The sequence below is a fragment of the Bidens hawaiensis genome, unplaced genomic scaffold (assembly GCF_021521415.1).
Source record: "Bidens hawaiensis isolate Kalapana, Puna unplaced genomic scaffold, B.hawaiensis_p1.1 tig00001032_1, whole genome shotgun sequence".
Taxonomy (NCBI): Eukaryota; Viridiplantae; Streptophyta; class Magnoliopsida; order Asterales; family Asteraceae; genus Bidens; species Bidens hawaiensis.
Genome location: NW_027491060.1, coordinates 3,502,645 through 3,574,733, shown reverse-complemented (window position 1 = coordinate 3,574,733; position 72,089 = coordinate 3,502,645). Strand labels below are relative to the sequence as shown.

At 36.1% G+C, this 72,089-nt stretch overlaps 4 protein-coding genes across 5 annotated transcripts; all 4 read right to left on the bottom strand.

Annotated features, from left to right (window-relative positions):
• Positions 1-19,775: 19,775 nt before the first annotated feature.
• LOC143556159 (eugenol synthase 1-like) lies at positions 19,776-28,084 on the bottom strand. The gene is made up of 5 exons (XM_077045569.1): positions 27,902-28,084; positions 27,101-27,166; positions 20,332-20,551; positions 20,043-20,246; positions 19,776-19,942 (listed from the first exon to the last, which is right to left on the bottom strand). The coding sequence occupies exons 1-5, from the start codon at positions 28,082-28,084 to the stop codon at positions 19,776-19,778; spliced, it is 840 nt and encodes a 279-aa protein (XP_076901684.1).
• A 2,787-nt stretch (positions 28,085-30,871) lies between these two features.
• On the bottom strand, positions 30,872-48,311 carry LOC143553706 (bZIP transcription factor TGA10-like). Its single transcript, XM_077043641.1, has 9 exons — positions 47,868-48,311; positions 47,616-47,717; positions 47,313-47,381; positions 47,149-47,208; positions 46,981-47,058; positions 32,399-32,478; positions 32,017-32,290; positions 31,418-31,654; positions 30,872-31,198 (listed from the first exon to the last, which is right to left on the bottom strand). Exons 1-9 carry the CDS (start codon positions 48,006-48,008, stop codon positions 31,046-31,048), a joined length of 1,194 nt encoding a protein of 397 aa, XP_076899756.1. The 5' UTR covers positions 48,009-48,311; the 3' UTR covers positions 30,872-31,045.
• A 7,077-nt stretch (positions 48,312-55,388) lies between these two features.
• On the bottom strand, positions 55,389-57,998 carry LOC143556148 (bZIP transcription factor TGA10-like). Its single transcript, XM_077045559.1, has 8 exons — positions 57,987-57,998; positions 57,817-57,885; positions 57,655-57,714; positions 57,488-57,565; positions 56,844-56,925; positions 56,450-56,721; positions 55,899-56,135; positions 55,389-55,602 (listed from the first exon to the last, which is right to left on the bottom strand). The coding sequence occupies exons 1-8, from the start codon at positions 57,996-57,998 to the stop codon at positions 55,450-55,452; spliced, it is 963 nt and encodes a 320-aa protein (XP_076901674.1). The 3' UTR covers positions 55,389-55,449.
• A 6,214-nt stretch (positions 57,999-64,212) lies between these two features.
• LOC143555255 (FT-interacting protein 3-like) lies at positions 64,213-69,766 on the bottom strand. Of its 2 annotated transcripts, XM_077044850.1 has the most exons (4): positions 69,712-69,766; positions 67,983-68,572; positions 65,682-67,421; positions 64,213-64,334 (listed from the first exon to the last, which is right to left on the bottom strand). In XM_077044850.1, exons 2-3 carry the CDS (start codon positions 68,570-68,572, stop codon positions 65,696-65,698), a joined length of 2,316 nt encoding a protein of 771 aa, XP_076900965.1. In that variant the 5' UTR covers positions 69,712-69,766; the 3' UTR covers positions 64,213-64,334; positions 65,682-65,695. The 2 variants fall into 2 exon arrangements, with proteins under 2 accessions (XP_076900965.1, XP_076900957.1); XM_077044842.1 differs by lacking the exon at positions 64,213-64,334 and having other exon boundaries at positions 65,630-67,421.
• Between the last annotated feature and the right edge of the window lie 2,323 nt (positions 69,767-72,089).

The window sequence follows — 72,089 nt, the reverse complement described above, 5'->3', positions numbered from 1 at the left end:
TCTTTTCTTTGATACCATAACACAAAACTTTATATTTAAAACATCTTTACTTCTTTCTTCAGATGCCAGCCGTTCAATCCATGCCGTGTGTCATCCTCATGCTAACTCTATAATCAGCTCACCTGCGTGCATACTAAAAGTCAGCTACGCTGAGTGAGTTCTAGTTAATCAAGCAACTTATCATACAACCACTTCATACAATATATATATACGTATCCGAAGACACATAGTCCACTGTCTAACATGCCACTGTTAACCACTTAATTACCCCTACAGCTTAGCCACTTAATTACAACGGCACGTATAGGCTTTCCCTATCACGCACTCACGCTATGCCACTTAATAACGAAGGCACGTATAGGCTTTCCCTATCACGCACTCACGCTATGCCACTTAATAGCGAAGGCACGTATAGGCTTTCCCTATCACGCACTCACGCTATGCCACTTAATAACGAAGGCACGTATAGGCTTTCCCTATCACGCACTCACGCTATGCCACTTAATAACGAAGGCACGTATAGGCTTTCCCTATCACGCACTCACGCTATGCCACTAACACCCTTACTAGACTCCTGCTACCTCTAACACACTCTACCTCAACCTGCCTTGGTCACACTCATATTAGTTTAGTATTTACGTAGTGAACAAGTCACATCACATCATTCATACACACTATCAACCACTTGGCAATCACTATCCTTGGCGATGCGTGCAATATCCGAAGATCGTTCACGTTCCGACAAGCATTATAAAATATATACCTCGTATAACATCTATAGCATACACTTACCACTTAAGGTAAGTGTATTCACACTTCACATCGAGTATGCACACAGCCCCGAAAACATAACAAGGAAATGGGGCTAGAAACTCACCTGAATACGGTTACGCTCTCCGTTGATTGAAATTCCTTTCTTTAACTGGGCTCGGCTAACTGTATAATATTTACACATATCAATTAACTACTACTACTCGTTTTCGATAACTGCCTTAACACATTTTCCATTAGGTTATTAATTCATTTTATAAACGAACTTCGCTTCAGGCGAAGTTAAACCTTAGGCGAACTCGGAAACAGCTTGGTTCTGGCTTGATTCGATCGAATAGGAACACGTTCGATCGAATAGGAACACGTTCGATCAAACAGGAACACGTTCGATCGAATAGGAACACGTTCGATCGAATACAACACTCATTCGATCGAATACAAAACTCATTCGATCGAATGAGTTGGAGACTATTCGGTTGCTTCCCTATTCGGTCGACTGGACTTGTTCGATCTACGCATTCGATCGAATGGACTGATTCGATCGACTGGTTCGATCGAATGAGTCTGATTCGACTCCTTCAAGCTGGGCGACGGAGAACCCACGGGTTTTCCAGATTTTCCAGATTTTTGACCCAAAATCGAAGTTTTTGACATGGAAATGCTCGGGATTGAAAGGGCTATCGATTCCTTGTACTTTTAAACACAAAAGCTTGCATTTTGACATCAAAACAAGGCGGTTTTTGACCCGAAAACTCAAGTTACGAAAATAGGGAGTTTTTGCTCGATTTGAGCTCGAAAATGGTTATGAAAACGGATGATTTTCGAGAGGGACTTACCAAAAACGATTAGGAACTAGATTGTGGACTCGGATTTGTGATTTGAGAACTTTCTCTCTCTAGCTTCTCTCTCTAGAAATGAGAGTGTTTGGGTGGGTGTAAGTGAAGGAAGATGGTGAAAATGGTGGAAGTGTCAAGAACTTTCGTTTATATACTACGGGTTTGGTTAGGCTCGGGTTGGCTTCCTACGGGTCGAGACAGGCCGAGTTCATAAAATAACTAAGCCCAAGACCCGTTCCTTACTCGACATTAAATAACTAAAACGTGAAATTACTAAACATAACTTTCTTTTATTTATCAATATAAAAATTTCGGGATGTTACAAGTCTTCCCTCCTTAAAGAGGTTTCGCCCCCGAAACCTAACTTATTCCCTATAAACGGAAAACTTCTTATATTTACACGCTTTACCATCACACAACTATTTATTATAACCAACATGCATTCAAGTTAAATTCATAGATCGTTCATACTAAAGCACAAGAAGTCACAAGTACTTCATAACATAAAAGGAAATCATTCAAGCTTGCTAAACAACATAGGTTCAACTGTAACATAAAACACTCTTTAACTACTAAACATAAAACAACTGTGACATGCCACTTATTCTCCTGCAACCTCCTCAGCAGCTAATAGACCATCCCTTCACGCGTTTCCTCTTCCTTCCCTCACTGCCACGGCTTCTCTACACTCCCTAGCTATGTGACCTGACTTACCACACCTATAACACTTCTGGTCCTCGGTGCATTCACGGGAGAGGTGCCCCTCCCTCCCACATCGGTAGCACTGGTTTGGACCAGCCTTGCATTCCCCCAAGTGCATCTTTCCACACACCTTACATGCTCCACTCCCTGCCATCTTCTGTGTCCTTCTCCCTGCATGTTCCACGATATCCCCAGCTCTTTTAGTTCCTTTCCCTTTTCCCTCATCTTCCACTCCCACATCATCCGCCGCCAGATCATCATAGACTATCTCCGCCAACTCGACCGCAGACTCAAAGGTAACAGGTTTGTTGGCCCTGACCAACATGCGGACCTTCTGGGGAAGTCCTCTAACGTAGCACTTGATCCGTTTCGCCTCGGTGTTCACCATGTCAGGTACCAACCTAGACATGCGGTTGAATTCAGTGGTGTACTCACGATGTGTCATCTTGTCCGCCTTTAGATTCAGAAACTTCATCTCGGCCCTCTCAACCTCAGCATCAGCACAGAACCTTTTCATCACTAACTCCTTAAGGTCATCCCACCTCATGGCCTTAATCTCCTCTCGGGTCTTCCTTTGTTCGACCGTTTCCCACCAGTACATGGCCTCATCTTCAAATGACTGAGTGGCATAACCCACTGCTTGGTCAGGACGACACTCGCTAATGCGGATAACCTTATCCATGGCGGTTATCCACTGAAGGGTAGCGATTGCGTCTCCCAAACCAGTCAACTTAGGCGGGTCACAACCTTTGAAGGACTTATAGTTGCAACCGCCTCGGCCCCTCTTCCTTTCATCATCTTTCACAGACTTTACCTCACTCGAGTTATCCCTTTCCCTCTCGTCATTCTTTCTATTATTACCACCTGCCCCTTCAACGGTTCGTTCACGGCTTCCAGCAGACCCTTCGGGATTCAGGTTCTTCACAGCAGCAACTACAGCTTGAACAATGGCTGCTTGAACTGCAGGGCTAAGTTGAACTTCTTCGTTGTTGTTCTGGTCTCCTCCAGCTGCGCTTCCTTCATCTTCGGTGTGGGAAGCTTCTTCCACCGAGGGTTGCCGGACAAGACGAGGCCTGCCACGACGCCCAGTGCGACCCCCAGTTTCAACAAATTCTCCAGCTCCAGCCATCGTAATCTAAAAGGGAAAACACAAACATCATCACTCAAGGATCTATCTAGTACAAGGATAGTAAGGCTAACAGGTAATAACAGTGGCCAGTTGTGATTAGCTGATCACGTTACTTTCCGTGTCCTATACACTTCCCTTTATGAGTCCATTTGTGCTGGTTCTACATAAGCAGTTTGTCAAATCAAACAATCAATTATTCCTATCCCTAACGTTCACATATCTTTCTTTTCTCATTAACATATATCATTTAATCATACACCTTACCTTTACTGATCTTGCTTGAGCGACACATGGCATTCTTGAACTGGCATCTTCTTTCCTTTCTTACTTAAATCCCATTTTCTGTTCGAGTCTAAGCATGTAGGATGCTTAAATCTCTCGAACCTGGCTCTGATACCAACTTGTAAGGCCCCGTTACCGGAAGCCCTACTTTCGCGTCGGATTTACTCATAAACACAGTTCTTCAAATCAGAGTTTATTAAAACTTTTCGCGGAATATAAAACATCAATCATTTGTTACAAATCATTCAATCTTTTCTTTGATACCATAACACAAAACTTTATATTTAAAACATCTTTACTTCTTTCTTCAGATGCCAGCCGTTCAATCCATGCCGTGTGTCATCCTCATGCTAACTCTATAATCAGCTCACCTGCGTGCATACTAAAAGTCAGCTACGCTGAGTGAGTTCTAGTTAATCAAGCAACTTATCATACAACCACTTCATACAATATATATATACGTATCCGAAGACACATAGTCCACTGTCTAACATGCCACTGTTAACCACTTAATTACCCCTACAGCTTAGCCACTTAATTACAACGGCACGTATAGGCTTTCCCTATCACGCACTCACGCTATGCCACTTAATAACGAAGGCACGTATAGGCTTTCCCTATCACGCACTCACGCTATGCCACTTAATAGCGAAGGCACGTATAGGCTTTCCCTATCACGCACTCACGCTATGCCACTTAATAACGAAGGCACGTATAGGCTTTCCCTATCACGCACTCACGCTATGCCACTTAATAACGAAGGCACGTATAGGCTTTCCCTATCACGCACTCACGCTATGCCACTAACACCCTTACTAGACTCCTGCTACCTCTAACACACTCTACCTCAACCTGCCTTGGTCACACTCATATTAGTTTAGTATTTACGTAGTGAACAAGTCACATCACATCATTCATACACACTATCAACCACTTGGCAATCACTATCCTTGGCGATGCGTGCAATATCCGAAGATCGTTCACGTTCCGACAAGCATTATAAAATATATACCTCGTATAACATCTATAGCATACACTTACCACTTAAGGTAAGTGTATTCACACTTCACATCGAGTATGCACACAGCCCCGAAAACATAACAAGGAAATGGGGCTAGAAACTCACCTGAATACGGTTACGCTCTCCGTTGATTGAAATTCCTTTCTTTAACTGGGCTCGGCTAACTGTATAATATTTACACATATCAATTAACTACTACTACTCGTTTTCGATAACTGCCTTAACACATTTTCCATTAGGTTATTAATTCATTTTATAAACGAACTTCGCTTCAGGCGAAGTTAAACCTTAGGCGAACTCGGAAACAGCTTGGTTCTGGCTTGATTCGATCGAATAGGAACACGTTCGATCGAATAGGAACACGTTCGATCAAACAGGAACACGTTCGATCGAATAGGAACACGTTCGATCGAATACAACACTCATTCGATCGAATACAAAACTCATTCGATCGAATGAGTTGGAGACTATTCGGTTGCTTCCCTATTCGGTCGACTGGACTTGTTCGATCTACGCATTCGATCGAATGGACTGATTCGATCGACTGGTTCGATCGAATGAGTCTGATTCGACTCCTTCAAGCTGGGCGACGGAGAACCCACGGGTTTTCCAGATTTTCCAGATTTTTGACCCAAAATCGAAGTTTTTGACATGGAAATGCTCGGGATTGAAAGGGCTATCGATTCCTTGTACTTTTAAACACAAAAGCTTGCATTTTGACATCAAAACAAGGCGGTTTTTGACCCGAAAACTCAAGTTACGAAAATAGGGAGTTTTTGCTCGATTTGAGCTCGAAAATGGTTATGAAAACGGATGATTTTCGAGAGGGACTTACCAAAAACGATTAGGAACTAGATTGTGGACTCGGATTTGTGATTTGAGAACTTTCTCTCTCTAGCTTCTCTCTCTAGAAATGAGAGTGTTTGGGTGGGTGTAAGTGAAGGAAGATGGTGAAAATGGTGGAAGTGTCAAGAACTTTCGTTTATATACTACGGGTTTGGTTAGGCTCGGGTTGGCTTCCTACGGGTCGAGACAGGCCGAGTTCATAAAATAACTAAGCCCAAGACCCGTTCCTTACTCGACATTAAATAACTAAAACGTGAAATTACTAAACATAACTTTCTTTTATTTATCAATATAAAAATTTCGGGATGTTACAGTTATTTGACATGGATATGTACGGGTGATATATAATTGAGGCGGTGATGGGAAGGGGACGGGGTACGGCGACATAGGACGGACAGCGGTGGTCGGCGCTTGTAACATCCCGAAATTTCTAAAGTAATATTTAATATATTATTTTGTCGGGTGAAATAAACAAGTTAGAGGAACGATAATAATAATAGCTTAATATGAAGACTTAGTAGGATAATTAGATGGGATTGGATATGGACCAAAAGGAAATATGGGCCTTCGGTCCATGGGCTTGAGGGAGTATAAATACCCCCTTAAACCCCAATCCTTTCCATTCCATCCATTTATCCATCCTAATCTCTACACACACCCAAAACACACACGACCCGAACTAAGATCCAAAGGCGAGGACCCGAGCTTGTTGGTGCTAGATCGTCGTGACGAACCAAAGCAACAAGACCAGCTCGTGTTCGTAGTTCGACTCATTTACGGTACGTTTATATCAAGAACTTGTTCGTTTAGGTTTGGATTAGTATAGAAATGATAGATCTGTGTTTGTATGGTAAAAACGAATCCAACAAAGCTAAACTTACTGAAAATGGTTATGATCGGATGGGTTAATCGATTGATAAAAATAACCCGTAACCTATACGCCTAAATCGCACCCTTTAAACATCAATGTTAGGTCGATTTGATGGTTGGGGTTTGTAGGCGCTGGTCAGACGCTTCCGTGGATACCTAAATCGAGTTATTTGGTTAAGAAACGTAGATTTAAGGACGAACAGTAGCTGCAGCCGACAACTTCGCCTGCATGCTAAGTTCGCCTGATGAACTTCGCCTGCAAAGCTAAGTTCGCCTGATGACAACTTCGCCTAAAGCTAAGTTCGCCTGATGACAACTTCGCCTAAAGCTAAGTTCGCCTGATGACAACTTCGCCTAAAGCTAAGTTCGCCTGATGACAACTTCGCCTAAAGCTAAGTTCGCCTGAGGTTTAACTTCGCCTAAGGTTTAACTTCGCCTAAAGTCAAGTTCGATTAGAAAATAAATTAAAAACGATAAGTAAAAGTAAGCTAATACTAGGCCACCAGATTAGATCAGGCGAGTATTGATACGTGTAACTTATACAGTCAGCCGAGCTCAGTTAAAGAAGGGATTTACAACTATCGAAGGAAGAAGCAGCGTTCAGGTGAGTTTCTAGCCCCATTTCCTTGTTATGTTTTCGGGGCTGTGTGCATACTCGATGTGAAGTGTGAATACACTTACCTTAAGTGGTAAGTGTATGCTATAGATGTTATATGAGGTAGCTATTATATAATACTTGTTGGTGCGTGAACGATCTTCGGATATTGCACGCATCGCCAAGGATAGTGATTGCCAAGTGGTTATTAGTGTGTATGAATGCTATGATGTGACTTGCTTATTATGTAAATGATATGAAGCGTGTTGTAGACAAGTAAAGGTAGAGCATGTTAGAAGTGGCAAGAGTGTATTAAGAGTGTTAGTGGCATGACGATAGTACGTGGTAGGGTAAGCCTATACGTGACTACGTCATTAAAGTATCAAAGTGGCATAACGTTATACGTTATTAAAGTGGCAAAGTGGCAAGGTGGTAGGTGTAAATAAGAGGCTAAGTGGTAAGGTAAGCAGGTTAGATAGTGGACTACGTGTCTTCGGATACGTATATGATGCATGTAGTGGTTGTATGATAAGTTGCTTGATTAACTAGAACTCACTCAGCGTAGCTGACTTTTAGTATGCACGCAGGTGAGCAGATCAAAGAACTAGCATGAGGATGGCACATGGCATGGATTGAACGGCTGGCATCTTACGATGGAAGAAAAGATGTTTTAAATATAATGATTTGTTTTATAGTATCAAAGAAGAGATTGAATGTTTTGTAACGAATGCTTCAAGTAAACGTTTCCGCGAAAGTTTTTAATTAACTCTGATTGCAAGAACTGTGTTTATGAGTAAATCCGACGCTAAAGTAGGGCTACCGGTTCGGGGCCTTACAAGTTGGTATCAGAGCAAAGTTCGAGAGATTTAAGCATCCTACATGCTTAGACTCAAACAGAGAATGGGATTTAAGTAAGAAAGGAAAGAAGATGCCAGTTCAAGAATGCCATGTGTCGCTCAAGCAAGATCAGTAAAGGTAAAGTGTATGATTAAATGATATATGATAATGAGAAAGAAAAGATATATGAACGGCAGGGATGGGAATAACTGATTGTTTGATTTGACTAACGGCTTAAGTAGAACCAGCACAAAGAGACTCATAAAGGGAAGTGTATAGGACACGGAAAGCAACGTGATCAGCTAGTCACAGCTGGCCACTGTTATTACCTGTTAGCCTTGCTATCCTTGTACTAAATAGTTCCTTGAGTGATGATGTTTGTGTTTTCCCTTTTAGAATACTAATGGCTGGAGCTGGAGAAATTGTTGGAACTGGAGGTCGCACTGGACGTCGTGGCAGGCCTCGTCTTGTCCGGCAACCCTCGGTAGAAGAAGCTTCCAACACCGGAGACGAAGGAGGCGCAGCTGGAGGAAACTCGAGCAACAACGAAGGACATCAACTTGACCCTGCTGTTCTAGCTGCCATTGCCCAAGCTGTGGCAACTGCCATGAAGACTGGGAGTCCCGAAGGATCTGCTGGGAGAATTGCTGAAGGATCAGGAGAGAATGGTAGGAAGGATGGTGAGGGAGGGAAGGGTGACTCGAGTGAAGCTGGATCTGTCGAGGTTGGTGATGGAAAGAGAGGTCGAGGTGGGTGTAACTACAAGTCCTTCAAAGGATGCGACCCGCCGAAGCTGACTGGTTTGGGAGACGCAATCGCTACTCTCCAATAGATAACCACTATGGACAAGATTATCCGCATTAGCGAATGCCGTCCCGACCAAGCTGTGGGTTATGCTACTCAGTCATTTGAAGAAGAAGCTATGTATTGGTGGGAAAGTGTGGAGCAGAGAAAGACTAGGGATGAGATCAAGGCGTTGAGATGGGACGATCTGAAAGAGTTGGTGATGAAGAAGTTTTGTGCAGATGCCGAGGTTGAAAGGACGGAGATGAAATTCCTGAATTTAAAGGCCGGTATGATGACGCATCGTGAGTATACTACTGAATTCAACCGACTATCTAGGTTGGTGCCTGATATGGTTGACACTGAGGTCCAGAGAATCAAATGTTATGTGAGGGGATTGCCACAAAAAGTCCGCATGTTAGTCAGGGCAAATAAACCTGCTACTTTTGACTCTGCTGTTGAACTTGCAGAAGTGGTTTATGCTGACCTGGCTGAGGACGATGTGGTGGTGGAGGAAAAGAAGGAGAAGAAATGGGCTACCTCTGCTAAGCGGTCTGGTGAGGTGGTGACAACAACTGATGAGAGGAAGGCCAAGGTTAGGAACAAGGATGCATGTAAGACGTGTGGGCAAGTGCACCGGGGAGAATGCAGGACTGGGACAGACAGGTGCTATCGGTGTGGAAAGAGTGGGCATTACTCTCGAGAATGCCCTGATCGTCCAAAGTGCTTCAAATGCGGAAAAGCTGACCACATGGCTAGGGATTGCAAGGAATCAGGGGCGGGAGGTGCGAAAGGATAAAGACTTGGGGAAACTGCAGAGAGGAACACTTGATGAAGGAATAATTGCTCATGCAATGGTTTTATTAAATTACATTTGCTTAAGAACTTGTTTTGTGTTAAGGTTTAAAACTTATGTTTATCAGTGACGTGTAATATATTGAGTTTGGTTATGAATGATTATTATGTTATGATGAAATGTTGTTTTAGACAATAGTGTTAAAAGTACTAATCGAAGCCCTTGGAAGGATGAGATGAGTCTTGGTACATCGAGGGTCTCATGGACAAGCTAGCTTAAATAGCTAAATCACATGACCACCATTCGATGGCTGCAAAGTCGGGAGCAAGAAGGATAACTCAGAAAGCAACGGTGATTCAATAAAGTGTGCGATTATAAAGAAAAAGGTATTCCTTTTACAAAGGTATTCCTTTTAAAGAAATAAGCTAGGTTTCGGGGACGAAACCTTTTTAAGGAGGGAATACTTGTAACATCCCGAAATTTCTAAAGTAATATTTAATATATTATTTTGTCGGGTGAAATAAACGAGTTAGAAGAACGATAATAATAATAGCTTAATATGAAGACTTAGTAGGATAATTAGATGGGATTGGATATGGACCAAAAGGAAATATGGGCCTTCGGTCCATGGGCTTGAGGGAGTATAAATACCCCCTTAAACCCCAATCCTTTCCATTCCATCCATTTATCCATCCTAATCTCTACACACACCCAAAACACACACGACCCGAACCAAGATCCAAAGGCGAGGACCCGAGCTTGTTGGTGCTAGATCGTCGTGACGAACCAAAGCAACAAGACCAGCTCGTGTTCGTAGTTCGACTCATTTACGGTACGTTTATATCGAGAACTTGTTCGTTTAGGTTTGGATTAGTATAGAAATGATAGATATGTGTTTGTATGGTAAAAACGAATCCAACAAAGCTAAACTTACTGAAAATGGTTATGATCGGATGGGTTAATCGATTGATAAAAATAACCCGTAACCTATACGCCTAAATCGCACCCTTTAAACATCGATGTTAGGTCGATTTGATGGTTGGGGTTTGTAGGCGCTGGTCAGACGCTTCCGTGGATACCTAAATCGAGTTATTTGGTTAAGAAACGTAGATTTAAGGACGAACAGTAGCTGCAGCCGACAACTTCGCCTGCAAGCTAAGTTCGCCTGATGAACTTCGCCTGCAAAGCTAAGTTCGCCTGATGACAACTTCGCCTAAAGCTAAGTTCGCCTGATGACAACTTCGCCTAAAGCTAAGTTCGCCTGAGGTTTAACTTCGCCTAAAGCTAAGTTCGCCTAAGGTTTAACTTCGCCTAAAGTCAAGTTCGATTAGAAAATAAATTAAAAACGATAAGTAAAAGTAAGCTAATACTAGGCCACCAGATTAGATCAGGCGAGTATTGATACGTGTAACTTATACAGTCAGCCGAGCTCAGTTAAAGAAGGGATTTACAACTATCGAAGGAAGAAGCAGAGTTCAGGTGAGTTTCTAGCCCCATTTCCTTGTTATGTTTTCGGGGTTGTGTGCATACTCGATGTGAAGTGTGAATACACTTACCTTAAGTGGTAAGTGTATGCTATAGATGTTATACGAGGTAGCTATTATATAATACTTGTTGGTGCGTGAACGATCTTCGGATATTGCACGCATCGCCAAGGATAGTGATTGCCAAGTGGTTATTAGTGTGTATGAATGCTATGATGTGACTTGCTTATTATGTAAATGATATGAAGCGTGTTGTAGACAAGTAAAGGTAGAGCGTGTTAGAAGTGGCAAGAGTGTAGTAAGAGTGTTAGTGGCATGACGATAGTACGTGATAGGGTAAGCCTATACGTGACTACGTCATTAAAGTGGCAAAGTGGCATAACGTTATACGTTATTAAAGTGGCAAAGTGGCATAACGTTATACGTTATTAAAGTGGCAAAGTGGCAAGGTGGTAGGTGTAAATAAGAGGCTAAGTGGTAAGGTAAGCAGGTTAGATAGTGGACTACGTGTCTTCGGATACGTATATGATGCATGTAGTGGTTGTATGATAAGTTGCTTGATTAACTAGAACTCACTCAGCGTAGCTGACTTTTAGTATGCACGCAGGTGAGCAGATCAAAGAACTAGCATGAGGATGGCACATGGCATGGATTGAACGGCTGGCATCTTACGATGGAAGAAAAGATGTTTTAAATATAATGATTTGTTTTATAGTATCAAAGAAGAGATTGAATGTTTTGTAACGAATGCTTCAAGTAAACGTTTCCGCGAAAGTTTTTAATTAACTCTGATTGCAAGAACTGTGTTTATGAGTAAATCCGACGCTAAAGTAGGGCTACCGGTTCGGGGCCTTACAAGTTGGTATCAGAGCAAAGTTCGAGAGATTTAAGCATCCTACATGCTTAGACTCAAACAGAGAATGGGATTTAAGTAAGAAAGGAAAGAAGATGCCAGTTCAAGAATGCCATGTGTCGCTCAAGCAAGATCAGTAAAGGTAAAGTGTATGATTAAATGATATATGATAATGAGAAAGAAAAGATATATGAACGGCAGGGATGGGAATAACTGATTGTTTGATTTGACTAACGGCTTAAGTAGAACCAGCACAAAGAGACTCATAAAGGGAAGTGTATAGGACACGGAAAGCAACGTGATCAGCTAGTCACAGCTGGCCACTGTTATTACCTGTTAGCCTTGCTATCCTTGTACTAAATAGTTCCTTGAGTGATGATGTTTGTGTTTTCCCTTTTAGAATACTAATGGCTGGAGCTGGAGAAATTGTTGGAACTGGAGGTCGCACTGGACGTCGTGGCAGGCCTCGTCTTGTCCGGCAACCCTCGGTAGAAGAAGCTTCCAACACCGGAGACGAAGGAGGCGCAGCTGGAGGAAACTCGAGCAACAACGAAGGACATCAACTTGACCCTGCTGTTCTAGCTGCCATTGCCCAAGCTGTGGCAACTGCCATGAAGACTGGGAGTCCCGAAGGATCTGCTGGGAGAATTGCTGAAGGATCAGGAGAGAATGGTAGGAAGGATGGTGAGGGAGGGAAGGGTGACTCGAGTGAAGCTGGATCTGTCGAGGTTGGTGATGGAAAGAGAGGTCGAGGTGGGTGTAACTACAAGTCCTTCAAAGGATGCGACCCGCCGAAGCTGACTGGTTTGGGAGACGCAATCGCTACTCTCCAATAGATAACCACTATGGACAAGATTATCCGCATTAGCGAATGCCGTCCCGACCAAGCTGTGGGTTATGCTACTCAGTCATTTGAAGAAGAAGCTATGTATTGGTGGGAAAGTGTGGAGCAGAGAAAGACTAGGGATGAGATCAAGGCGTTGAGATGGGACGATCTGAAAGAGTTGGTGATGAAGAAGTTTTGTGCAGATGCCGAGGTTGAAAGGACGGAGATGAAATTCCTGAATTTAAAGGCCGGTATGATGACGCATCGTGAGTATACTACTGAATTCAACCGACTATCTAGGTTGGTGCCTGATATGGTTGACACTGAGGTCCAGAGAATCAAATGTTATGTGAGGGGATTGCCACAAAAAGTCCGCATGTTAGTCAGGGCAAATAAACCTGCTACTTTTGACTCTGCTGTTGAACTTGCAGAAGTGGTTTATGCTGACCTGGCTGAGGACGATGTGGTGGTGGAGGAAAAGAAGGAGAAGAAATGGGCTACCTCTGCTAAGCGGTCTGGTGAGGTGGTGACAACAACTGATGAGAGGAAGGCCAAGGTTAGGAACAAGGATGCATGTAAGACGTGTGGGCAAGTGCACCGGGGAGAATGCAGGACTGGGACAGACAGGTGCTATCGGTGTGGAAAGAGTGGGCATTACTCTCGAGAATGCCCTGATCGTCCAAAGTGCTTCAAATGCGGAAAAGCTGACCACATGGCTAGGGATTGCAAGGAATCAGGGGCGGGAGGTGCGAAAGGATAAAGACTTGGGGAAACTGCAGAGAGGAACACTTGATGAAGGAATAATTGCTCATGCAATGGTTTTATTAAATTACATTTGCTTAAGAACTTGTTTTGTGTTAAGGTTTAAAACTTATGTTTATCAGTGACGTGTAATATATTGAGTTTGGTTATGAATGATTATTATGTTATGATGAAATGTTGTTTTAGACAATAGTGTTAAAAGTACTAATCGAAGCCCTTGGAAGGATGAGATGAGTCTTGGTACATCGAGGGTCTCATGGACAAGCTAGCTTAAATAGCTAAATCACATGACCACCATTCGATGGCTGCAAAGTCGGGAGCAAGAAGGATAACTCAGAAAGCAACGGTGATTCAATAAAGTGTGCGATTATAAAGAAAAAGGTATTCCTTTTACAAAGGTATTCCTTTTAAAGAAATAAGCTAGGTTTCGGGGACGAAACCTTTTTAAGGAGGGAATACTTGTAACATCCCGAAATTTCTAAAGTAATATTTAATATATTATTTTGTCGGGTGAAATAAACGAGTTAGAAGAACGATAATAATAATAGCTTAATATGAAGACTTAGTAGGATAATTAGATGGGATTGGATATGGACCAAAAGGAAATATGGGCCTTCGGTCCATGGGCTTGAGGGAGTATAAATACCCCCTTAAACCCCAATCCTTTCCATTCCATCCATTTATCCATCCTAATCTCTACACACACCCAAAACACACACGACCCGAACCAAGATCCAAAGGCGAGGACCCGAGCTTGTTGGTGCTAGATCGTCGTGACGAACCAAAGCAACAAGACCAGCTCGTGTTCGTAGTTCGACTCATTTACGGTACGTTTATATCGAGAACTTGTTCGTTTAGGTTTGGATTAGTATAGAAATGATAGATATGTGTTTGTATGGTAAAAACGAATCCAACAAAGCTAAACTTACTGAAAATGGTTATGATCGGATGGGTTAATCGATTGATAAAAATAACCCGTAACCTATACGCCTAAATCGCACCCTTTAAACATCGATGTTAGGTCGATTTGATGGTTGGGGTTTGTAGGCGCTGGTCAGACGCTTCCGTGGATACCTAAATCGAGTTATTTGGTTAAGAAACGTAGATTTAAGGACGAACAGTAGCTGCAGCCGACAACTTCGCCTGCAAGCTAAGTTCGCCTGATGAACTTCGCCTGCAAAGCTAAGTTCGCCTGATGACAACTTCGCCTAAAGCTAAGTTCGCCTGATGACAACTTCGCCTAAAGCTAAGTTCGCCTGAGGTTTAACTTCGCCTAAAGCTAAGTTCGCCTAAGGTTTAACTTCGCCTAAAGTCAAGTTCGATTAGAAAATAAATTAAAAACGATAAGTAAAAGTAAGCTAATACTAGGCCACCAGATTAGATCAGGCGAGTATTGATACGTGTAACTTATACAGTCAGCCGAGCTCAGTTAAAGAAGGGATTTACAACTATCGAAGGAAGAAGCAGAGTTCAGGTGAGTTTCTAGCCCCATTTCCTTGTTATGTTTTCGGGGTTGTGTGCATACTCGATGTGAAGTGTGAATACACTTACCTTAAGTGGTAAGTGTATGCTATAGATGTTATACGAGGTAGCTATTATATAATACTTGTTGGTGCGTGAACGATCTTCGGATATTGCACGCATCGCCAAGGATAGTGATTGCCAAGTGGTTATTAGTGTGTATGAATGCTATGATGTGACTTGCTTATTATGTAAATGATATGAAGCGTGTTGTAGACAAGTAAAGGTAGAGCGTGTTAGAAGTGGCAAGAGTGTAGTAAGAGTGTTAGTGGCATGACGATAGTACGTGATAGGGTAAGCCTATACGTGACTACGTCATTAAAGTGGCAAAGTGGCATAACGTTATACGTTATTAAAGTGGCAAAGTGGCATAACGTTATACGTTATTAAAGTGGCAAAGTGGCAAGGTGGTAGGTGTAAATAAGAGGCTAAGTGGTAAGGTAAGCAGGTTAGATAGTGGACTACGTGTCTTCGGATACGTATATGATGCATGTAGTGGTTGTATGATAAGTTGCTTGATTAACTAGAACTCACTCAGCGTAGCTGACTTTTAGTATGCACGCAGGTGAGCAGATCAAAGAACTAGCATGAGGATGGCACATGGCATGGATTGAACGGCTGGCATCTTACGATGGAAGAAAAGATGTTTTAAATATAATGATTTGTTTTATAGTATCAAAGAAGAGATTGAATGTTTTGTAACGAATGCTTCAAGTAAACGTTTCCGCGAAAGTTTTTAATTAACTCTGATTGCAAGAACTGTGTTTATGAGTAAATCCGACGCTAAAGTAGGGCTACCGGTTCGGGGCATTACAGCGCTGAAGGTGAAGTAGGGAAGAAGATGGTTTTGTTATATAGGTATTGGATCATTTCAGAAGTTTTTTTACAGTGAGAAGTGCGAGAAGTGAAGGTGTAACTTCATTAATCCCTAATTTCACTCCATTTCTTATGATGTTACCCACATGTATGTAGGTTGATTGTATTTATGTCTTAGCTACACACATTCAAACCTACCTACACACATATACATGCGTACCTACACACACTCAAACCTACCTACACACATACAAACGTACCGAGCCACATTCAAACCTACATACCTACACACATACAAACATACATACATATATACAAAAATATGTACCTACACACGTACATACGCACCTACACAATAAGAAAGGGAGTGAAATTAGGGATTAATGGAGTTACACCTTTACTTCTCGCACTTCTAGCTGTAATATCACTTCTCGCAAGATTCATCCCCTTGTTATATATATAAGATAGGTAGTTGATGAGAGGAAGAAAAAGGAAGTTGGGTGGAAATTGTGGAGAAGAAGAAGAGTATGGAGTAAGACGGAGTAGAAGAAGAAGAGAAAAAGAGTATGGTGGTGATCGGACGGACATTTTTCTCGAGCTATTGAAAAAGATAAAAAAAACTAGTAGTACAAATCAATCACCCAATTTTATTATGTACAAAGTCTAAAATACCTTCAAAACTAACGGCCGTTAACAATCAAAACTAACGGAATGACTTATACTGAGCTCGCCAATAAAAAACAGTGGTTAATTGTGGGCCTGCCAATTTTGCACAGGGAGGCAAATCGTAATTTTCTCTAATGTTAATAACAACATTAATTTCTATACATCGTCTATCCATTAATTCCTTTCGATCTCTAATTCTTTTTCATGTACATTAATATACGCTATTCTCTGCCCCTTTCTCAATAGCAACCAGAAATTAAGTTATTTATGTCTCTCTTTCCTTGCAATATCTTTTCTTTGGTTAAATGTCACTTTAATATTCTGTTTTGCACAACCGAATAAGCTAGATTACAATTCAAAAAAGAATTGTATTCAAGGATAAAGATATGATATTAAAGTTTAATTTTTGTGTATTTATCCCTTATAGAAATGGGAAGAACTCAAGATAATAATATGAAAGCAAGGAAAAATAGACATACGCAAACTGTATATAGCTTCTGTCCACAAACTGTTTTTCATTAAAAGTTTCAAATGCAATTAAAAGCCATATGCAGGTTGAGGGGATCGGGATTACATGTTATGTTTTAAAAAATACCCTAGTGATGTATGAGCTTTCTAGCCGCTCTTGTGTGCCGGTCTGAAATGAGCATATATTAAACAAAATCAAGCATCTAATAACATAATGTAATCATATATATTCTAATAAAAGGATTTAATTATAATAAAAAGAGACATGTAAGTGGACAACTACATAATGATTTAAATATTAAACAAAATGTAATCATATTATAATAAAAGGATGCAATTATAATTACGTATTGATTTAAAAAAACATCGTTTGGTAGCATAAATCTGCATAAATTTGAAATTTAATTGAAAAAATAAGGCATTAGTAACATCTTAGTAGTACAAGGATTTTTAACAAAACTTGTACCAAATAAATGTAATATACCTTCTTAATCTTCAAATTAAAAAAATCTGGAAGTTTAATGGTCATTTCTTAATAACACTAATAATAACCTAGAAATAAACAAATCAATGAGATTGAAGATTAAGATTCAAACTATCCTAATAGATCCGAACAGTTATGTACCAATATTGAAGATAGAGACGATGGCGAATACTTGTCAGATGGATTAGGGTTTATATATTTGGGTATTACGGTAAGAGTAAGATTCAAACAGTCTATGTGGGTTAACACTTAACATCGGGTATCCATTGTCCATATACCGGCATGTGAAAAAAGGCCTCATCAGAATGAGCGGGAATTAATTAGAAGAGGTGATTATCCAGTTTACTCATGTCCAGTTTTATTTTAGACTTTAGGGCCCTTGAGGAGTAACTCAATATGCAGTTTTCAACCCTCTAATGTCATTTTGCATATAAGGCCCATGTGGTGGTCCTTTTTTTGTGATTGGCTTTACCGTCAAGTCACCGTTTATGTTTTCCGTTAAATTGAAGGGTAAATCCGTCTTTTCACGTTTAAACATAAATAATAATAATAATAATAATAATAATAATAATAATAATAATAATAATAATTATAAAAGTACGTCGTTAATTAATCCCACCCCACCACCTGAAAAGGACTCACTGTCGGCAACCTCCACCACCACCACCACCACCTGATACTTTTTGTCGGAATACTCCGCCACCACCCACCCTCTTCTGCCGCCCTAGCTATACCACCACATTATGGTTTGGTGGGTGAAACCGAATTTGGTGGGTTTCAGAGGACAAAGTGTGATTTAGATTGGTAGAGAATAAATATAATCATTCTTTGAACGATTGTTTGGCTCTATTGTAAGGAAGAGGGGGAAGAACGGTACGGATGGAAGGTTCCTCCGCTACCAACACAACTTCCGGTCAACCGTCGCCACCCACCTGAAAATACACCGACGTTGCCACCACGCCGCTCCACTTCTCCAACCGAAATCGCATCAAACACCAATCAGTTTCCTTACCGTAAAATTAAAAACCCTAGAAAACTCAAATCGGAATAAATTAGGATTAAAGGGTTTGCAATTATTGTTATGCCCCCACGTGAGCTGCACATGATCTAACTTAACAATGAAATTTAACGGAGTTAGAGCCAAAGCACAAACGTTGTTGGATTATGAAACGTAAAGGATAAAATATATCAATTTTGAAGATAAAGGACACCGAGTGAAATTTGGTACAAACATAAAGGACAATCTATGTAATTCAGTCATTAAAAATGGTCAACATGTTATTGTTTTAACGTATATTGGTTTTAATAATTCCAATTATCATATTTTGTTGTTGTCGGTGCCAACAAACGAAATGGCTAGTGACAATCCCACCTTTTAACTTGTTTGCTTTCAACGATCCACGACTTAAACGCCACCACCACTTGAGACCACTACCACCTGAGCACCACCATCGTAGGGCCAGCTCTCAAGGAGGGCAATTTTTTTTCTTACTAAATTTGTTTATTAATTATAACTAATATATTTTTCAAAAATCAGATATTATTTTTTAGTATATCCTTATATTATAGGATTTCCATATCAAATATTTGGTGAGATTAATTTCTTAATTGTAACTCGTTTAAGGGCTATTTGAATTTGGTGAGACCCATACCCGTGAATTTGGGTCAAATGCATGAGAAACCTCAATTTACAAATAAAGCAATCTGGTGGCTAAAAATATGTAAGGAGGTTTCTTTTATATACTCGTTTCTAATATTTATATATTTTTTGGATTTTATTTTATTTATTGTAAGGAAGTTAATAATATATTTAGGATTTGATGATGAAAGAGTTTTGCAAATATAAATAAATGTGATGTTATAGCCCAATTTAAATACTATATGGGTGACCCACATTTTTAGTTTACTATAAAGTTGTTTATTACTTATAAAGAATATTTTTTTTTAAATCGAATATTAATTTTTAGTAAAATTATATTTTATATTATTTTCATACAAATATTTGATGAGATTAATTTCTTAATTATAACTCGTTTAAGGTTATTTGGGTTTGATGAGACCAATACCTGTTAATTTGAATCAAATGCACGAGAAGTCTCAATTTACAAATAAAGCAACATGAAGGTTTCTTTTATATATATTAGATTAGATTTATGATAGTTTTAAGACTATATTATTTTCAAAGCTGTGTTGCTAGTTCATGCTAGAATTGAACTTCAAATACAAACAATACCATAAATGAATAATAATTATTTGTATCATCATATAAATTTTTACTACATGCTGAGCAAAACCAAAAGGTTTAGAAACTATGGAAATTATTAAAGCACGCATACACAAATAAACCAACAGTGTTGTTGTTGTTGTTGTTATTCGTCTCCATCACCTGCAACAAACAACCGTAGTCACACTGTCGGAGAAAACTCTTCAGACAAAACGACCAAGATACTCATCAACCGTGGTGTATTTAACATCAGGATAAAGCTCAGAAGCTTCCACCCAGAATGATGGTTCGATCTCAAAGTTGGTTTGTTCTCCCTTGACAAAGGTCGAGTGAGAGATTGACAACATCAGGTTGTGGGGAAACGGTGATTCTGCATGATAATAATAAGTAAATGCTTGTATTTTTGGCATAAATGGATTATGAAAACAAAAGAGATTTATTTATTGTTTTTGTACGTTGAACAAACTTACCCTCTATGTTTTTCAATATTTGGTCATCCGGTAGATACACCTTCTCCAAGGTTTTCCCAATCTTTTTCTCCCATAATGACACTAGTCCATTAAATGAGTAAATGTTACTAGGAGGATTTATGTAAACACATTTGTTGTCGGTTCTCGGGTCATCCACGGTTTTGATGGTGTAGGTTGCAATGTCAAGTTCATTGTTGAAAACAACTACAATATAGCTTGGTGATTAGAAATGGTAAATTTACATAATGCAAGTTATTTTAAACTATATATAAAACAAATTTATGTTTACCTTTTGCATTTCCGCTACCTAAGATAACCACTTTATCCCTCGACTGAGCTAGTGTTGGCAGGAAATAACCGTTAAAACAATTAGCAATTATGCATGTAAGTGGAATTCCTTCGGCCTCAGTGACACGGCGTATCTGAGCCTTGATTCCCGAGTATGTTTTCAGAGGCTTCACAGGTCGTGCACGATCCACATCATGCCCAAACTCGGATGGGTAAAATTTCTTCAGTTATGTCATGATGATCACACCAACGTTAGCAAAAGTTATAAATTATGGCTACGTTTATGTTTTTTATGCAATAAAAAATCGTATGTGTTGTAAAACAACAACCTATTAGCAACCAAGTAACATAGTAGATAAACATAAGAACATAATATAAAGATAGATCGAGATAGTAAAGAATGATAGATGAGATAAGTCTTTTCATTGAGTATCATAGATCAAATACAAGAACCCACTATTTATAGGGTCATAATATTAATACAATATTAATGGTAATGTGGGGTTAGAATATGGATAGTCATCAAATCATATAATTGTTCATAACACTCCCCCTTGACTATCCATGTGATAAAGAAAATACACGCTTTTGGATGTTGCCTCGTTAAAACCTTGCAAGGAAAACCCATTGGGAAAAAACCATAGCTAAGGGAAAAAGAGTGCAACGCGTATAATACTCCCCCTCATTTATACATCCTTTAAGTGGCGGATTATGATCTTCTGGGAAAGTTTGTTTAAAACTTTTGTAATTAAAACTCCTCCGCTTAATCTTGTAATGTACACTTCCTATTTGGAGGAATGATGTACTGTCTTCGTGTATGACTTGCAGTGCCTCATCTTGTAAACAAGTGACTTGTAGTATCTCATCTTGTAAATAAGTACCATAATATCTATGACTTTGTTATATTACAGACTAACCAAACCTTTTTCTACGGGTTAGTAAAATATAAACTTATATATATTTCATACATTGCATGTATAAAATATTTATGTTTAGCTTATTTTGTTGTCTATTCACTTGAAACAATTTATATCTTGTCAATAAATGTAAATAAATAATATACATAGTTGTGTATAACTAGCAAGAAATATTGCATCAATTGCGATAAATTATGTTTCTCCTTAACCAATAATTTCTATTGATATAAAGGATAATTTGTTCTATATGAGATGAACTTTATCCATATTAAAATGTTTTAACATCTTCAATATGAAATGATTGATATAAAAATATCAATACTCAAATGCTCAACCCGTAAACCATCTCTTTATGAGATACAATGCAATCATCATATGATATTGTTGATTTAATATTAAAATATTCGACACATGGATTAAATATATCATATTCATATCTCTTTTTCAAGAGATAATCACCGAGTTGATTATATCATTTCTGACTCGGCTTTTAGAGCTCACGTATAGAACTTGTTAATTTCATATAATAAATTTCTTGAGCTTTTAGCTTAAATGCTTCATGCACGTATAATTTGTCATAAACTTCCTTCTATGTTAACCAATCATGTATACAATATACAAGTCAAAAGGTTTAGCAATCCATCATGAATTTCCTTCCATGTTAACCAATCATGTATACAATTTTACTCTTCAAGAGTTTGGCACATAAACTTCATCTGGTTAGCACATTCTTTTCTATGTTATATTTAAAGAATATTTTAATTTCATTTCATATGGTACCATTCTTGTACATAGTTTATTCAATACCACCATATGTTTATTAATGCATAGGAATTACATCCTTAAGATGCTTACTTTTAACTAATAAATCATGTTAGGAAACTCACCAGGAGTTCCATATATATATATATATATATATATATATATATATATATATATATATATATATTCCATTTTATCAATGTATACAAGAATTTATATAATACAATCATATCATTCTCGAGAACTTATTATATATGATCTTGGTAATTTAAATCCTTCAAAGATAAATTTCATTATCATAATATTTATTAGATGCATATCATTTCTCTCTTGTATTACCAGATTAAATTGTGTTGCATCCACAATTAGAGAATATATCTCCTCATCGTTGTGCCATTAATTATGCCTTACCTTGCATAATTTTATTTTTCTTATCACGCTTTCGCAGAAAAGACTCTATTATATCTAATATATATTACAACAATTAGTTGTATGGACAACTTGTCCAAAAACTAGCAGATTCGTGAGAGGATTCAGTTCTGCATCATTTGCATCTGTTTATTTTTTGCCAATCATTTTAATATCACATTTATGGCATAACTTTGTTCTTGATCCTCAACGTTTCATTATTTCTAGCGTTATACAAAATTATCAACGACGTCGATTTTTTTCGATTCCATATATATCTAGACATGATATAGTTTGTTGAGATCTCTTTTATTTTCAGGTACATGAGGTTCTTCTGGAACCATTATGTCTATCGTCTCTTAAAGATAATATTTCATTACACCTCGACTTGACCATTTTCATTACTTGCTCCATTTTCGAGGATTTTTATTCTTTGAACCGAATAATCTATCACGCTTTAGTCGTGCCATAGACTCATCACCAATGTATGGTTGTCCTTTCAATAACATTAATTGGAGCACTAGCAGTTGTTATATGTGACTTAGCTAGTCACTCTATTTAGGTCAGTGAATGCATCTGGTAGTTTTTTAACTTCTTGTATACACTTTTTAACTTGAGGATCAACATAATGATAATTCATTACAAATTTTTAATTTTCCAACTGCTTCTTATTTCCCCCTCATGTTGGAATATTTTGTTTAAGTAAAAATCAATATTGAGTCGTAAACAAATCCCACGTTGATGACTCTAAATACATGGTTATTAATACATTTTCATATCCAACATATATTTCCAACCTTCTTCGAGGTCCCATATTTGTGCATTGTGGTGGATTAATTGCAACGTATACCACACTTTCAAAAAATATGCATGGGATGTATTTGGTTCCATACCAAAACCAACTGTAATGGAGAGTAAGTATAACTTATTGGTTTGATGTGAATTAGCATTACATTATGTAAAAACATATGTTCCAACATACAAATATGAAACTTTTGCTCTCATGATTATTGGATTTGCAATCAATCGTAGACGTTTGTTCATTGTCTTCGACAAAAGCAATTTTGTGACAACATTCGTCACATGTAATTTAACACTTATTCTAATAATCATTACTAAAATGGGAGTCAAGATCACCATATTTATCTAAATAGTCTAGTATAATGTGCTCGCTATCAGCTAAGTCACAAGTCACGCAAACTTCAGGTTGCGAATTTGATAACCATTTAGACGATGCATCGATTTTAAAAAACACTAAATGGTATCATGTTAGGATATACATATCCTTTTGTCATTTTCATAGTATATTAGAAATTTACACCCAAATTAGTTGGGTAACAATTAAGTTATGGTGAGAGCAAACATTGTATGTTTAATTACCAGGAAAAATCCCCTGGTTCTTCAATATTTTCACATCATCCATGACTCGGAATGGTCTAACCGGTCAAGCCAATATAATAAATAGTCATGATTGATAAATTTCCAGCTTATGATCATATATGCTTTAGTTTCACTCGTGTTTGTTTAATACACAAAAGAATATACAAGCCGATAATGTATTATCATTTCAAGCATTCGTGTTAAAACACGTACCATGTATCTTATTCTCGACTTCTCATAAAATCACTCCCTTAGTGTGCCACTTCTTGTGGTTATGGTTGATCTCATTATCAATGCGAGGGTCATTAAAATTTGCCCATTTACCATGATCATGATCGTTAATGATCATTGTATTCATCACATAATTAATCTCATTATTGTCATGGGCAACATGACAATTTCTTTAATTTCCATGATCATGGACTTTACGATGATCATTATATCACATCACATTCACTTCAAGGAATGGATTAAAATGTTAATAATTCCTTAATTAATTACATGATCACAACTTTTACAATGCTCATTATATCATCAAATTCACAATAACTTTCTTATAAATAATCTTCTCATCACATAATATCAATTGAGAAGTAATTGTGATGGAGTTATGCTCAATTATCTTTCCAAAATATTTTTAACTTTTTGTAAGTTTGTAATGAGCTTTAAGGAGTGTGACACATGGAATGCCATTTCTTAAAATTAAATTATTCTAATAACTAGTGGATCTTTTATATAAGCAGAATCATTCACAATATTGATTTTAAAACACAAACTACCTTTTAATAAATAATCTATAGCATAGAAAAGACATAACATGTATTAAAATCATGTAACTCCATACCATCAGATACACAAGTTAGATTCATGCATCATGCCGAGAATACCAACTATTAAGTCACACGTTTTACCATCATATAACATGTTCAAGATAATCATTAAATAAGTCAACTATAAAAAAAATCACATCCATTATAAAGCTGTCTTGTGATATTTACCAATAAAAACCACTACACATTATTTCTAATATGTCTTGTATCCAACAAAAGTTATCTATTTATCAATAATGTAGAATGTGTTCATAATTAAAATTGTATAACAACAATGGATTTAATTTGTTTAAATGATATGAAAAGTCTAACCAACAAAGTAATATATTTTTTGGTTATATAATATCATAATCAATACTAAAGCTATTCAAAAGAAAACATTTGGTTTAGCCTTGCACTACATATCAATGGTAGTTCAAACTAACCCATATGTCAAAAGATATGTCATATTCAATGACTTGTAGGAATAATGTAAATATCAAATTAATGCATAAAGTTGAAATTTAATAATGAAATAATATTCTTGAACTCATAACATAATAACCATTCATAATTTGAAATTAAAATATTCAATTCGCCAATGTGTTTAACATACCAAATCTAGTTTAATATTCTTATATATTAAGAAATTAAACAAACGTCATGACTATATCAACACCTATGATGTCTATAATCTTAAGAAGCACATTTGAATATTAATGTCATAAATCGGGTTTTGTATGCATACCTTATTTGATGCAAATCAAATTTAAATACATGTATAAAATAAATGTGATCATTAATTGAAAACTAAATACGTAATTAACATGCTAATAATGCAAATTCAATATTATGAATATGAAACATCAAAAACACTATAGCAATATTAATAAAATGCCATTAAATAACCAATAAAGTAATATGCATATATATTCTTTTTTATTATGTAATATTAATGGATACGGATATGAACCATCAAATCTACTTAAATAAACAATAAAGTAGATTGCATGTCTTTTCTTTCTAAGTTATTTTTCATAACAAATATTATGAATTCCTAAAAATATACTTAAGTTTTTTTTTTAAAACGAAATAAGTGATAAGCATTAGCAAACATAGTCTACTATGTTCTTATGTTTATCAACTAAAACAACACGTTATCAGCACGAGTCTCTATATCTTATCTTGGCTTCCCTTATTTAGTCATCAAAGTCGTTACCAACAACTATATCGCCACCGTTGGCTATCGTCCTTTCTTTACTCTCCACATCGATAGCCGCAATGCAAATTTCATAAATAAGGTACGTACCAAGACTGGCCTATTATTTGGTTTTTGATAAATTCATATTTTTTGATGCACTTTGAGTTATTTTTCTTTGGAATACGTTTTCCAAATAATTAATGTGCATAGTTTGAAGAAGTAATATGTATACTAGTTTATATGTTTTTAGCCGGTTTTCCATATCGCACATCAGATTTTCCCAACTTAATTACTAGTATACTCTCTCGTAATAATCATGATTATTTAAGTCACATTTTTTTGGGATTATTGTATTTTGTTACTTTGTGTTCATAATGCTTATGATGAACACATCCTACTAGAGTTACAGGAACATTTTGTTTCCATTCTCTACTGGCCATTCTCTAATATAGTTTTTAGATTAATTAACTAACAATAAGTTTAAGTTATAGATGATCTAATTAATTTCTTGGAGCATCTTGATTAAATTGTGATTTTTAAATCCGTTAGCATCTTACATAAAAATCATTATGCATGATAATCAATTTTCTTTATTTTATCACACTAGTGAATTACGTGAATGAATCAGTATACATTTATCATTATTAACTATCCATATATGTTATATTTATATAAATGGATTAAATAGTATTTATTGTCATAAATTATACTCCGTATATCATACACCCATGAAAGAAAATTAAACTATGGATTTACAAGATATGCATTTTTCATATTTATATTTATACATGGAATGACTTAAATTAGTACTTCTAATTTATGTGATCGATGATTATATTATTTACTTTATATATAAACCTATAGACTTCTCAACATTAAATGGTGGTTTATATTACAATCATAGTTATGCTAAACCTTAAAGATAGAGATAGTAAAGAATGATAGATGAGATAAGTCTTTTCATTGAGTATCATAGATCAAATACAATAACCCACTATTTATAGGGTCATAATATTAATACAATATTAATAGTAATGTAGGGTTATAATATGCATAGTCATCAAATCATATAATTGTTCATAACAGTATGTGTTTTAAACATTGTATTTGATTAGCCAATGAAAGTTACTTCAGTTGCTCTAATATGACTATATAATTAATAAATCAAACTTAAATAGTAGAGTCACAATCAAATGAAAAATAAACTGTACTTATGGATACCTTTATATTATTGCCAGCTTCTTTGATGGCCACAACAATTTTAACTTGATCGCTTAGCTGCGCGAAACTTACTGTTGAAATCACCACATCTACTTGCTTTATTGCCTTAACAAGAGACTCAGGGTCATGCAAGTCACCCTGCCAAAAATACACACAAATTATGGATTCAATATAAAATAATTACATATACGCTAGCCGGACATTGGTAGGGACTAGCAATTAATCATGATTAGTCGGATTGGAATTTATATATTTTTCAGATGCACATAGACACACGCACATACACACAACATATTTATATATAAATTTTCAAATTTGACCGATTTTGACCAAATAGTGATTAATCGGTTACTAGTATATATATGGGGTATCGACTAGCTATTAATCGGTGATTAATCATCGCCTAGGCTTGATTTTTATAAGCGTTCAAATGATAATTTTATAATATACTTTGCTACAGAAACTATTTCTTCGTAGACTATATATTTAAGATGTTTTTTAAGTTGTACGACATTTTTACATTAAAAAACAGACACCAGAAAAGTAGCTAGTGTAAACTTTAATTGATTATAGTAAATTGTACGTAACATAAATTAGTGTGTTTATATATATATATATATATATATATATATATATATATATATATATATATATATATATCTAAAATCAGGTATGAGGTATGAAATTATTAATAAGGTCAGGTTAATTTTTCTAAAAAAAAACCCATGTATTTACATCAAATCTTTTTTGTTACATTCAATTTGTATCGTAAGAGTTTGTAATTTTTATCAACCCAAAAACATGATGAAGGGCACATTATTTACGCAATCAAGAATTAAATGAAAGCAAATTACTAGAGAAATAATTACTGACAATGATGAACGTGACACCCGATTTCTGAAAGGAGTCCAACATGAAAGATTTGGAAGGAACAGAGAGTGTGGCCTCTCTTATGAGAACGAAAGTAGGATGGCCCGCTTTTGCACTGGCTTCGACGATTTGTTTTCCAATACTACCTGTTCCTCCGATGATCAAGATCTTACTCTTCGTCGCCATTTGCTAACTGTAATGTCTTTTTAAGTGATCAGAGTGTGTAAAAGAATGCAACTGCAAAGTGATATGGATAGCAATCTAGAGTACTTAAATAAGTCATAGAAATTGTGGGTAGATACAAAGAATATTAGTCATACTGTTAATAATATTTACTTTTCAAATGTTGGGCGTATTTTTACTTTTCTTTGTTCTTGATTAAAATAGACAAATTGTTAATATTATCAAATTAAAAGGCTAATCACTTTTAGACACATTTCTTTGTTACTTTACAAATTACATTTTTCAACTACGACTACTAATCAATAAATGAGTTAGTAGTATCAACCGAAATAGAACTTTGGTTCCTTGCTTATTGGTGTATTGACAATTGAGTAACGTTAAAACCAAGGTCGGCTGGAAGGGTGCGCAAGACAGACCGCCGGTCGAGGCATGTAATTTTTAGGAGACAAAACGTTTTTATATATGTAGTAAAAAACATAAATCTTATAAAATATTATTGGATATTGATCAAGTTTAAGTTATTGGGCCCAAACCAAAATAAAAACTATACCTTAATATAAAAATCAAATAAAAAATATAAGAAATAATTAGCGGCCGATTGAATTTCCACATTGCCTCATTCTTTCTTTGCTGCCAATAATTTTAGGAGAGCTTCAAAAATTATGGGTCACCCTTTAGCTATTACGGTATTTGATTTTAATATTATATTTTTGCTGTGTATATTGTTATAACGTTATTCGTCGTTTAAAAATTAGCTTATATAATTCGTCACTTGGCTTATGAGTCATTTCATTCCAGCTCAGCCAAGATATTTAAATCCTCGGAAACGACGACACATTTATAGCTAAGTAAAGGTGTTCTCTTATTGGGGACGGGGCACTCCGGTTATGGAGCCAAGTGATCTCGAGGACGACCATTGCAAGGCCCCCTGTCACGGCGTGATGTGGATCACAGTGTGATATAGGGAATGTGAACGTTATTTAACAATCACTTGACTTTTAATTGGTTTATCTTTCAAAATAAAAATGATCTCTTTCTCACAATATAAAATTCTAAAATCCTTTAAATTTTCTTACTGATTTCTTCTCCTACTCTACTACAACTTAATATTCTTAAAATAATTATATAATATAATAATATCACATGGAAGGTTTAGGAACATTGTTTGCGCCCGACTCGTCTGATTTTACTCTAGAATTTTATGTAGCTAAATTTAATTTTAAATTCACATTTATTATTTTATGTATTTAAATTTAAATGCAAAAAAAAAAAGTTCCTTGATTCAAGTGATAAAGTGGTAACTGTTAAGTATTGCGTATGAAAAATGGGTGTAAACTTGTTTTAAGGTTTTAAGTGATAAATGGCGTGGCCAGCTATGATCAAGTGATGGGTGCATATTCCCCCTTATAGAAAGAACAAGGAGTTCATGTTTGTTTAGATGGGTTACTCTAATCGGTTTCGACACATCATTTTAATTACTTTATACTCACCTTGTGATCGTATGAACCAAACGTATCAACCTTACTAATAAAAAATCAAATTTTTTTATCATTCATTCCGGATTCATATAAAAAATAAAAAATATACGTGTTAACAAAATTATGCATATTGTGTATACTACTTATTTTTTTAATTTTATACATGTTATTCTTTATACATTATGTAAGAAAGTGAGTTCAAATAAAAAACAATTGGTTTGTGAAAAGTGTGTGAAAAATATAAAATAAAGCACACCACCTAAATAAGACATTATACCATTTAAATAGAAATATATACAACTTTTAGAAACTAATAATCTCAATTACTAAATCATAGATCAAAGGGCCTAGAATCCATTCTTATTCTTCTCACAATAATATTTTTTATATGTTAACCCTACCCCATTATGTAAATGGAGATTAAATAAATTGTACATATAATGTATATTATCATTTAATCTCCAATTACATAATGTACATACATATATATATATATATATACACGTATATATATATGCATTATCATTTATCTTAATTTTACATATGCATATAAAGAATAACATTTATGTACGTATTTTTTATATTAAAGATGAAGCATCAACAAGAACTTACATTTTCGTCAAAGACAAACCCGCTTCATGAAATTCCTATACTTTAACTACTTGATTTCTTAAAGAAAACTGTTCTTCAAAAACTATTTCCCCTCATACATCATATTTTAAAACACATTCATCGTTCATTATCAAGCTTCGATGCCATTATATGATTGTACATACATTTCATAATCAAACTAAGCAATCTTTTTATCCTTGTATTGTATCTAGTAAAACATGGTATTATGATCTAACTCGCTTGCAAAATCGTATCATCAAATTTTCCGTGTTTTAAGTAACACATATTCATCCAAATTTGATTCCCAAGCCCCAAACATAATTTCTGAAATTCAAAATCACATTAAACTTTAAAAGACACTTTGCTAGCAAGCTTATATATATGATATATCATTACACAAAATCCTCTAGTTTAGCCCTTTAGCTGGGTATGCACTCTAGATTTCACCATTCGGAAAAATGAGCTTAAATAATCCAACTGAAAGTAGGAGCAGACCTACCGGTGACATTTCGTAATCTACTTATTTCTCAAATAGAACAATTTCTAGAGCATACAACATCTATAGTTTTCTCGAGAGTCAAACCACCCATTCACTTACCAGTCCAGGATAATCTGGAACCATTTCCATTGCTATTTTTCTTATAAAGAACGAAAAGACAATGATAAATAAAACTGCCAGAAAGAACCTAAATTAGCACCCAAAAAGCGTCTGCCACATTAACTTCCATACTATCAAATCTAGTTATGGGACTTTTGTTTATTTGCACAACTCTTAACACAAGGGATATGCAACGAGAATCAAAATATCTTAAAATTACTTTCGAATAAACGAAAAAGAACAAAACTAGAACCACTTATGAATTCTTCTTTTGTCCTAATTTTGTCGACGGCGGGTCTCCCAAAGAGAATCAAGACAGCGAACACGATGGAAGTGCTCAGCAACTACTATCAAAGCCCTGGCTGCTTGATGGGTTGTCAAGAGCTTATCGAGGACATGATGAATGGTTTGGTGTCGCAGATCATCGGCCTGCAAGTAAGTGCTTTTGTTAGTAATTTATAATCATATACAGAGACGATGTTAGAAATGTCGAGCCGATTAATTAGAACCCCCCCCCCCCCCCCTTGGTGTAACGGAGGGCATAAAACATGAAAAAAAGAGTCCAATTTGAGCTTGCAATAGTCAACATTCGACGATTCTCTAACATATATGATTATAAAGTAGTGTTTTGTAAAAAAGAAAGGGTACCTGTAGGACGAAATCTTCAAAGGCGGCAAGCTTAGTCATGCCGTCAGCCATCTGAGCCATGTAGTTATTCACGTTTGCAGGGGAGCCTGGAGCATCGAAAGAGATGGTGCTGAATAGAGATTGCTTTGGTGCATCGAAACCTTGCGAGAGTGCTTCTTCAGCCAAATGTGTTGCTTGCTGCACTTCACATATTACCATATATTGCTCTCTTGATGGCTCAATTTGACTAGCAAATATCTGCAAATACAAGGATGTGAGCATGTAACTTATGAAAAGTAGATAAACAGAAACTTAATTAGGTCAAGTTTTTTTTAGCCCAAAAAGTTTTGGCTCGATTAGCAAAACCGAAAAAACCGCATTCAAAACCAAACCCAAAAACCGAAAGAACAAAAACTAGACGGTTTAAAAAATCATAAAACCGAACTGCACCACGCGCACCCCTTGTTTTAGTTGACGATTATGCATGTATACCTCACTTTACGTCTCATATTAGAATCTTGTATTTTGGGGTTGTTTGGGTATATTTATTTATATATGTATGTGTGTATGATATATATATCTTGAATGCCGTATGTGTAAGCATGAAGAAAAGTTTAAACCTTGATGAGCTCAGATGGACGAAACCCTCCAATCCACATGAAGAATCGCTCAACTGGTGTCTTCCAAGTACTGTTGATGATGTGCAAAACATCAGATTTGACAACAATGCTTTTCATATACATTAATTCATCGATACAAGTTATACAATTGTCGACATATATGCGGAGCTCATTTTCTGGCAAGCGTTCTTGAACTGCTGCTTGAAGCTCAAACATTTGCCTATGGTAGTCCTCTAACCACCTTGCATACCCCATGTCAAAAGCTGTTGCATCCATAAGTTATTTAATTCAACGGTAAACGATTAGGAAACCTTCTTCGAAGATCAAATATGAGAATCAATTAATCATATCAAGCATTTTAGTTAATCTTGTTGTCGTACCGGAGATTATGTTATTTGTGCCTAGAGACACCCCTTGATCAGCTCCAAGAACATCTCCACCACCACCACCTAGAATAACCCCCTAAAGAAGAAAGGAAAAGAAATTTACAATATCAACACAAAAATTGTATGATACATCCACATCTCATACCAACTGTCTGTTTTATCATAAAAAGCTTACGGATTTGTTTTTGTTTCTATAGTAGAAACTGTTAAACGTGTCCAACACCAACTCAGTTTGAAGGCTCCTAGAATATTGGAGAATATTTAATATAATAATTAGTTTATTATTATTGGATAAGTTAGTAAAATTTTATTTAATCCTATTTGTTTTGGATTCAAATTCAGTTTTTGAGTTAGTGTAGGATTGGAACCGTGGGTTTATATATACCCTAGGTTCAATGTGTTAGTTAATTATTAAGGATGAGGAAGTCCTTGCTAATGTGGTCGCTAATGGTTGGAGTTGATTAAGGATTATGACTGCGACATTAAGTACTATCCCGGTAAAGCTAATGTGGTCGCTGACGCGTTAAGTCGAAAGAATGAGGAAGTCCTTGCTACAGTAAAGTCATACCAGCTGATTATGAATTCAAGTTTATTTGAGGAAATCATCAAAGTGCAGTCAGAGGTGTTAGTAGATGAAGGGTTAGTAAAGAAAGAAAGATTTTATGGTCAGCAGGACGAACTGATGGAAAACACTCATGGTGTTAAGACTAGGTTCGACCGTATGTGGGTTCCACGCCATGGAGATCTCAGGGGTCGAATCTTAGATGAAGCTCATAAGTCAAGATACTCGATTCATCCTGGAGCTACGAAGATGTACCAAGACTTGAAGAGGGATTACTGGTGGCCAGGAATGAAGAATGCTGTAGTAGATTATGTTAGTAAGTGCTTAACTTGTTTACAAATCAAAGCCGAACATCAGAAGCCGTATGGAAAAATGCAACCGCTCGAGATTCCTGAGTGGAAATGGGAACACATCACCATGGATTTCATAACTAAGCTACCTCGTACAGCTAAGCATCATGATACCATCTGGGTGATTGTGGACCGTTTGACCAAGAGTGCTCACTTTCTGCCTATACGAGAGGCTATCTCATCAGAAATGTTAGCAAGCTTGTTCATAAGAGAGGTTGTATCTAAACATGGAGTACCGTTATCCATCGTGTCTGATAGGGATACGCGGTTTACTTCGAGGTTTTGGAAGAAGTTCCACGAAGCTATGGGAACGAGGTTGAACATCAGTACGGCGTATCATCCTCAAACAGATGGACAGTCTGAAATGACGATCCAAACCCTTGAGGATATGCTACGTGCTTGTGTTTTAGATTTTGGTGGAAGTTGGGATGATCACCTGCATCTAGCAGAATTCTCCTATAACAACAGCTACCATTCCAGTATTGGTATGCCACCGTTTGAGATGCTTTATGGTAGGCGATGTAGAACCCCGGTGTGTTGGGGAGAGATTGGTCAGAAGGATATGGGAAGTTTAGAAGTTGTCCAAGAGACGTCTTCGAAGTTCGATCAAATCAAGGAAAGAATGAAAGCTGCTCAAGATAGACAGAAGTCGTATGCTGACAAGCGGCGACGACCGATTGAGTTTAACGTTGGCGACAATGTGATGCTCAAGGTCTCGCCCTGGAAAGGGATTATTCGCTTTAGAAAGAGGGGGAAGTTGAGTCCAAGGTACATTGGACCATTTAAGATTTTAGGTCGTGTGGGTGAAGTGGCTTATAAGCTGGATTTACCCGATGAGCTAGAAGGAATTCACTCAACCTTCCATGTTTCTCATCTGAGAAAGTGTCTGGCTGATGACACGTCCCACGTGCCATCGATGGACATTGAGGTTGATGAACAGTTGAACTACATTGAGCAACCGATAAAGATAGTTGATCGTAAAGAGAAGCAGCTTCGTCACAAGGTTATACACTTGGTGAAAGTAATATGGAAGCACCGCAAGGGATCAGATGCTACTTGGGAAGCTGAGGATGAGATGCGCAAGTTTTACCCTAGTTTGTTTATGTAATAGTTAGGTTTCGGGGACGAAACCTCTTTAAGGAGGGAAGACGTGTAACATCCCAAAATTTCGAGTAATAATAATAATGAATATTGACTCGTTATGACGGAAAGTTTACTTGGGTTAATAAATAAGTAGTAAATGGTAAAAGGGAAAGATAAGTAGGCTAATTAAATGAAGCTAATCATGGACCAAAAAGGAAAGATGAGCTTGTAGGTTCCCAGCCGGATCTACACGAGATATCTCGTTCTACGTAGGTGCGGAATCCCTACGTAAGACGTTACGAGCGTAGAAGACGATACGATTAAACACGTTACAATAAAAACAAAGACGTTATATTGCAACCGTTAACACGTGATACTATGATCACTGAATACAAACTCTCTGACTCGAATACACGAATAACAAACTGAATGAACGAACTCTCTCTAAAAACTTTTTTCTCAGCCGTAACCTAGCTGAATATATAGGCGACAACTTCGCCTGGTAAGTTCAGGCGAAGTTGTTCCTAACTTCGCTTGTCTAACAAGTTCGCCCATATCAGCGAACTTGTTAGCAACTTCGCTTACATACAAAACATAAATCTAACTAACACGATTACAGACACTTAACACTGAACTACTGACATCTTGCACCAACAGACTCCCCCTTGGCAGTAGCTTCATATATTTATCTTCAAACACGTGTCTCGTAATCTTCAACAATCTTGCTTCTATCATCTTCAAGCATGAACTCCTTCTGTTACTTCTTGTCTTCATCCTTCCATGCAGGAATGTAGAATATCTTCTTATCGATCATTATCACCACTGAGAGACTTTAACATATCTTGAGATATAATCTTCATTGCATCCATGAGTCAGAATCACTCAACACCTTATCATCCAATCAGACCGGAACAAAAAACTCCCCCTTAGATGCAGAATCACTCCCTACTTTTTGATCTCAGCTCACCACCCTTACTGTTACTAGGTTGATTCTGAGGTTAAATTTGCCGAGGGTTTCAAGAGTAAAAATGGTTTGACCAATTTGAACAAAAGTCTGCCTTTTAATAGTAACTCGAGCTTTATTTCAAACAAAACAAGAAAATAAAGTAATATCAAACAAAATTAATATAAACAGACGGGATCAAATTTCAGTCTTGACAGGGACTACCACGTTTTAGAAAAGATCCGAACAGGAATCATGCTAATTACGTGACTGTCACACAGATCCATGTTCAGCTGTATTATGACATAAAGAAACAGGTTGTAAGCAGGTAAATAACTTAGAATGGTTTTCATCGTTTCTGTGATACGGGTTAGGTTCAATTAAGCTCAAGACTTAAGTGGGCAACAACTCAGAGATTATGATGTCTCCTATCTATTCTCAAAGCGTATTCGGCTTTCCCCAAGTCACCCCGAGTTGACCTCGACCCGTAGTGTCTGATTAACTAGTAAGTACTCTTCGATCTCTAGTCTCTTCTTCCCGTACTCTTTGTTGCATCTTGATTGAGAATCATTAACATTATGAACTCTATAATACAAATTTTTTTTTTCACACACTTCAAAGTAGTAAACAACTGCAAGTCCCGAATCTGGATCACTGCAGTGTCTTGACACGCTATAATCACGGGAATCAGAACACTCACGGGCTCGTGTATGACTGGGTAATCGCTTTTCTGCCTATCATTCGGAAAGATATATACGAAGACATGCACAACTCTTAAGGAGTTTCCACGTAAAATCGAGTAGATTTAGTTAGTATCACTTCTACTTTTACGCACCATAAAAAGCTACCATGACATACAATGACTGTTCTAAAGTCTTTTTAGGCCTAATAACTTCACTAGTTAAGCACACAGAATCAGTATATCTATCACTTTCCAAGGTTGGATCAATTTTCTGTTAAACATAGTAAAGGTACTTCTTACGAAGTAGTAGACTTGAAAAATAATTTCATCTCCCGTAAAAAAATGTTAACTTCAATCGCCCCGACCAAATCAAAGTCTTCAGGTAAACGGCTATCCCGAAGATCCAATGGATCAGCTGGACCGACCACATACAAGTATGTGTCCTTCTAACTAAGTATGATCGATTAATTTTCAGCGAAAGAATAAAAACACATCATAAACCGCCCCGATCACTTTCAGTCATCTGGTTAATGGCTATCCTCATATTCTACAAGTAGAAATGAGGACCAAACAAATCCGAAGATATGTCCTTCAAACTGAAGTAACCGACATAATTCTAAGCGATAGTGACGTTTTTTTTTTTTTTTAAACAAAAACACACGACACGGTTACTCGGGATTGATCATCCCATTCAGCTCAACAAGGTTTTGAAATCTAGTTTTGTCAAACGCTTTCGTAAACAAGTCAGCGAAATTATCTAGCGTATCAACCTTTTCGAGCTCAATCAGTTTCTTCTCAGCACAATCCCGTATAAAATGATGACGTATGTCAATGGGTTTAGTTTTACTGTGCTTAACGGGATTGTTAGTTACTGAGATAGCAGCAGTGTTATCAATGCAAATAGGAGTAAGAGTAAAATTCAGACCATAATCGCGCAACTGTTGTTGATTCCAAAGAACCTGGGAGCAGCAGTTGGATGCTGCCATGTATTCTGCTTCACAGGTTGAATTGCGACTGAAGTCTGCTTCTTGCATTGCCACGACACTAATCTGCCACCTAGAAACTGACATCCTCCTGTCGTTGACTTCCGACTCTGATTGCACCCTCCATAATCAGAATCTGTGTAGGCGACCAGATCCAAGTCTCCTCCTCTCGTGTACCACAACCCCAGCTTAGGTTTGCCTTTGAGATACCTCAATATTCTCTTTGCACCCTTCAAGTGAGATTCCTTTGGGTTTGCCTGAAAGCGAGCACAAAGACAAACAGCAAACATTATATCAGGCCTAGAAGCAGTTAAGTACATTAAAGAACCTATTATAGCCCGATATTGGGTTGGGTCCACATCTGCATCGTTGTCTGACTCAGCACTCAATCTGTGGTTGACGCAGACTGGAGTATCGTATGGAGTGCTGTCCTCCATCTTGAAACGTTTGAGAACATCATGGACATACTTCGTCTGATGAATGAACATACCATCTTTCTTCTGATCAACCTGCAGTCCTAAAAAGAAAGTTAGTTCACCCATAGCACTCATTTCAAATCTCTTCTTCATGACGGCCTCAAACTCCTGACACATGGCGACCTTTGATGCAGCAAAGATAATGTCGTCCACGTAGACTTGCACCAGTAGAAAGTCGCTCCCTTTTCTCTTGAAGAACAATGTGCTATCAATCTTACCTCTTTCAAACTCATTGTCAAGCAAGTAATCGGATAACGTTGAGTACCAGGCACGAGGTGCCTGATGTAGTCCATACAGCGCTTTACTTAGCTTGTACACGTGATCGGGAAAGTCAGGGTCAGGAAAACCCGGAGGTTGCTCAACGTACACAACCTCATCGACTTTACCATTTAGGAACGCACTCTTCACATCCAACTGAAAAACCTTCATCTCCTTATGAGCAGCAAATGCAAAAAACAGCCGAATGGCTTCCAATCTTGCCACAGGAGCAAACACCTCATTGTAATCAATCCCCTCTTGCTGATTAAAGCCTTTAACAACCAGCCTCGCCTTGTTCCTGATAACAATCCCTTTCTCATCTCTCTTGCATTTGAAGACCCATTTTGTGCCAATCGCATGCACATTCTTTGGTTTTTCAACCAAATTCCATACTTCCATTTTCTTAAACTGAGCTAACTCTTCTTGCATGGCTTCGACCCATGAGCTATCCTTGAGAGCCATTTGATAGTTCTTTGGTTCAATCTGGCTGATAAAGCAGGTGTACAAGCATTCGTTGATTATGCCTGATTCTTTAATGCTTGTGTAAACACAGGTGTGCTCATTCAAGCTTTGTCTTGTTTGTACACCATCGGACAGATCACCTATCACATTTTCCAGAGGGTGATTTTTGTGAATTCTCGTAGTCGGAACCGAACTGACACTCAGATTATCTTCCAAGTTCGAAGATAGCTCATCAATGGGTGATTGATGTTGAGAGTGAAACGGATTGATGAATTCCTCTTCAGTAGAGGCAGCAGGGGTATTGACAGCATTTGACGAGGAAGGCTGACATTCATCATACTGTGGTCGTTGCACCAAAGTGTCTTCCTCATCGCATATCATCTTCGTAGCAATTCTTTCCTCAACTTCTGCAAAATCCAAATAAGGTATGTTAAAAGATTTAAAAAGTCTATCATAGTCGAAAACCCCAGCGGGTCCCGTGCTTGGTTTTGGTGATTTGTAACTTGTGATATCAGTGTTACACACCACCTCAACCTTGCTGGTCGATGTATTAAAGACCCGTCTGTTGGGAGTCCCAACAACGTATCCGACTAAGATTCCTTCGTCGGCTACTTCACCAAATTTAGAATTGGTCTTTAATATCGAACACGGGGACCCGAATGGTTCAAGACCACTCAAGTTGGGCTTTCTCCCATGCATAAGTTCATAACAGGTTTTATTTAATCTTTTAACAGTTAACACTCTATTAAGGATATAACAGGCTGTTGCAACAGCTTCAGCCCAAAACACTACAGGAAGCTTCGAATCAGCCAGCATGGTTCTGGCTCCTTCAATTAACGTTCTGTTCTTCCTCTCAGCCACTCCATTTTGTTGCGGAGTATACGGTGCGCTGTATTGGTGTTCTATCCCCTTCTGTAAGCAGAAGATCTCCATCTCATAGTTCTTGAACTCAGTTCCATTGTCACTCCTGATAAATTTAACCCGTTTCCCCATGATATTCTCAACCTTGGTAATCAAATTCTTTACCATCTGCACTGTTTCATCCTTTGACTTCAGGAAATATCCCCAAGAATATCGAGAGTAATCATCAGTGATCACCAAGCAGTATGAAGTTCCACCTAGACTTTTTACATTCACGGAACCGAAGAGATCCATGTGAAGTAATTCTAGGGTACTGACAATTGAATTGACCTTCTTGGTGTGATGGGATTTCTTGTGTTGCTTTCCCTTTTTGCATGATAAGCATTTGTCTTCAAAGTTGAAATTCTTCAAGGGAACACCCAGCACAAGCCCATTTTTAACAAGGTAGTTCATTTTCCGAAGATGAATATGCCCCATTCTCCTATGCCACAACTCGGACTCCGATTCAGTTGCTTTTGACAGAAGACACGATTCTTCTGTGGCCATCTCAGTCGACCTCATATCCATGATATACGTATTCTTCACTCTTGGAGCCTTCATAACAATCCAATCCTCTGGTATCTTGAAACCAGGATACAACACGATCGCCTCATTCTTGGTAAAATGTACGGTGTACTCTTTGTCACAGATCTGCGAAACACTCAGCAGATTATGCTTCAGTTCTTCAACAAAATTTACTTTCTCCAAAGTCATCTTTCCATTCGACACCGTCCCTATTCCTGTAATCCTTCCACCGCTCTCTCCTGCGATACTCACTCTTCCTCCTTGAACAGGTTTCCAGTCGTGTAACAATTTCTTGTTACCTGTCATGTGCCGGGAACAGCCGCTATCCACAACCCATTGATTGTTGGCAGCCCTGTTCAACTGTTTCTGCACGATTAAAGCAGATGATTAAAATCTGGGGACCCAAGACCTATTGGTCTTGGGTCGATACATCTCGTACCTTGGCTGTCCAAAGTTAGCATCAGAATAATTTCTGTAAGTCCTGAACGGATACCTTCTTGGAGATTGACTATGAGGCCATCCAAACCGTCGTGAATTAAATGAATGTTTACTTAAGGTTTGGGTGTTAGAAGTGAAAAACTGAGATCTATTTCTTTGAAAACCTGGATTGGAACAATTTCTGAATTGATGGGTTTTCATTTTTTCCATTATATTGATTACTGTTTCTTTTCTCAGATTTTGAAGGTCTCACACCTCTGAATTTCTGCTCCAGAGGGCAATCAGCAATTAGGTGTCCTAATTGATTACATCTAAAACAACTCCTGTGTTCAATTTTCTTTTCCATAGTTGTTTTAAATGTTGAAGCTGTATGACTGCCCGTTTGTCTCACATATGGTGGGACATACGGGTTTAGTGGAGATTTCTTTTCAGTTGTTTTATGTTTCTCCCCACTTTTTGGTAACACTGCCTCTTGTTTTGTCTCACTCGACTCGGAAGACTTGTCCGAGTTAGATGAGACAGGACTCGGAGCAGAAATCTTAACACTAGTAACAGGCTTACTTGTTTCGCCTTTACTAACTTCTGGTTCTTTAATCGTTACCTTAACCGGAACTGTCTGACCATAGTCAACATCAACAGATTTATGATTACTAGGGTCATAAGTGTAATTATGATTGAAAGGTGGTGGAACTTCATGATAACCAATTCCTCCCCTTTTTGGGGAACCTTGATCACTAACGAGGTGATCAAGTATAGCGGAGGAATTTCTGAATTGCTCAAGTTTCCTGTTAAGTTCCACCACTTTCACCTGGTGATCAGCTATCTGTTTATCCCTTTCAGCTATTAGTTTGGTTTTCTTTTCTAGTACTTCATAGCTAAGATCAATCACTTGAATTTTTTCAGCAAGCTTTGCTTTAAGACTTTTAATATCTTTCTCACTAGCTTTAATTTTTACTTTGTAACTATTTTCTCTAGCTTTAGTGAAATGATGATCTTCTTTTAATGTTTTAAATTGCGCATCCAAACTAACAAACTGATCAGTTATAGTTGTCAGTTGTTCAGACAGATGTTCACACTTAGTACAAGGGAGTTCGGTACTTACCTCGGAGAGCTGGTCTGCCACATCTGCCATGTAAGCTTCATTTTCGCCAGTTCCCTTCTCACTATCTGCAGTTTCGATGTTTGCTAAATTGGCATGTTCAAATACTTCTTCAACATGCGGATTCCAGTTGTACTCCCTGTTCTGTCTGGAAATCATGGCTCTATAATCATTACCACTACCACTCTGCTGTGTAGACCTGTTTTGACTGCGTTCTACACGTTCATTTTTGCACTCTTTTGCAAAGTGGCCATTCTGCTGACAGTTGTAACAGCGAACCTTCGACTTATCAAACCCTGGCCTCTCACCGACAAACTTCCTGCCAGTCTTCTTCATGAACCTCTTAACCCTTCTCACAATCATAGCCATCTGCCACTGTAGATCCATCTCCTCCAGATCATCAGCATCGATCTGATCATAGTCTTCATCCAAAATTGCAGGATCAACAATCTTACCCTGAATGTAATTCTCATACGAAGCAATAAAAGATGCATAGAGAGCAAACTGCTGTTCAGCAGATTTAACACTCATGGGCATCTTCGAGTAGTTGTTGTTTGAAACACTTGGGGAAAAACTACTCTTGGTCGCTTGAGGTTGAGAAGCATTTGATCCTCCAGCTACAAAGCACACATCACCGTTCATGTTGAGAGATACATGTCCTTCATGTGTTGAGCTAGCGCCTGACTCTCCCTTAGAGTAATAAGCAGATGATTCAGTTTTCGAACTTGATCCTGAGTTAACCTTTGCACCATACATACCTGGATCTTGAACCTGATCGGTAGGTGTCTCCTTTCATACCATGTTCAGTTCAAACGTTCTTAGCTCGTTAACTGCTGTCTCCAGGTCATAGTCAGCAAAGTCTTTGTCTTCTCTCATCAACACAGTGTACATCTCCCATTTCGGTGGGAGAGCATCAAGAAGCTTTTCAACAATTTCATCTTCTTTGTAAGCAATTGAATAATTGTTGAGTTCGGTCATCAGATGATAATATCTAGTGATGATATCATCCAGTGATTCATTCTTCAGATACTTGAAGACCGAGAACTGGGTTTTAAGAAGTTTAATCTTTGATGCACGAATCCCCACATTCCCCTCAAACCGGTTTTCAAGCGCTTCCCAAAGCTCTCTGGCAGTTTTATACTTTCTGAAAGTGTGCAGAATCTCTTGTGGAAGAGCCATTGTAATTGCTGCATGAGCTTTGCTTTCGGCCTCATACATTTTCTTCTCTTCTTCTTCCATCTCTTTGTATTTCTTGATCTGATCACGACCCTCATACTCAGCAGTAGGTGGAATGTAACCATCTTGTATGCACACCCACATCTTAGCATCTTGGTACTTGACATATTGTTCAAAACGATCTTTCCACGCTACATAATCGGTTTTCTTAAGCATCTTCGGTGCCTTTGTAGCCGAACCCGCTTCCACTTCCATCTTAACTAGTTCCGTAATGTTTATTGAAGAAATCTTTCACGAAACCCAAAGAAACTCGAAAAATAAAAATTTTATTTTAAACAGCACTGTAGGCGAAGTTGTGGATAACTTCGCTTAAGTCTGAACTTCGCTGATTCTGAACTTCGCTTCCTTTTTAAATTCGCCTGATTCGGCGAAGTAGTAGATAACTTCGCTTGAGATAAGCGAACTTGTGAAGTAGGCGAAGTTGTGGGTAACTTCGCTTGAGATAAGCGAACTTGAGAAGGTAGGCGAAGTTGTGGATAACTTCGCTTAACTTTATATCTTCGCTGAAACCCTACTAACAGTGACGGCAACTTCGCCTGATGAACACGATGAATATGCAGGTTTGATTTCTGGATTTTACGAGGTTTGTGAAGGTGTTATGGGTTGTTTATGATTCTAGGAGGTGAGTATAACACAAAAACTCAGAAAACTCGTCCCGCGAATAGTCGAACGGAACGATTTCTACACCCGCGTGATAATCCCGAACCACACAATCGAGCAAAAGCTCTGATACCAATTGTAGGTTCCCAGCCGGATCTACACGAGATATCTCGTTCTACGTAGGTGCGGAATCCCTACGTAAGACGTTACGAGCGTAGAAGACGATACGATTAAACACGTTACAATAAACACAAAGACGTTATATTGCAACCGTTAACACGTGATACTATGATCACTGAATATAAACTCTCTGACTCGAATACACGAATAACAAACTGAATGAACGAACTCTCTCTAAAAACTTTTTTCTCAGCCGTAACCTAGCTGAATATATAGGCGACAACTTCGCCTGGTAAGTTCAGGCGAAGTTGTTCCTAACTTCGCTTGTCTAACAAGTTCGCCCATATCAGCGAACTTGTTAGCAACTTCGCTTACATACAAAACATAAATCTAACTAACACGATTACAGACACTTGACACTGAACTACTGACATCTTGCACCCTTGTAGGTCCCCCCGGTGCGTCGCCGATCGATACGAGATCCGCACGAGGTCTAGGAGTGCGGAATCCTCCTAGACTCGTTTAATGGTGTAGAAGGCGAAGAACACGATTACACACAAACACATACACGAACAAACACACGAATGGAATAAACACATCTGCAGATCTTTTATATAATAATCAAAACACTTACAAACCAAATATGAAAACAAATGACACGGCCAACCCGAGGTGAGCTCTACTTCGGGCCGTCCCACACGACTCTGCCTCTCGATTTCTCTCTAGCTTATTAAACTGAACACAAAACACTATGATTTTCTGGATACACAAACCTAAACAAGACACACATATATATATAAACAACTTCACGGGCTTGGGCCTGTAGGCGAAGTTGTTACAACTTCTCCTATGGCGAAGTTGTTCTAACTTCGCCTATGGCAGAAGTTGTTACAACTTCGCCTATGGCGAAGTTGTCCTAACTTCGTACATCGTTTCGGCTGAACAGAATTGCATAGCGACGGTCACAAAACATGTACCAACAGACTCCTCTTTGACCTGAGAGTTCTCGGTCAAACTTGGGTTCTCGGTCAACTTGATTTCTCGATCAACATAATGGTTCTGCCAAGAGTTCTTGGCTGACCCAATGTTGTTTGGGCCTGAACCTAGTTGGGCCTAGGTACCATGTTGGACAGTTGGACCAAGCCCATACCCCATATAAAGCAAACTAGCCCATTATCATAGACTTAACAAATAAGCCCAATTTAGAAAATAATTAAAAAGTCTAATGGAAAATGTGTTAAGACAACTAATGAAAATAAAATTTTTCCAAGCTGACCTGGCAGCTTAACCCCAGCCAGGGGCTCTGCCCTTGGACCCCGTTCGCTGTGGGTAATGATTAGACTAGAAACATGAGATGAGTAGTGATAGTTAATTGATGCATGTAATTATTATACAGTTAGCCGTGCCCAACTGAAGAAAGGAATAACTATCAACGGTGAACGTAACCGACTTCAGGTGAGTTTCTAGCCCCATTTCCTTGTTATGTTTTCGGGGCTGTGTGCATACTCGATGTGATTAGTTAATACACTTACCTTAAGTGGTAAGTGTATGCCTTATATGATTTATGTATGAATGAATGCTTGACGATGCATGAACGATCTTCGGATATTGCATGTGCCGTCAAGGGATAGTATATAGATATGATTGATATGTACATGATGTATAGATGATGTATGGACGTATGAAATTTATAATTATGAATGGATAGAAGGATACGAAAGGTATAGATAGAACAAGGGAACCGACCCTAATAATGTCGGCGAATGTAGGGAACCGACCCTAATAATGTCGGCGAATGTAGGGAACCGACCCTAATAATGTCGACGAATGTAGGGAACCGACCCTAATAATATCGGCGAAGGTTATAGGGCGGAAGGCTCTTTAAATGTATGCGTATGAATGAAAATATGTATGTTATTGTGAAAGAAAGAATGGGAGTACGTAAGTATGTAAGTATGTAAGATAGTAGGAAGGCATGTACCTTCGGGTGCATATGTGAATGTATTGTATGTTACCTGATTAACTAGAACTCACTCAGCGTAGCTGACTTTTAGTATGCACACAGGCAAATAGGTTGAGGCAGCTCGCATGATTGAAGACACATGGAATGTAATCGAAGATACTGGCATCTTGAAGGAAATGTTATGATGTTTTCAAATACTATGTTTTATGTTTAAATAAATCTGAATGTTCGTTAAGACAAGATTTGACAGTTTTGTAATATATAATGGTTGAAGTTATATTCTGCGTAAAGTTTTAAGTAACTCTGATATTTAGAACTGCGTTTATGAGTAAATCCAACACCAAAGTAGGGCTACCGGTGACGGGCCTTACATTGATGGTGTCTAAGTTTCGATCAGTTTGGATCTAGTCGTTTGGGTTTCATCTAGGTTGTGTGTCAACTTAGTTTTGGTGTTCGTCGAGTTAAAGGTTTTTTTTGTGATGACGTGCCATCACCGTGTGTCGATATGGTTAAATCTCCGTTTGTCGGGATGATTAAATCTTCGTAGGTTGGGGTTCATTTAGTCGACTGGACCAATGACCCAATAATCCAGAGTGGTAGCGTTATCGGGTCCGCCTAAACGAGACAACAACATCAGGTGTTTGGGTACATTTCGGGACCGATTCGTAACGTACAGATAAGCTTCGATTTAGGTTGTTGACAACAGCGAGGGATGAGTTACGGAGCTAGAACCGGTGGCTAAAATGGTCATATTGTTATGGTTTTCGGGCTGTCAAAATAGAAGACAGCGGGTTCGATGGTTTCGGTTTGTACGAACAGTGAGTTCGTAGGAGACCACCGAAGATGGTCAAGGCATGCGATAAGGCTGTTTGGAGTTGAGTTGAATATGTCCTAGATCTTGTGTGGATTAAGGAGTAACTGAACTAGACGCAACTTCGTGTGAAGGCGTGTTACGAGACCAAGAATCAAGTCTAAAGAGATACATGTGTTGTGGGTTGTGAAAGAACTTAGAAGAACAAGTTTGGATCTAGAGGGAGTGTTGGAATTCAACATTTGAGCTTATGTCGGAAGACGTGACCTGTTGTGTTGAGTCACAGGGTGTTTCGAGATGAGGTGTTTCGTGTGTGTCACGGTTAGAAGAAGTTTGGTGTTGAGAGGGAGTGTTAAACGTGTCCAACACCAACTCAGTTTGAAGGCTCCTAGAATATCGGAGAATATTTAATATAATAATTAGTTTATTATTATTGGATAAGTTAATAAAATTTTATTTAATCCTATTTGTTTTGGATTCAAATTCAGTATTTGAGTTAGTGTAGGATTGGAACCGTGGGTTTATATATACCCTAGGTTTAATGTGTTAGTTAATTATTAAGTTTTTCTCGTTAGTCGTTTTCTTAATAAAAGAGTCGATCGTGTGTTGATCAAATCCCGTGTTCGTGTTCTTGATTCACCCGCTCAAAGTTTAACAGAAACTTCGACAAGTAATCCCTATCAACTATTATGAAGTTTCTACCCACATGTTTAAGTCTGACTTCGCACTAAATTATACCAATGAGATGTCGTCAGGAAACTTATAAAATAGAAAAATAACAGTCAAAATATAGCAACGACTTGTCGTTGTTTCTTTATCTATACCAACGACACTTTATCATCACTAAATCGCCGTTGAATTAGATAACTTTTCTTCTAGTTTTCTTCTATTATCCACGTTCATTCATTCAATACATCCCAAACACGTATGAAATATTTAACTCTTTTTATCTCCAAGTCAAAACAGAAGAGTAAGATGTGGTATTTGCCTAAATTGTCTCAATAATTTTTAAAAATTCACCTACAAGATTTAAATTTATTTAGCATAAACCTGTCAGTTTCTAATAAATATATAAGGAACTAATCACCTGAGCATTAGATGTTTGCAACCCTTGTTCCAGCTGGGTAAGCTTAACTTTGCTTAATTCTAGCTGCTGAATATAAGCCTACAATGCACACAAAATCATGAAAATTATAAATCATCCCTAGGCACAAAAATTTATGAACCTTTAGACAAATTATTCTCTTTTTCTTACTTTTTTTCTCAGCCTATTTTTCCTTGCTGCTTCTCTATTCTGAACAAGTCTCCTCAATGCCTGCTTAATAATATCAAACAATATGTAGACAGTTCATTTCTTAATTTTCCTTGTAAAGCTTTTTTTTTCTGGACATTGCAAGTATTAATAATAAAATTAAGAACCTTAGGATCAGGTGTTTTGGGAAGACCCTGATCAGATTCGGTCAATGGCCTTTTCTTGTTTCCCTCAATCTGCACCAACTATTCAAAGAAAAAAAATCTTGATTAAGAACTGAATCAATTAAGTATATGATTATGCAAAAATGATAATATAAGATTTGAGTAAAAACCAAAACCTGGTTCTATATATATCCTAATTGTATTATATACAACTATACAAGTAGTTAATTAATTAATTACATTATTGATTAATTATGTAGTTTTAAATAATTAATAACAAAAAATAAAATAAACAATTATAAGTACTTTTATAGCATTAGAAGATTGAGGGACAGGTGGAGGAACATCATTTTGGGAGTCAGATGGTCTTGAACCACTGCTTGATGAGGAAGCTAATCCAGTAGTTATCTAGCAAACACACAAATACAAATTAAATTTTAAATTTTAAATTTTAATACATCAAAAATTAATTACTGCAAGAAAAAGGAATAATATAAACTAATAATGTCTTAAATGATTATTACCTTTAATTAACACTTTGGATTTAGAAAATCATACCTTATTAGTAAAGATTGAAGGGGTTGAAGGGTCTACGACATACATCGGCTGCGATGGGAATATGTTTAGAGTTGGAGGTACTCTCGTCCCTGATGACACCGAACCTTGCGGCGTGAATATGTTTAGAGGTGGAGGTCTCATCCCTGATGACACTGAATCTGCACACCATCAGTTTTTTGAATGAATAACTAGTACACAAATAAATATGGTTTTGAAATAAATTAATTAATTAACCTTGATAAAAGAAGAATTAATCATCTATTCTAGCTTTGATGATGAATTAGAGTTCATTTTATAAAGAAAAGAATTAAACTTTCTAGGATGGTTTGGTTAAACTGTGTGCTTGATTCTGTTGTTTAGCAGGGTATTGACGGTAACCGTGAATTTTTCGTCAACAAGTTCTCGTGATATAAAGAAACTTTCTCGGTAAACAAGCATTAATTGTTTCTTACATGTTTGCTTGATTCTGTTGTTTTGCAGGGTATTGATGGTAAGCGTGAATTTTTCGTTAACAAGTTCTCGTGATATAAAGAAATTTTCTCGGTAAACAAGCATTAATTGTTTCTTACCTGTTTTCGTCAAAAATTAAATTCGACCGACAATAAAACTTAAAAAGTGTGATAAACTATTTTTTTCGTCAAAAATTAAATTCGACCGACAATAAAACTTAAAAAGTGTGATAAAAAATTTTTTCACCTTTTTCTTTAAAAATAAGTTCAAATTTTCATTTATTAATGAGTAGTGTTTAAATCGAAATAGAAGGCAAATAGACAACATACTGTGCCTCTTGCCTCTTTTTGATAGCAAAACTAAGTTGTTTAAAAATAATATTCATATATCTTATGGTCATAAAATTACTATTCATGACCCATAACTATTTGATCAAAGCAAATTCTATCATATTCATATACATCAGAAAACATAAGTTCTTGGAACAAAACCAAGAGAATGAATCCATGCTTAGTTAACTGCATGTTTGTGGTCCAAATCTTGAAAGTTGAAACCTTCTTAACAGAAAGACAAAAAAATGTTTGAAAAAAAGGATTTTATCCATTAAATATGTAAAGAGTAGTTTTTTTTTCTTTTTTCTATTTTTTCTGAAGGTGATGAAGATCCTTTTGTTCTTCAAAGAAAGGATTTGGTCAAAGCAAGTACTATCAAATCATAAAAATTCCCTGCTGAAGAACATACTTTTTATTTTATGAACAAAAAATAACCCTTTTAGAGAGAGAAGCAGATGAAGTTTCTTGTTTATAACTTATAAAACTCACCTCTTTGATGAGCTTCAGTTGCATCAATTTGTCCTTCACCATAGAGAAAAATTGCATGATCCAAATCAACCAATCCATAAGGCCCATCTCCAACGTTTCGCCTGAATAATAATAATAACATAAAAATTTACAAACACACAAAGTTTTGAACTTGATATAGGATTTTAATTAAAGAGTTACATGATATGGTTATTATTGATCACGGCGAACGGATTCTGATTGGTGTGACGGTACTGGTGGTCTTCACCTCTCTCAAAACCCATATGGATGTAATAAAAAATAATAATCAGATGTGTATAGAGATAAGTCTCTAGAGAGAAGGTGGTACCTAAAAGAAATTATGAGCATGAATTGAATGCTAAATATGAAAAAGAAAACTTTTAAGCTATTTTTAACATTTCCCATTTATGTGATCTGCTTTTAGGACCTGAGTTGCTAGTTGAAGTAATTAGAAACCATTCTCTCATGGAAGACTTGGGGATAGAGAGGGAGAATTAGAGAAAAGTAGAGATGTTGAATTAATGAAATGCTATACATGATAATCGAATTTGCTTATGCAATTAGTTTTTTAATGGTAGAATTAGTTAAAAACCTTTCTGCAATTGCTTTCTAATCCAATGACATGAAAGTGGTAGCTAACGTTTGAAATCTTTATGGTCTTAGGTTGAAACTGACTTAATGGTTGGTTTTTCTTGATGGTGTTCATGAGTGAGTCAGACCTATAGTGTGACATTCGTCAATTTCGGGTCTCGTTTACATTCGTTTTTGTATTCGTTTATCATGTAAACCGACCCATTTTGTAAACCAAAGCTTATGATATAATCAAAATGATGGATTTTATGTTACAATATTGTTTTACACTTGTTGGGTCTTGAAAACATTCTTTTTGGTCCTTAAAACTCCTTAAAATGACTTAAACCAAACTTTGGGGACTATTATTGCCATTTACCAAAAACTTGTTTGACCATTTCAACCATCACATGCATCTTTACCCTATTTGTATGAACCATACTCTTACCATTATAAAAGCAAGGCTCCATACACCATTTTGGTTGTTCATCTTCTCCAAAATATTTCTCAAATCCAAGTATTCATCTTCAACATTTTGTTATTTTGATTTCTTAAGGTCAACTAACTATAGTCTTTCATTTTAACTTGTTCATCTAATATTACTAACACTTGAATATGGTGGTACAACATATATATAATACACACCCCTTGTTTCCTTTATTTGTTGCTTCACCGACTCCGATTGGTTAAGTTTCGAATGTCATAAGGCAAGGCTTCATGGAAGACTTCGTGTTCTTGAAATATATTTACACGCACATAACTTATTATACATATCACTTATGACTAACTTCTAACCCTTTTTAGTTTGTTCATCTTATTTACAAGTTCCATGGTGTGGGTTTGTATAAGACTAACCTCGTTTAACCGAAACTAGTCCAAACCGGAAACCGAACTTTTGTTTACTAGTTTTGTTAAAATAGTTGTTTAAACATGTTTATTGCTAGATTTGAGTTTCAAAAATCATTTTTACAAGTTCTTTGATATTAAGCATATGGAATCCATCTATGAACTCGTTGGGAGATGGAAACCGAACTAAACCGAAACTTCTGCTTAAAAGACTTGTAGTTAACTTTTTAGTTGTAAAATTTAAGTTTTCTTCATTTATAAACCAATATACAAGTTCTATGATATTTGGGCATGTAGAAACCATCTATGAACTATTTGTGAGATGGAGACCAAACCAAACCGAACTATACCGACTTTTACTCGCTTAAGACACACAAGTATGTTTTTAGCTATCAAGACTTGTATATTTTTTTAAAAATAGTTTACAAACTGATTTTAATTATTTTCTTAAGTACTTGGAATTGTTGGATCCAACTTGATCTCATCACATAGTTTGGACCGACAAAACCGAACACTCGCTTAACGTGCGTTGTTAGTTCTAAACAATAGATCTACATACTTGGTTAAGTGTTAGTATATTTTAATGAGTTATCTCATAACAATTAATATGTTGGAAAGTTGACTTTGGGTTTTACCATTTGTCAAGACCCGAACCGACAACCCGAACACTCGTTAAAGACCCGTTTTAGTATCTTTGTCCCAAAGGAACATGCATTTTAGCATTTTTCCCACCTTATTACTTAACATTGGTTAAGTAAATATTAAGGTTAGATACTTTAACCCGGTTTCGAGCAAACTTACGTTTTTAAAGGATTGTTATTATAAATTCTTAAATAGTTACATTTTAAACCATGAACTTTAATTGTTTATTTTTTGCAACAATTATTTTATTTAAAGATCTTCAAGACAACCATTCTAAATCCAAGATTTTATTGTCATTTAGGCCTTGCTCTTTAAACTTCATCCATCCGGTTATTCATCTTTTACCGATCAAGTTTTATACTTGAAAGTGAGTAACTTCATACCCCATTTTCTATCTTTTGTTTTGGGGTGACATTTCATACTTATTCAAATCAAATGCTTTATACTTGAGTCTTAAACCACAAACATTGTTGTATACTTTACTTGAATAATTGCTCGATTTGGTGTTCTATGCTTATATGCCTATGTGTTTATCGCTTTCGGTTTGTGGAATCTATAAATCCTAGACTACTTGGCATCCCCTTGTAGCAATGTGTCGTTAACGTAATGCAATTAACGATATTCTATTAAATCCTAGACTACTTGGCAATCCCTTGTAGCTAGGTGGCGCTAACGTAATTCTATTAGCGATTGTCAATTTATCCAAGTTTATAGCTATTATTTATGGTTTTGTATACTAGTTTTGTGGCTTTTCATACTATATATCTATTGTTCAAACTTATGAGTTGCTTACCAACCTTTGTGTTGACAACTTTATTTTATGAAATGTTACAACCTTTGTGTTGACAACTTTATTTTATGAAATGTTACAGGTTTGCATCTAGGTTGATTATGGAGTTCGGTGAAGAAAATGACACAAATACCATTAGGATATTAGTAAAAATGAACAATATTCGATTTACTATATTTTGCTATATTTTGTTGTATTTGACTTATGAATATTTGGTTATGTGACATTTTCGATGTTGTGAAATGAAATGAGTTTGTTAAATATTGTCGTTTTAAATAGTGTCATGCGCTTATGGGCAATCGTTACACCTCGGCATGTTCCGCCGCCTTTGGTCGGGGTGTGACATATAGTGTCAAAATCAGACATCCCGTCTAAGGAAGGCTTACTCGAATAATATGGTAGTTTCGAATATTGTTAAAAAAAGTTGAAAAGTAAATGTAGTATATTCATGGAGAAGTTATGGGAAGCAGAGGTACAGCTATAGCGTGTGCTCCTGAGTATCCTAAAGCTCTACTAGCCCAGTAGTGTCGCCACGTTTTTACTCTGAACTACCCTATAACTCTATCTTTGATATCGTCACTTCTTTCAAGTACCCTAAACCATTTTCCGTTTTATTTAGAAAACTGAATGACGAATTTAAAAACACAAACAATCTTCCATTAGAACTTGGTGAGATTTTTTGCGATCACGCACCACGTGTATTTTTTTAGATGTCACGTCTTCTTCCTGGGCATGTTTTACAAAATCATAGAGAAATGGGAGGCTGCTATCAGTAAAGAATAGATCATCGTAATATAGTTAGGCTGAATGTATAATTCTTTCGAATTATCTATTTTGTTTGTGTGTGTAGAATTTTGATCGATGTAATGTGTGCTAGGGTGATATTGATTGTTTTAACACAATATCGGATTTTAAATTAATAAAAATGATTTTTACTAAGACTAAAACATACACAAATATGCAAGTTCTTAGATAAAAAGTTTCAAGGTTTTGACGATATTGATGTTAGTGACGATATCCTTGAAATAGAGTCGGAATTGCTAACTAGCATGAATGTGCTAACAATGAATATGATGCCTGAAGATGAAGACCTACTTTATAATACCCTTCATTTCTAATTAACAAAAATTTGAATATATATATGTGTGTGGAAATGGTCAATAGAAAACTCCTTCATTTGATAGAAAACTTAAAAACTCCCAAAGAATTATTTAAAATAAAAAAAATATGTGTTTTCAAACTTTTGTTTTTTACAGTCTTCTTATATTTTATTACTCTTCACCGGAAAAAAAATCAAAAAAAAATTAAAAAAATCGATGTAGTGCACATATGTAATACTGTGCAATATTGTTGTATTACACATGTGCGATAAATTGTATTTTATATGTTCAGTAGTGTTTAATTGCATATATTAAATAGTTTTTAGCGTATATGTGCAAAAAAACAAACAAAACAAAAAAGAAAGTCGATGTAGTGCATATATGCATTAGTGTTATATTACACAACCATTTCATGTTTCTACGGTTGCTTCTTCCCACCGTGGCTGGAGATCGGCCGGGAAACGATCAAGAGACGGAAGCTCATCATATTAACTTGTTTCGGAGTTTGTTTTCGTGCCTCAATCTGTCGTCTTCCTCTGCTATGCAGTTGAGGCATTATCAATCATCATCCATCAATCAAAATTGAATAGACAAAACGATATGATCCCATCAGAACTTTTACAAGCTGAAGTCGCAAATTAGAATTCGTTAAGAGTGGTATTCTGATTTGAGAATACTCAGGATTAGTTAGTCCAAAATAGGGTTTTTGTGTGTGACTGGAATTGGTGAGTGTGAGATAAATTACCGGATAAACAAGTTTGGGAGGAGGAGCGGAAGTGGTTGTTGGTAGGGACCGGTCTCTGTTGGTGGCTGAGAAGGGTCTGGTTAGGGTTTGTAACTTGGAGATTAAAGGGCTGTGTATAAAAGATTTTAAAATAATAAGCTAATATATAAAAAAAACAAAATACCCATAACTTAATGTTAATAATCTAACAGGGTTGGTGATTTGGACGTAATTTGCAAGAAGTGGGAAACCTCGATGGTTTAGTTGCATAGAAAAAGATTTTTGGACTAAAGTTGCATAAATGACCAAACCACGGAGATGATTTTGGCACTTTAATAAATGAAATATATTGTACAAACAAAAAAAAGTTCATGGGAAAAAACGGACATCAAAAGAACAAACCAACCCTAGAAAAAAAATATTTTGGCTATTCTCTACTTGTTTAACTATTATATTTCTGTTTTTTGATTTTCAATCAATATTTTACTTTTAATTTCTTGAAATTTTTAAAATGGCTTTGACCCATAAATAGCTATGATTAATGAGATAGAGATTAAAACATTAGGAAGAAAATTTGACTATTTTATAACTCAATTGTCAAAATGGTTTTGATCCATTATCCATTGATAGATTAGAGAAATGAGAAGAAAGATTAGAAGAATGAATGTATGTAGAATTGCCACAATATCCTCATTGTTTTCTTTTTATTAGTATATTTAGATTAGATTATGCAATAATATTTTTATAGAATTGGTTTTACATAAAACTGATAACATAAATATATCGAATATGTTTGACATTATACTCATTGGTCTCAAGTCTAACAAAAGTACTTTATTTTAGCTCGTTAATTTCTGAAACTCTAAAATCCAAATATGAGATAATTTGAAGTAATATTAAATAAAAATAACCCCAAAGTGTAGAAAATACTTATAATATATATATAGGATCGAGATCATATATGTAAGCCCATTATTATTACAAAAGATATGATAAGAAGAATCTTTGGTTTTAATGATGTAGATGCACTATGGTAAGCCGGGTGGTGTTGTTTCTTATTTAGACTTCGTTTTTAAAACATTTTTAGGAATGGGATATGAAGAACGAGTACTTTTAATATACTGTAACAACTCTTTCTCATTTTGTGTTGCCAAATGTTTTCGAAAACTATTTAGGCCTTTTCGCCTTGTATTGCATGATAGTTGGCCGTTAAAAATACTCTTCTAGTCGATCCACATCCAATTGAAAGTAAGAGTCAAGCTACCGGTGACATTTCGTAATCTACTTATTTATCAAATAGAACTGTCTTTAAAAATTTCTAGAGTATACCGCATATATAGTTTTCTCGAGAATCAAACCACTCATTCACTTACGGGTCCAGAATAGTGGAACCATTTCCATTGCTAACTTTCTTACGAAGAAAGAAAAGACAATAATAAATAAAACTGCCAGAAAGAGCCTAAATTAGCACCCAAAAAGCGTCTGCCACATTTACTTCCATACTATCAAATCTAGTTATGGGACTTTTGTTTATTTGCACAACTCTTAACACCAGGGATGCAACGAGAATATATCAAAACATCTTAAAATTACTTTAGAAGAAACAAAACTAGAACCGCTTATGAATTCTTCTTTTGTCCTAATTTTCTCGAGGGCGGGTCGCCCAAAGAGAGCTAAGACAGCGAACACGATGGAAGTGCTCAGCAACTGCTATCAAAGCCCTGGCTGCTTGATGGGTTGTCAAGAGCTTATCGAGGACATGATGAATGGTTTGGTGTCGCAGATCATCAGCCTGCAAGTAAGTGCTTTTGTTAGTAATTTATAATCATATACAGAGACTATGTTAGAAATGTCGAGCCGATTATAATCTAGATTGTCAATTGGCTATACAAACATGCATATATAATTAGGACATGCTAGCAATTAAATGTAACTATTAATTAGAACATCCCCCCCCCCCTCCGGCCGTAGCGGAGGGCGTAAAACATGAAAAAAAAAGAGTCCAATTTGAGCTTGCAATAGTCAACATTCGACGATTCTCTAACATATATGATTATAAAGTAGTGTTTTGTAAAAAAGAAAGGGTACCTGTAGGACGAAATCTTCAAAGGCGGCAAGCTTAGTCATGCCGTCAGCCATCTGAGCCATGTAGTTATTCACGTTTGCAGGGGAGCCTGGAGCATCGAAAGAGATGGTGCTGAATAGAGATTGCTTTTGTGCATCGAAACCTTGCGAGAGTGCTTCTTCAGCCAAATGTGTTGCTTGCTGCACTTCACATATTACCATATATTGCTCTCTTGATGGCTCAATTTGACTAGCAAATATCTGCAAATACAAGGATGTGAGCATGTAACTTATGAAAAGTAGATAAACAGAAACTTAATTAGGTCAAGTTTTTTTTAGCCCAAAAAGTTTTGGCTCGATTAGCAAAACCGAAAAAACCGAATTCAAAACCAAACCGAACTGCACCACGCGCACCCCTTATTTTAGTTGACGATTATGCATGTATACCTCACTTTACGTCTCATATTAGAATCTTGTATTTTGGGGTTGTTTGGGTATATTTATTTATATATGTATGTGTGTATGATATATATATCTTGAATGCCGTATGTGTAAGCATGAAGAAAAGTTTAAACCTTGATGAGCTCAGATGGACGAAACCCTCCAATCCACATGAAGAATCGCTCAACTGGTGTCTTCCAAGTACCGTTGATGATGTGCAAAACATCAGATTTGACAACAATGCTTTTCATATACATTAATTCATCGATACAAGTTATACAATTGTCGACATATATGCGGAGCTCATTTTCTGGCAAGCGTTCTTGAACTGCTGCTTGAAGCTCAGACATTTGCCTATGGTAGTCCTCTAACCACCTTGCATACCCCAAGTCAAAAGCTGTTGCATCTATAAGTTATTTACATGAATAAGAACCATTCAATGGTAAACGATTAGGAAGCCTTCTTCGAAGATCAAATATGAGAATCAATTAATCATATCAAGCATTTTAGTTAATCTTGTTGTCGTACCGGAGATTATGTTATTTGTGCCTAGAGACACCCCTTGATCAGCTCCAAGAACATCTCCACCACCACCACCTAGAATAACCCCCTAAAGAAGAAAGGAAAAGAAATTTACAATATCAACACAAAAATTGTATGTTACATCCACATCTCATACCAACTGTCTGTTCATAAAAAGCTTATGGATTTGTTTTTGTTTCTATAGTAGAAACTTCGACAAGTAATCCCTATCAACTATCATGAAGTTTCTACCCACATTTTTAAGTCTGAGTTCGCACTAAATTATACCGATGAGATGTCTTCAGGAAACTTATAAAATAGAAAAATAACAGTCAAAACATAGCAACGACTTGTCGTTGCTGTTTCTCTATCTATACCAACGACACTTTATCGTCACTAAATCACCATTGAATCAGATAACTTTTCTTCTAGTTTTCTTCTATTAATATCCACGTTCATTCATTCAATACATCCCAAACACGTATGAAATATTTGAGAATTAACTTTTTTTATGTCCAAGTCAAAACAGAAGAGTAAGATGTGGTATTTGCCAAAATTGTCTCAATAATTTTTAAAAATTCACCTACAAGATTTAAATTTATTTAGCATAAACCTGTCAGTTTCTAATAAATATATAAGGAACTAATCACCTGAGCATTAGATCTTTGCAACCCTTGTTCCAGCTGGGTAAGCTTAACTTTGCTTAATTCTAGCTGCTGAATATAAGCCTACAATGCACACAAAATCATGAAAATATAACTCATCCCCAGGCACAAAAAATGATGAAACTTTAGACAAATTATTCTCTTTTTCTTACTTTTTTTCTCAGCCTATTTTTCCTTGCTGCTTCTCTATTCTGAACAAGTCTCCTCAATGCCTGTTTAATAAGATCAAACAATATGTAGACAGTTTATTTCTTAATTTTCCTTAAGTTTTTTTTTTTCAGGACATTGCAAGTATTAATAATAAAAATAGGAACCTTAGGATCAGGTGTTTTGGGAAGACCCTGATCAGATTCGGTCAGTGGTCTTTTCTTGTTTCCCTCAATCTGCACCAACTATTCAAGAAAAACAAATCTTGATTAAGAACTGAATCAATTAAGTATATGATTATGCAAAAATGATAACAAGATTGAGTAAAAACTAAAACCGGGCTCCACATATCCTAATTATATTATATACAACTATACAAGTAGTTAATTAATTAATTAATCACATTATTAATTAATTATGTAGTTTTAAATAATTAATAACAAAAAATAAAATAAACAATTATAAGTACTTTTATAGCATTAGAAGATTGAGGGACAGGTGGAGGAACATCATTTTGGGGGTCAGATGGTCTTCTTGAACCACTGTTTGATGAGGAAGCTAATCCAGTAGTGATCTAGCAAACACACAAATACAAATTAAATTTTAAATTTTAATACATCAAAAATTAATTACTGCAAGAAAAAGGAATAATATAAACTAATGTTGGCTTAAATGATTGTTACCTTTAATTGACACTTTGGATTTAGAAAATCATACCTTATTAGTAAATGTTGAAGGATCTACGGCATACATCGGCTGCGATGGGAATATGTTTAGAGTTGGAGGTACTCTCGTCCCTGATGACACCGAACCTTGCGGCGTGAATATGTTTAGAGGTGGAGGTCTCATCCCTGATGACACTGAACCATCTACACACCATAAGATTTTTGAATGAATAACTAGTACACAAATAAATATGGTTTTGGAATAAATTAGTTAATTAACCTTGATAAATGAAGAATTAATCATCTATTCTAGCTTTGATGATGAATTATAGTTCATTTTATAAAGAAAAATATTAAAGTTTCTAGGATGGTTTGGTTAAACTGTGTGCTTGATTATGTTGTTTAGCAGGGTATTGACGGTAACCGTGAATTTTTCGTCAACAAGTTCTCGTGATATAAAGAAACTTTCTCGATAAACAAGCATTAATTGTTTCTTACCTGTTTGCTTGATTCTGTTATTTAGCAGGGTATTGACGGTAACCGTGAATTTTTCGTTAACAAGTTCTCGTGATATAAAGAAATTTTCTCGGTAAACAAGCATTAATTGTTTCTTACCTGTTTTCGTCAAAAATTAAATTCGACCGACAATAAAACTTAAAAAGTGTGATAAATTATTTTTTTTCTTTTTTTTCAAATTGAATTTAAAAATAAGTTCAAATTTTCATTTATTAATAAGTAGTGTTTAAATCGAAATAGAAGGCAAATAGGCAACATAGTGTGCCGCTTGCCTCTTTTTGATAGCAAAACTAAGTTGTTTAAAAATAATATTCATACATCTTATGGTCATAGATAATGAATTAGAGTTCATTTTATAAAGAAAAGATTTAAACTTTCTAGGATGGTTTGGTTAAGCTGTGTGCTTGATTTTGTTGTTTAGCAGGGTATTGACGGTAACCATGAATTTTTCGTCAACTAGTTCTCCTGATATAAAGAAATTTTCTCTGTAAACAAGCTTTAATTGTTTCTTACATGTATGCTTGATTATGTTGTTTAGCAGGGTATTGACGATAACCGTGAATTTTCCGTTAACAAGTTTTCGTGATATAAAGAAATTTTCTCGGTAAACAAGCATTAATTGTTTCTTACCTGTTTTCGTCAAAAATTAAATTCGACCGACAATAAAACTTAAAAAGTGTGATAAATTATTTCTTTTCTTTTCTTTTCAAATTGAATTTAAAAATAAGTTCAAATTTTCATTTATTAAAAAGTAGTGTTTAAATCGAAATAGAAGGCAAATAGGCAACATAGTGTGCCGCTTGCCTCTTTTTGATAGCAAAACTAAGTTGTTTAAAATAATATTCATACATCTTATGATCATAAAATTACTATTCATGACCCATAACTATTTGATCAAAGCAAATTGTATCATATTCATATACATCAAAAAATATAAGTTCTTGGAACAAAAAGAACCAAGAGAATGAATCCATGCTTAGTAAACTGTATGTTTGTGGTCCAAATCTTGAAAGTAGAAACCTTCTTAACATAAAGACAAAAAATGTTTGAAAAAAGGATTTTATCCATTAAATAAGTAAAGAGTAGTTTTTTTTTCTTTTTTTTTTTTGATGGTGATGAAGATCCTTTTGTTCTTCAAATAGAGGATTTGGTCAAAGCAAGTACTATCAAATCATATTCCCTGCTGAAGAACATACTTCTTATTTTATGAACAAAAAATAACCCTTTTAGAGAGAGAAGCAGATGAAGTTTCTTGTTTAAAAAAAAAAACTCACCTCTTTGATGAGCTTCAGTTGCAGCAATTTGTCCTTCACCATAGAGAAAAATTGCATGATCCAAATCAACCAATCCATAAGGCCCATCTCCAACGTTTCGCCTGAATAATAATAATAACATAAAAATTTACAAACACACAAAGTTTTGAACTTGATATAGGATTTTAATTAAAGAGTTACATGGTATGGTTATTATTGATCACGGCGAACGGATTCTGATTGGTGTGACGGTACTGGTGGTCTTCACCTCTCTCAAAACCCATATGGATGTAATAAAAAATAATAATCAGATGTGTATAGAGATAAGTCTCTAGAGAGAAGGTGGTACTAAAAAGAAATTATGAGCATGAATTGAATGCTAAATAAGAAAAAAAAACTTTTAAGCTATTTTTAACATTTCCCATTTATGTCTAACTGTTTCTCCTGATCTGCTTTTAGGACCTGAGTTGCTATTTGAAGTAATTAGAAACCATTCTCTCATGGAAGACTTGGAGATAGAGAGGGAGAATAAGAGTAAAGTAGAGATGTTGAATTAATGAAATGCTATACATGATAATCGAATTTGCTTATTCACTTAGTTTTTTACTGGTAGAATTAGTTAAAAACTTTCTGCAATTGCTTTCTAATCCAATGGCATGAAAGTGGTTGCTAAGGTTTGAAATCTTTATGGTCATAGGTTGAAACCGACTTAATGGTGGGTTTTTTCTTGATGGTGTTCATGAGTGAGTCAGTCATATAGCGTCAAAATCAGCATTGACGGTTGACATCCTGTCTGAGAAAGGCTTACTCGAATATTTTGGTAGTTCCGAACATTTTTAAAAAAAAGTTGAGCACCACTCTGACAATATTAGTTGATTAACAACTCATTAAAGTAAATGTAATATTCATGGAGAAGTTATGGGAAGCAGAGGTACGACTTTAGTGTGTGCTCCTAAGTATCCTAAAGCTCTACTAACCCAATAGTTACCCCATTTTTACTCTGAACTACTATAAAACTCTATCTTTGGTGTCGTCACTTCTTTCAAGTACCCTAAACCATTTTCCATTTTATTTAGAAAAACTGAATTACGAATTTAAAAACACAAACAATTTTCCATTAGAACTTGGTGAGATTTTTTTGCAATCACGTGCCATGTATATTTTTTTAGATGTTTTCGCATCTTCTTCGTAGGAATGTTTGACAAAATCATAGAGAAATGAGAGCTATTATCAGTGAAGAATAGATCATCGTAATAGTCAGGTTGAATGTATAATTCTTCGGAATTATCTATTTTGTTTGTGTGTATGTAGAATTTTGATCGATGTAATGTGTGCTAGGGTGATATTGATTGTTTTTAACACAATATCGAATTTAATAAAAATGATTTATACTAAGACTAAACCACACACAAATATGCTAGTGTATTTATCATATATGTAGAACAGTATTGTTAAGAACCAAGTATCGATCCAAGACGCGATGTTTTCATTACTAAATCTTTGTAATTAAATTAACCAAGAATAATAATCTTAAAAGGTTTGTTTTTACATTTGTTTTTGTTTTTGTTTTTGAATTAGACTAAAGCAAATACAATTAAAACAAGTATAAGAACTTTGAACTGGATGAATAGTATGTAAAGGCTAACACCTTAATTTGAATCTGCTTAACCCTTTTTAATAATTAATTATAAGAACATGTGATAAATTCTCTTTTAAAGATAGAGTAGTTCCTTAACTTTAAGCACGACTATTCTCATGGCATTTTAGAAAGTAGCATACATAACTTCAAATCTACCACCAAAATGTCATTTAAAGATACTCGAACTAGTTCTTGAAGTATATAAAGATTAGACTCTATTTCAAAACTTTGGAAATCAAGTCCGACGACAAATGAAAAATATTTCGCATATAATCCGCCAATGGTTGATTAATTTAAGTCATAAATATACACTCTTTTGACTTATGATTTTTAAACCTTGCATAACAACCTTATCAATCGTATCAACAATGTTATTTTATAAATTGTCATAACTAGAAAGATAGATCCCAACAAGCGTTACATGTTTCCAAAATTCACACATGGAAATGTGTTTTATAAAAATTGTCTAAGTTTTCTTTTAGCCAACTTAGTTACAAAAGAACATGAATAGGTCATGGATGATTGATATGGATTAAAAGTTTTTAAAAATATCAATCATCAACATGAAATTAATTAGTTAAAATATTTAAACACATCTCATCAAAAATAATTATAACACAACCATTACTTCATGAACTAAAAATCACATATTCAATAAATTGAGTTTAGTTTCATCATAATTAGGTGGTAAATGAAAGTTTAGCTCATAACGTGCATAGTAACAATTACACAAGAAACATTAATGATTATTTTAAGGTCTCATAAAAATTGATTTATGAAATCTAAAATAGTAATAAAGTTTATTTATATAAAAACAAAAAGGCCTAATAATATAAAGGTTTTATTAAAAGATCGATTAAAACAGTTAATCAATACCCACCTATTAATATCTAAAATTTTAAATGTCGCCGAATAAATCTTATTATTAGACGAATAAATAAAACATGGATTTAATATATGTAACGACTTATAGGACATGATATTTCGTTACATTAAAAGTTTTATAAATATTACTTACAAGGAAACGGTGAAAACCCTTTTTTCAAAATAAATATAAGTTTATGTCATCCTAGTTACAACACTTACACTTTATCTTACACTTTATCGTGAATTTTCTCGTTGAGAGTTGTCCCGGACAATTCTCTTGAATTTTTCTTATTACGAGGTAAGGTGATATATCACAATCTCGTGGGAAATGCACTTCGCCAGTCACAAGGATTGAGTTATGCATCATATGTCTTTAAGCTAGGGTGACTTATAATTCGACTTTGTGAGAAGTGTATAGGCCAATCACAAAGGGTGGGTTTGCATAATCAATATTAAACATGCCTATACTCATTTGTTAATGAATCCCAAGAGACTTAGAGTTGCAAGTAGGCAATTGGTTTCATACCTACCAATCAACTTAGATCTTGTAAGAAGTGTGTAGGCCAATTACAAGAAGTTAAGGGAGGTTTGGATCTTAGCTTTTAACTAATTAAGATTTTATAAACATAATAAGGGTACTTAATTATTAAAGGACTTAATATCAAAGAACTAAAATCCTAACTCCTTTTGTATAGATAACTAATGCAATTGTTCACGCAAACAACTCATATTCCCTCCGAGCTCTCTAGAACCGAGTGAACTCAACGGCACAAACTTCATGGATTGGTATCGCATTCTTTTGATTGTGCTTATGCAAGACACGAAGATGTACGTTCTTGAGGAACTTGTTCCCAAGCCTTCGGCAGCTAACGCAACCAAGGTTGTTCGAGATGCATGGACTAAGCATTTCGATTATGCTCAACCTATTGCATGTCTCATGCTCACTACTATGGAGTCTGCAACATGATTTAGAGTACCTAAAAGCATATGACATCATTGGTGAACTCAAGTTGATGTTCCAAGAGCAAGCCTGACAAAAGATCTGTGGCACTATGATTTCAACAATTAAAAATTAAAAAAGGACCGACTGCAACACCATTGGGAAATAACTTGCCAAATAGAGAGAGCAAAAAGAACAAGAAGCAAATAAGAGTTGCGATGTTTCATTATAGTCACCACAACATGGGCACACCACCGACTGGACCAAACGTCTCACCTAGCCAACGACACTAAGGTAGGAAGATGATCCTGAACCGCTCGCCTAACCTTTAACAAGACCCATCAATTCCATAAGAAGTTACACGAACCGGCTTCATTACAGAGATCTTGTACCCGGGTTCTAACAGTTTTAACCAAGAAAATTCCTACGGCGTATGATACATTTGCTTTAAAAGAAACACCTTATTTAAAGGCACTTTGTTAAGTCTGCCCAAACTTAAGGTCGCTTAAATATTGGTTTACTTTCGCTGTAATACAGTATCCCAAGATCTAAGGTTTTTAATGCTCAAACAAAATAAACGCAAATTAACATATTCATTTGCTAGTTCATAAGTTCCATCATGGTTCAATAATCTTGCAAAAATTTGCTATATGTAAATACCAACTACAGATAGCTTCAAATCAATAACCACAAGTCAAAAGATGATCATAGTGAGCTTTGACCAACACAAAAGTCAGCATACTAAGATCCATGTCTTTCACTAGTCATATGAGTTAAAGGGATGATACTCATTGCCATCAATTAACTGCAAACACAAAAGAAAGGTGGGTTGGATAAATGGTTAAAATGGGTTGACTTTTAATACGGGTCAAAACAGCTGTATCAGTCAACAGACCCGAAAACACTTCTTTTATCCATTTTGTGGGTTTTTATAACTAAATTTAGTCAAATATGATTTCAATAACACTACATGATTACCAATATAATAACGCATTTTTTAATACCCTATGTGATGGGTCACGTGTAGGGGCGTAAACGAGCCAAGTTGGCTCGTGATCGCCTCATTAAAACTCAAACCAAGTAAAGCTTAAACAAGCACAAGCTCGATCCTTAAAATAAGCTTGGTTAATAAACGAGCCCATGCTCAAGCTAGCGGGGCTAAATGAGCCTATTTATTATATAATTCTTGTTTAAGTTACATATACACCTACTATAAATATAAACAATGTATAATCTTATACATAAAAAATATAATTAAAAAAGGATATAAAAAATTAATATAAATTAATTACTAAATAATAAATGAGCTTGAGCTTGAGCTTGAAAAAACTACACACGGGCAGAGCTCTTGTAAAGCTCGGCTCGGCTCGGCTCGGCTCGGCTCATATTTTACACCCCCAGTGATTAGTATTTTAGAAATTTTTCACGGTTTTGGGATGGATAAAGTATTAAGTGATACCCACCCAACTCCATTTAATATATTATATAATTTAAAAAAAATAAACAGTATGTTAAATTTTGTTGAAAACTTGAAACTATTAAAATTACAGAATTGTAGAACTTAGAAGTGTAGTTGAGTACTAATTACTATTTCTGGTCGGTTTTTAGGTGGCATTAAGATAAGGTTTTGAGAAATAGATATCCCAACAGGTAATTTTTAACGGCATAAGATCATAGCAGATACACTTGTGAACCTGATGGGTATTAAGAGGGGTGTGCTTCGGTCGGTTTTGAGCTCAAACAAAAATTTAGGTTTTTGAACTGTAAAAATTGTTTAGTTTCAGTTTTTTCTGTTTTTGGATTGGTTTGGTTCTGTAACTGTTTCGTCCTTTTGGTTTTGCCACTTGAAACTTTTGGGCTGAAAAAAATGCCCCAAATAATGAATTTCTGGCTAAATCTTTTTGTTAATTAATAAGTAATTGAGTATTATAAACTAGACTAAAATATTTGGGTTGCATTATTTATTAAATTTTCACGAGAATGAAAATCTATAAATTCAGTTAGTGATTTACCCAAACCATCGGTTTTTGTTTCAGTTCAGTTCTGGATCGGTTTTTTTATTTAGTGCACGCCCCTTGGTATGGGACTGCAATTACCAAAACCCGTCACATAACTGAACGCATAAAAACATAATCCAAATCGAACCACTTACATCACATTGCTTGATCACAGCATAGAATCAGTCTTAGCCGGCAACCTCCTGAAGAAATTAACCGGGACACCCGGTAACTTATGCCTGAACTTGGGGTGTCTCAACACATAAAACCCATAAATAAGCGCCACAACTTGAAATGGTGTCACATAAAGCACAAACGCAACAACTAAACAAAATATCAGAAACAATGCGGTAGCCCTCGGGTCCCGCCAGCTCAGCAAAGCCTGAAACCGTTCCCCTTGAGTCGCCAAATCCCCAACCACTGTCTGAATCCGCCCCGCAATACTCCTTAACCGGTCATACCGCATTCTCACCACATCCGGATTACGGTTAGTTGGAAAGTTATCAAACTCCTCATCAAGTTCATCGGGATGCGCGTTATCTGCACAGGACAGTCGTGTGTCCATATGCGGTGGGTTTCTTGGTCTCCATTTATAATACCATATTCCAATCAAAAATAGGTACAAAAACACGGTCGGTAAAATAAGCTCAGGATACAATACTAGTATTAAGAAAAGTATGTGGATCAACACTGAGGTTATCGGATTCTTCCAGTTACATATCTGATCAAACCATTTTGCGATCGCAATTAACCCGCTTAAAACAGACATGATACGAAAGAAGTTGGCTTTACTTCTCCTCATACTCCACATATGAGAACCGACATCAAGCATGTACTCGACTACCTCTTTTCTTAGCGGAGGCTCGGCCCGTGCGAGCCGCGTGGACACGATCTGTGTCGCCTGGTGTCGCAAGCTGTCGAGCTGGGCCACTGTTAAAGGATAGATATAATGCATTTTGGGTAATAATGGTTGTGAGTACATGTGCATCATGTTTACTAACCGCGAGCATGTAAACCGAACCGCTAGATGGATCTCACCCATTTTCTTAACCCCTGTCGGATGCAAAACCAATAAAGGGTACGAGTGTGTGTACACGCGGTCTGTCTCAAGAGTAGATAATCGCACACGAACCTTCCCGATTCTCGAGTCTTTGTTATTACTATTATTATCACCACCATTATGTAAATGACAGTTGTCGAACACACCAATCGTTACAACAGTGCATGGATCGAAAACCTCCCACGTGTACTGCTCATTCCACTTAGGGGCAAAACTGTCAACAATGGTACGCGTTCGGACCCACTTGTTACCGTACTTAGCCACGCAGTATGCATCCGTGGTGGCCCGGCCATCTTTCGTTTTCATCGGTGTTAACGAGTGAGCGCTTAATATTCCAACTTCTAAAACCCCAATGCTATTTTTCCATAGATGTTTGGCAGTGGGTCTAAGATCACTGCTATAGTGAGTCGACTCGTCAAGCACGTGATAACCGCCTTCTAAACAAATCCGCATATGAATCCTACTAGCAAACTTAACTTCTTTCTTCCTTTCACCTTCAATGACTCCATTTTTATCAAGATTAAACCATCTTGTGTTGACTGCTCGATGGTCAAGCCTTCGGTCAACATATTGTAACGGGATCACGCACTTTCCAAGAACTTCATCTTTGTTAGGTGCAACTCTATCTTCTACACTCAGTAATAAAGGCTCCTCAAATGGCTCTGCAGCTACAAACATCAAATCTTCGTTCCACATTGGGTTTATAGATTTGTTTGCCGAGATCCTGGTCCTCAAATGCTGGTTTCCGAGAACAGCTTTTACGTAAACTTCGGGGAATCGCGTTTTATCATTTGGGATCAGGTCTTGTGCCTCAATAACATTAACTCTAAGATACCTGCAAATATCATATTATTAGATTACAGAAAGAGTGCAAAAATAGCAATCCTCTGGCCCGAGTCAGGTTAGTTTAGGCCTTCAGGGCAGGGGTGCCAACGAGCTCACGCCAAGCTTTGGCTCGTTTAAGTAACTGCACACAAGCTCGAGCCGAGCTTAGTCTCATTTAAGGTTTTTATCAAAATATATAAATATAATTAAATCTGTATATAATTAATTAACAAATAAACGAGACAGTCCCAAGACGAACTTGAAAACGACTCACGAGCCTATCTCCTCTGGTTCGGCTCGTTTACACCCTTAGGCTAGTTTAGGGTTTGTTTCAGATCTCTCGTTTTCTATATATTTAGTGCTCCTCCTCTGTTATAAATTAAACAATCCATTTACAATGTTTTCTATAAATTAAGCGCCTCAAATACGTGATGTTAGCACATCACGCATAGTGCGTCGACTTTTTTGGTCAAAACGCATCGAAGCACATCACGCATTTTAAAACCAAGCTCGGGCCCATGAGCTAAACATAAAGAAACCCTAATACTAATAATCTAATAGTTAACCATACCAAAGTTTAGGTGAAAGATAAACTTTCGACCGGATATTCGCTAAACCGTCTGCAAATCCTACAGTTGCAGCATCCGAATGCCACGCTTCAGAAAACGCTTCATCTGCTTGCGTTCCCCACCAAACTGCTAACATTAGCTCCCCTTTTCTTCCTTCCAATCTATACCATTGTGGAGCTAAAGGACTATCGGGTGGGACCCGTTTTGGGACCTCGTTAAGATCAAACATCACGCGGCCGATGACATCATCTTTAATCATATCTTTATCTTTCACAGTGACCTCAAGAAACGATGCTTGAATCCGATCTTTGGAGAAAGCAAACACTTGGTTCCATTCAGGATTTGTTGTCTTCTCGAAGTGACGTGTCACGCCTTTGTAGTTTCCTAAACGGACCTCGGTATACGGATCACAACTGCCTGTGATGTCTTTTGAAGGTAAGTCTCTTGCTTTCACAACACGAGCGTATAAGTATTGCATTTGTTCCACGAGGTCATAGGTGGTTGTGACCTTGTCCCCGGTGACTTTGCCCCCACCGAGGTGCGGTTTTGTCTCCTTGAGGGAGAAATCTTCTTGTGGAGGTCTTTGCATCATCTGTACAAATAACAGATTAGTAGAAATCAAAACAGAAATTTATATAACTAACAATATAAACTAAAACAAATTGTATAATTGAAGTAAATAAATCATAAATGGTGGATAAAGTTCATGCTATGGTGTGCATAAAACCAAATTAATCAACCTATAAGGCTATAACCATATTAACTGAACTTAACAAAACACTGAAGGGCCGGTTTTGACATTTTTTGAAAAAATGAAGTTAGCGGGTCGGTCATTGTTATTCCTTTTCCATAACCAACAAAACTGAGCCAACCCATGATTTAGTAAACCATGGTTAACTGACCCGACTTACTACCTTTAACCAATCCATAACTGAAGATTTAGTAAAAGGTTTACAAATGTCAAATGATAAAGCTCAAATTATTCAAACCCAAATGTAAAATAACAATTTATTAAGTGGTTAAAAATTTTCACGACAAAACTTTCAGGCAGATTACATTGTTTTGGCCTATTTTAGTTAGACCCAACCCGAACATTTTTTGTCTAATTTTAGTTCATGATTAACCGAACCAATCAACTTTTAAAACCAATCAACCATAACCGATTGGTGATTGATCAGCCGATAGTTCGTTTATGGTTACAGTTGTGTCCCAAAACCAACCAATGCACGCCCCAAGTTCATACTAAGATCATAAAGAAACCAACAATCAGCCACAAGGGAGGGTTCAACACGAAAGACATTTTTGCAAGAACAGGAAAAAAACAAACAAACAAACAAAAATATATTATTCATTTTTCAAGTTTAAAAATTAAAAAATACAAGAAAATAACATTATAAAAGGTATATAAACAAAATTCGTTTATTTATAGAATGTAAATCATGTTTAGAAATATATAAATCATGTGTAGGCATATTTCCTACACGCAACCTACAAATGTGTAGGTAAACAATAAAAAATATTTTTTTTAAAAAAACACATGAAGAGGTTAGTTTAATATTCTTTTAAGAACATAACATAATTAGTATTTGTATCTAACATGGAAAAAAAATTAAAAATAAAAAATATATATGTTACATTGTTAGAAAAAAATGAAACAATTTATTGTAGCAGTAATTTAGTCAACAAGAAGTAACAAAGTAATTAATTAAAATTTAAATTTAAATTTGAAACTAAACCACAAATTTGAAGGCAAAAGTTTCAGATCTGAAGGAGCAAAAGCAACAGAAAACGCATATTTCAAAACCCTAATTTTGCAAATCGATAACGGCGTCAAAAGTTGACGGAAACCGAAACTCTGAAGCCAAAATCAGTCAAATCGGAACAACATCCAGAACGAAATACATTCGAAGTAAGCAAAAACGTAATGCGGTGAGTAAAGAGACGCAAAATCGAAGTGACAATATGCAGAGAATGTGAGTGTGTGTGAATGTACCTTAGTGAGTGTGACAATGGTGGAAGATTCTTAAGGAGAATGTAAGGGAGTGAGAATTGGAATTTAAATATTATATGAAAATAAAAAATACGAAGAAGAAGAAGAAGAAGGGGTTTTGTAGAATGTATAGTGCTGTCTAGGTGGGGATGTCTGTCCAGGCTAAAGTTTTGTAATAATATACTATTATTATATTATTAAAATAATCACTTTTTCTCACTATACATTTTTTATAATATTATGTTTCTTTCATATAAAGTTTGGTACCGAATATACTTAGGCCCGTTTGTTTTTTTAGAGATTTAAGTCTGAATTTGAATACCACATCTGAATATTAAGAGGTGGTTCAAATGTCTGAAATCTGAATCATTAAGAGGTGGAGGCTAGAGACGAACCTCTAGTCGTCAGAGATGGAGCCTAGTCTCCGGGTTAGAAGTTAATGGAGGCCGGAGACAAACGTATGTTTTTTTTGGGTTAAGAGGTTTTCAGACCCACTAAAAGCTCTTACTGGTTCAGATGCTATTAAGACGCTGAACCTCTTAATGCCAGAAAAAACAAACAGCCCCACGTCTGAATACGTCTGACCGAATCAGACGTTTTCCTCTATTCAGAGAACATAGGCAAAAAAAGGGCCTTAGTTTTCTATTTACCATAAATGTTTTTTAATGGTAACTTTTTTTGTTTTTAAGCTACCGTAATTTCCAGATTTGGGGAGCTTGTTGTCACGCTTTAGTCGTTTTATGTTGTTTTAACATAACTCACGCTGACTTCAGAGTTTGGTTTGAGCATTCCTTCGGGAAACCATACCGCCGGTTGTCACTTGGCAATCTTTGTACCGCCATAAGAGTAAAACTCTCTATCGTGACACACGATGAAACGAAAACTGAATGAGCTCGGGATTTGAACTGACAATCTTACGGCCTATCATTATCACCAAACCTCCTACCACTTTGGATTTTCTATTTACCGCTAGTGATTTAAAAGCGAGATAAAATATATAATAAATGTTGAAAGGATAAACACAAGAAGAACCGAAAGTATAAAATGCTTGTAATATAATTATAATTGTAATAAAATATTATTATTGTTATTATCACTATTGTTAAAAAAATACTTTTTGTCACTTTGAACTTTTATAATATTATGTTTCTTTAATAAAAAGATTAGTATCAAAGAACAGACTTATTTCGTATTTACCATATTTATACTCTTGATTGTAAACTTACATAAAGATAATAAGTGTTAAAATTAAGTTTAAAAAAGTCGCTATGCGGGTAGCTGGGAAGTTGTGTGTACTTTGAGTACTCAGATATAATAAATATAAAGAAATAATTTTTGAATATTATATATTTTTCAAATATCATAAATTTACTAATATATATAACAAAATAGGTGAATATCAAAATAATTAAGATAAATGCATTTTTAATAATAAATTGTTTTAAAAATTGCTAATCTACTATTATAATAAACAAAAATGTTGGTTGGACCACAAACCCCTTAATTGGCTTAATAGTTTGCCAAATGGCACTCTCATGTATTAAACTATAATTTCTAATTAAATTTATTAATTTAAAACTAAAATTTAATTAAGATTTAAAACATTCATTATTTAGCTTTATTATTATCACATTCATCCTTATCTAGCCTTATTGTGGATTACAACTAAGGGAGTTTGTTTCATATTATAAAGTCATGTTCATTGCACCACCCTTTTTATTGATTATGATTGCCCAAATGATTTATTACTTTTCTCACAAACCTTAAGTATATTGACTCTTGGTTTATATTTTGTTCCAGGTTGCGTGCAATAAATCTTTTTAATCAATGACAAATTTGGATGTTGCCATGATAAAAACATGATTAGAAACACTAGCGAGTTGGGTAGAAACCAATTGATCAGATTATTCTAGGTTATTTGAACAAAAAAAACCTTATTTACAAGATCAAAAATATATGCGGGTTGGGTAGAAGGTCAAAGTGACTAATTTCGTATAGACTGGTTGGAACCAGAACACTCCTTGTCCAGTATTTGGATTAGCAATATGGGTGTCACATATGAATACAAAAGTCTTATTATTTTGAAATAAAGCTGAAATGAATTTAGTCAATCTTTCTT

What these genes read in the sequence shown, in the direction of transcription:
- LOC143553706 (XM_077043641.1), bottom strand. Translation starts at nt 48,008, where the DNA reads ATGAGACCTCCACCTCTAAACATATTCACGCCGCAAGGTTCGGTGTCA. An exon ending in CCAAAACACCTGATCCTAAG is followed by an intron (nt 47,209 to 47,312) that starts GTTCTTAATTTT and finishes ATTATTAAGCAG; the next exon opens with GCATTGAGGAGACTTGTTCA. An exon ending in GGCACAAATAACATAATCTC is followed by an intron (nt 32,291 to 32,398) that starts CGGTACGACAAC and finishes TAAATAACTTAT; the next exon opens with GGATGCAACAGCTTTTGACA.
- LOC143556159 (XM_077045569.1), bottom strand. Translation starts at nt 28,084, where the DNA reads ATGGCGACGAAGAGTAAGATCTTGATCATCGGAGGAACAGGTAGTATT. An exon ending in CGGGTGTCACGTTCATCATT is followed by an intron (nt 27,167 to 27,901) that starts GTCAGTAATTAT and finishes TATTTTTGGCAG; the next exon opens with GGTGACTTGCATGACCCTGA. An exon ending in AGGTAGCGGAAATGCAAAAG is followed by an intron (nt 20,247 to 20,331) that starts GTAAACATAAAT and finishes GCTATATTGTAG; the next exon opens with TTGTTTTCAACAATGAACTT.
- LOC143555255 (XM_077044850.1), bottom strand. Translation starts at nt 68,572, where the DNA reads ATGATGCAAAGACCTCCACAAGAAGATTTCTCCCTCAAGGAGACAAAA. An exon ending in TATCTTTCACCTAAACTTTG is followed by an intron (nt 67,422 to 67,982) that starts GTATGGTTAACT and finishes TGATATTTGCAG; the next exon opens with GTATCTTAGAGTTAATGTTA.
- LOC143556148 (XM_077045559.1), bottom strand. An exon ending in TGCAAAGATCTAATGCTCAG is followed by an intron (nt 56,926 to 57,487) that starts GTGATTAGTTCC and finishes TTTCTTCTTTAG; the next exon opens with GGGGTTATTCTAGGTGGTGG. An exon ending in GTCCATCTGAGCTCATCAAG is followed by an intron (nt 56,136 to 56,449) that starts GTTTAAACTTTT and finishes TTGTATTTGCAG; the next exon opens with ATATTTGCTAGTCAAATTGA.